Source organism: Petromyzon marinus, chromosome 43 (genome assembly GCF_048934315.1).
Source record: "Petromyzon marinus isolate PM22_M1 ecotype Great Lakes invasive population chromosome 43, UKy_Petmar_22M1.pri1.0, whole genome shotgun sequence".
Taxonomy (NCBI): domain Eukaryota; kingdom Metazoa; phylum Chordata; class Hyperoartia; order Petromyzontiformes; family Petromyzontidae; genus Petromyzon; species Petromyzon marinus.
In genome coordinates this window covers 10072195-10143977 of record NC_133709.1, presented here as the reverse complement: position 1 = coordinate 10143977, position 71783 = coordinate 10072195, and the positions used below count along the sequence as shown (strand labels likewise).

Sequence of the window (71783 nt, the reverse complement as noted above, 5' to 3'; positions counted from 1 at the left end):
TGGCGAGTGAGTGGAGAGTGAGTGGTGAGTGTGTGGCGAGTGTGTGGTGAGTGGTCAGTGTGTGGTGGGTGAGTGGCGAGTGAGTGGTGAGTGAGTGGCGAGTGTGTGGTGAGTGGTCAGTGTGTGGTGAGTGTGTGGCGAGTGAGTGGCGAGTGAGTGGTGATTGTGTGGCGAGTGAGTGGCGAGTGTGTGGCGAGTGAGTGGCGAGTGAGTGGTGAGTGGCGAGTGAGTGGCGAGTGAGTGGTGAGTATGTGGTGAGTGAGTGGTGAGTGAGTTGCCACCCGTCCTGGGTTTCCCCGGGATCGTCCTCTCTCTGAGGAATCTCTCCGAGTGAATCTCTCTGCCTCCTGTCGGCTCATGAGAAGTCCTGGCGCATTCACGAGAGGCCTCCACTCCTCGCTCGACATCTTCGGGAACGCTGCTGCTATTGAACCGGCTTGGAGTCGGGATTAGCGGCGTAAGGCACTACCACGAGAGTGCAAGGTAGCCCCACCCATAATCACGTGATACATCGTCATACCCTGTATCCCTACACAGTACAGACGAGGAACCCGTCTACATGAAGATGAAATGCCATGAGCTGGATCGTTCTGGTTAATATCAAACACCGGTAACAATATCTATGGAATATTATTGCTAGTATCCAAAATTCTGAAAAATAAGAATTGTTTTTACCCTTTCTGGCAATAGAACAGGAGTTGTTAAGATGTTTAAACACCAAATAGAATTAATTAACCACACGCACTTGTGGCATAACATGAAAAAATGCTCTCATAATAGATGGCATTGTCTTTGAAACTGATTTGCCTGTCACCAGAGACAGCTGCCTTCTTTATTAGACGATTTTTGACCCCCCCCCCCTTTCGTCACACGGCGTCACAAAAAGTCAGACCCCCCCCCCCTCAAATATGATGTCACAAAGCTCTGCCCCCCCCCCCCCAAAAAGAATGCTTGAAATCGCTTTAAACTATTGTCATTGTAGTGCGTATTTAATATGGCGCTGCACTCTGATGTTGTAGGAGAAAACATGTATTAAAAAGTCTATTTAATTAAGTAGAACGTGTTGTCTATATTTATTTAAAGTTGCGCATTTTGATTTCTCAAACCCCCCCTCCCATCGTCACAAATATCTGACCCCCTCCCCCCTAGGTGCGTGACGTCATTTATGGACGGCCCCAAAGACAATGCAAGTATCAGAACACTTAGAGCCCGGTTCCAGCAGTTATATCTTTGAAACCGTTTTGCCACGATCCAAAATTATGAAAATAAAAATGTTTTACCCTATATGTAACGTGTTGTGCGGAAGGGCCATTACCTGGAACGTTACCCCGTTCTAGTCGTTTTCCTTTTTTACAGACAATGTTATTGTCCGTAATGTGTGGCGTTTGCAATGAACCCATTGAAAGCCGTGAAACAACATTGCCTCTTGCCAGGGTGATTTGGGTGCGTCTAGAGCAATTAAGTATGCATTTTTATGGGGACATTGTAATGCAGCAGCATTTGTTTAACGAGCCTGACTTGATGCGACCTAGATTGTCGAAACCTGGTCGACAGTTTGTTCGCTTAAGCAAATGCTGCTGGATAACATTGGTCTGGAAAGCCAAGAGAGGCTAATGGACTATAACGTCCATTTATGTTTGTTTAGTAACACTTGATGTTTTTGGAGGCAGCTTAAAACACAAGTCTCCAATAGTTTTAGGATTGATGCTTGAGGTTCTTAGAGCCAAACTTAGATACCCTTAGGATGGTGTAGGCTTTGTTAATGCGCCTGGTTCTTTAAGCCAGGCTAAAGGCTGCTTTTATTTGAGGGCTCATTGTGCCACACCAAGGGCTCTCTAGGCCCAGTACCCGCGTAGCTGTGTTGATGAACTTGACGTCGGATTCCCAATCACTCCTCTATGAGTGAGAACGTCTTCTGAGCAGCAACGTGGTTTGTGTCCCCCCCTCCCCCCCCCTTGGTCCACTGAAACCGGCTACCCGAGTTTGATTCCCGTTCTGGAACAACATCCGTGACATTTCAACCATTCCTGGGTCTCCCCCTATGGCGAATCAGCCTTAAAAAGATTACCTGGTGCGGTGTGTCAATATCACGAGGGAGACAAAGGTGGCCGGACACGGTGCTGGCCACCCGCAACTTAATGAGCTGCGTTGGGCTTCATGGATGCTCGCTTAACAGCACTTGCCCCAAAAATATTTTAAATGTTATGGGGGGAATCTTTGTTTTGATAGTAGTATATAGTGACGTTAATGATGGTGGTTAGTGATGATGATGGTTGTTGTAGTGGTAGCAGTGGCACTGACGCTAACGATGACGATGATGGTGTTGATGCACAACACAGGTGGACGATAACAAGAAGCTTGGCGAGTGGTCGGGGCTCTGCAAGATCGACCGCGAGGGGAAACCACGCAAGGTGGTCGGATGCAGCTGCGTGGTCGTGAAGGTACGCAAGACAAGTGGGCCTCTGCAGCCCAGCGTGTCATCACGAGCGTTGTGTTCTTATGTGTGTAGGCGCGTTATGCGAGTTTTCGTTTGTGTGTGTGTGTGTGTGTTGGTGCACGCTCATTTGCGAGTTCTCCTGTAATGTATCGGACGGGTGCGTCCCAGCATGTCATCATGAGGATTTTTGCATGTTTTGTGTTTTTTCGTACTGGGGAGTGTTAGCGTAATGCGCTACCAACATATCGAGCTGAGTTCTATTCACAGCCCAGACTTAACAGTGATGTCCAACCAGGCTCTGGGCCTCCGTAGGTCGACTGCCTTAAATGAGTGCTACCTGGTGTTGCGTTAACATCGGTACTGCTGTGCGACACCACTACGCCCCTCAAACCTGCGCCGTGCCGGCCTTCATAGGCGCTCGCTATAACAGCACTTGCCCCAAACGGCCTGTGTGGGCTACATGGGTGATCTTTGTATTGGTGTTCTCGCGTGCGCTTCCCCGTGCTCCCTGCAGGACTACGGCAAGGAGACGCAAGCCAAGGACGTGCTGGAGGAGTACTTCAAGGGCAAGTGAAGCTCTTCCTGCTCCTCTTGCATCGTCCCTACGATCGCGATGGAACAATAAAAGTGTCACTCAACCTGCCGCCGTCTCCCTCCTGTTTTTGTTTAGCTCCTCGAACCGCATTGCACAACCTCATGAACGCCACAAATTATCTGGTGACGCTGCGTTGGCAGTGGGGTGCGTAAGCACAAACGACAAGAAACTCAACACGTTCGTCAAAAACATCGTAGCCTTACAAGGAAATATACGTAATAGGCCACGTTTCAGGCAATGGTACGTCTCCATGGAACAAATTTGAGAATGACCATTGCCTGGAAACCTCAACTATCGAATGATTTTCTTTTCAAGGGCAAGGTGTTATGAGTTTATCATTAGAGATAATGGGATGGTCACATCAACTCCCTTTGATAATGGTGGCCTAAATGATCATAGTTATTTTGAGCTGGTGCCGTAGACAAGGCTGAGAACATTAAGTGCAATTTGGGTGCACAAAATGCACGTGGATGCGAGTTGTCTGTGAGCAGCACACCTTTGCATGCGTGTGGTAAAAATGCAGAGCAGCCAGATTACCGTAACGTGTTTCTAAATGTGGAGGGAGGACCCGGAGGAAAAAAATCTGCACAACCGTGGTGAAAACATACAAACTCCAAATATACACGACTTGTACTCTGGTTCTTTTGGTGAAATCACGTAGGTAGAAAAAATAATAGATCACGACATTTCGATTGCAACAAGCGGATCTCTCATCTCTCCCCCCAGTATCTCACGTATGCCCCCCCCCTGCCTTCGCTCTCCCCCCCCCCCCCTACCGCCGATATCTATATATCCTTGTGTCACGGCAGCTCTCGCCTACTTAAAGCAGTTTTCTTGCAGTAGTTTTGCTTGCTGTAGTCACCTGATGACGATTGCTTGTGTTACGATCGAAACATCAATCTATTCTTTCTGCCCACGTGACTTGACCGCAAGAACCAAAGAGTATGGGTTCCTGCAGTCACGAAAGCTTCAAATTACCAGGCAAGCAGTGGCGGCTCGTGACATTTCCACTAGGAGGAGCCGTTTTGATCTGAAAATTTGTTTTAAGAAAAACCTCTTATTGGCCTTACCGTGAAGGTGATACAACTCTTATCTACCAACGGTAAGCATTTATAAACAAAGCATTCAAATGCTGTCACCATGACCATCGAGGCCACACCATATATGACCTGCGAATTGCACAGTGCAACCTAGCGTTGTGACATCGTCATTGCAGCCATGGGCGACTTCTTCATCGCCCTGAATGGGTCGCAAACGGCGTGGCTACAATGCGAAGCTCATGGCGATGAATGAAGGGATATCACTCGGACGCCTACACAGCCGCTCCGAGAACTCGCCACAGGCACAAATCAGACTTGCAGCGGTTTCTCATTAACTTACATGTTCTCTCCATGAGAAAATTCGCTTTGAAAGAATCATATTTTTTTAAATGCAACAACATTTTTATAGAGAAGTATTTTTTTATTAGAAAAATAATTTATCATTTCCAGCTTCTTGGTGAGGCAACGCCCCTAGTGGACGGACCTCGCCTGCAGGCGAGGGAGTTAACTTGTGAATGGTCGGTGCGAGGAAGTGTTCACTGACATGCGTGTTCATTATCAAGATCAATAAATCGTGACCAAAACCGACTGCCAACGCTGTTGAGTGGGAGGTAACATTGAACACGTGGATTGTCAATACCTCAAAGTATGGGTTACCTAAAAAAATAGAATGTGGTTGGTCAAGTTTTGGTTTCACACCGCCCTTAAAATTAGGATGGTCGATAGTAGAATCTACCCCGGGGGGCCAAGCAGGGCCAGGGGGCGGGGCTAATGATTGCATTCGTTGAGTGTCGTGCTGGCTTTGGTACGACTTCTGCATAGCTTGGCAGCGCAGTTGGGAAAAAAGGTCATTAAAGATCTATATTTAGTAGGAATACCAGAAAAATTACTTGATTTTTTTTTCTTCTCAGGAATAGCAACCAAGATGATGTCCACTACTGATAAAGCAATGAAATCTGAGCTCACACGCTGGATCTAAATGCGTTGCATCCCACCCACGCATATTTCATGCTCGGAGCTGGAATTTATCCAAATTAAGCGGAAAACCAACTTTTTGGAATTTGCATGTTCTCTCTCCCCGTGGTCGTGTGGATTTTTCTCCGAGTCCTCCGGGTTTTCCCTCCTCCACATTTACAAACATGCGTTTAGAGTATACATTTACACGTGATAACACCACTTAGTTGAGCTCTCATTTGTGGCTTGGTCGCTTCTGAACATTCGGTGGGCCTTACCTTATAAAATTTTAAAAAGTTCAGAACATTAACTCGCTGCACTTTAGAGCCAGGTTTCGGGACAAGCCAACCTGGCCAACACGGATGGTCATGTTGGTTTTGACCTTGAGTTCACGCCGCATTGGTTCGAGCACTGCTTAAAGTCACGAGCCAATTTAATATCCCAGGAGCAGCTGAATATTAGTCATAAAACTAACAGGGCTCCTACAAACACGGCCTGGCCTCTTGATGCCTGAGTGGTGAGTTTGTTGGTGCGTGTTAGAGAACCTGGGTTAAAATCCAGCAAAACATTGCATTTTGTTTGAACAGTCCATAACCGTTTGAGGCAATCATACAGCAGTGGATGAATCAAGGCTGATGACATTTTTCATTCATACCCAAGATACGTACAGGACATCTGAACACAAAAGCTTTATAGCTCATCGGATTCCTCCAGAAACACCGGTGACGAATATCTGAACCGGTCCTGGGCCTCCCCCTAGGTCGACTCAGCCTCAAATGAGTACCTGGTGCGGCGTGCAGTAAACATCGCCTTTGTTAAGGCGTTACGAGGGATCTTTGTCTCCTCCTCCAGCAGCTAACACGGATGGTGATGAGGAGATGGTGATGAGATGACACGGGAGATGATGGGAGGGAAGAAGGGTGGGAGAGAGAAAGAAACCTTTCACGTTTTGGTGGTGGGGTTTTTTTAAAAATTAATTTCACACACGGGAGCTTTTTTCGCGCTGTATAATTTAAACAGCTGGCCACGAGAGGGCGATTCTGCAGTGTTAACGCCGTTTTACCAAATGCAGAAATACGGGAGGGTGGGGTTCAGGCCGAGTTGAACGCAAAATGTGAGTTAATACCTCGGTAAACGACACAAAAACGACGCTAAACCGGCTTGAATCTGACATATGAGGTTAAAATATCCCACCAGAATGCGCCTCGTGGAACTCTGGGTGCTGTTTCCATTGATAAGACCCACAATTTTTTTCTATCGCAAAATCACATCCCCCCACCCATCACATCCCTCCCTCTTCGACTCATCACCTCACGCCATGACTCTTATCTATCCACCAGCCATCACAGCTCTCCCCCTCCACCCTGCCGAACCCACCACCTCACGCCATAAGCTGCGGAGTTTCCCGGGATCGTCCTCGCGGTGAGTGTGTAGCTGGAGGTCTTCCTGGGACATTACAACGTAGTGTGTTGTGTGTATCTGATGGTGTGTGGTATGCCGAGTGTGTCTGGTAAATGACGAGTGAGTGTGTGGTGAGTGAGTGAGTGGTGTGTAGTGAGTGAGTGGCGAGTGAGTGGTGAGTGTGTGGTGAGTGAGTGGCGAGTGTGTGGCGAGTGAGTGGCGAGTGAGTGGTGAGTGTGTGGTGAGTGTGTGGTGAGTGTGTGGTGAGTGAGTAGTGAGTGTGTGGTGAGTGAGTGGTGTGTAGTGAGTGAATGGTGAGTTTGTGGTGAGTGAGTGGTGAGTGTGTGGTGAGTGAGCGAGTGGTGAGTGAGTGGCGAGTGAGTGGCGAGTGTGTGGTGAGTGTGTGGTGAGTGAGTGGTGAGTGGCGAGTGAGTGGTGAGTGGCGAGTGAGTGGCGAGTGAGTGGTGAGTGTGTGGTGAGTGTGTGGTGAGTGAATGGTGAGTGGTGAGTGTGTGGTGAGTGAGTGGTGTGTAGTGAGTGAATGGTGAGTGTGTGGTGAATGAGTGGTGAGTGTGTGGTGAGTGAGCGAGTGGTGAGTGAGTGGCGAGTGAGTGGCGAGTGTGTGGTGAGTGTGTGGTGAGTGAGTGGTGAGTGTGTGGTGAGTGAGTGGTGAGTGTGTGGTGAGTGAGTGGTGTGTAGTGGGTGAATGGTGAGTTTGTGGTGAGTGAGTGGTGAGTGTGTGGTGAGTGAGTGGCGAGTGAGTGGCGAGTGTGTGGTGAGTGTGTGGTGAGTGGCGAGTGAGTGGCGAGTGAGTGGTGAGTGTGTGGTGAGTGTGTGGTGAGTGTGTGGTGAGTGAATGGTGAGTGGTGAGTGTGTGGTGAGTGAGTGGTGTGTAGTGAGTGAATGGTGAGTGTGTGGTGAGTGAGTGGTGAGTGTGTGGTGAGTGAGCGAGTGGTGAGTGAGTGGCGACTGAGTGGCGAGTGTGTGGTGAGTGTGTGGTGAGTGAGTGGCAAGTGAGTGGTGAGTGGCGAGTGAGTGGCGAGTGAGTGGTGAGTGAGTGGTGAGTGTGTGGTGAGTGAGTGGTGAGTGTGTGGTGAGTGAGTGGGGAGTGAGTGGCGAGTGTGTGGTGAGTGGTGAGTGTGTGGTGAGTGAGTGGTGAGTGTGTGGTGTGTGGCGAGTGAGTGAGTGGTGAGTGTGTGGTGAGTGTGTGGCGAGTGAGTGGTGAGTGAGTGGTGAGTGAGTGGTGAGTGAGTGGTGAGTGAGTGGTGAGTGTGTGGCGAGTGAGTGGCGAGTGAGTGGCGAGTGTGTGGTGAGTGAGTGGTGAGTGAGTGGTGAGTGAGTGGCGAGTGTGTGGCGAGTGAGTGGTGAGTGTGTGGCGAGTGAGTGGAGAGTGTATGGCGAGTGTGTGGTGAGTGGTGAGTGTGTGGTGAGTGAGTGGTGAGTGAGTGGCGAGTGAGTGGTGAGTGTGTGGTGAGTGGTGAGTGAGTGGCGAGTGTGTGGCGAGTGAGTGGTGAGTGTGTGGTGAGTGTGTGGTGAGTGAGTGGTGAGTGAGTGGTGAGTGAGTGGCGAGTGTGTGGCGAGTGAGTGGCGAGTGGTGAGTGAGTGTGTGGTGAGTGAGTGGCGAGTGAGTGGTGAGTGAGTGGCGAGTGAGTGGTGAGTGTGTGGTGAGTGAGTGGTGAGTGAGTGGCGAGTGAGTGGTGAGTGAGTGGTGAGTGAGTGGTGAGTATGTGGCGAGTGAGTGGTGAGTGAGTGGTGAGTGTGTGGCGAGTGAGTGGTGAGTGTGTGGTGAGTGTGTGGTGAGTGAGTGGTGAGTGAGTGGTATGTGGTGAGTGGCGAGTGAGTGTGTGGTGAGTGGCGAGTGAGTGGTGAGTGGGGAGTGAGTGGTGAGTGAGTGGTGAGTGTGTGGCGAGTGAGTGGTGAGTGAGCGAGTGGTGAGTGGTGAGTGAGTGGCGAGTGAGTGGCGAGTGTGTGGTGAGTGAGTGGTGAGTGAGTGGTGGGTGAGTGGTGTGTGGTGAGTGAGTGGTGTGTAGTGAGTGAGTGGCGAGTGTGTGGTGAGTGTGTGGTGAGTGAGTGGTGAGTGAGTGGTGAGTGAGCGAGTGGTGAGTGAGTGGCGAGTGAGTGGCGAGTGTGTGGTGACTGTGTGGTGAGTGAGTGGCGAGTGAGTGGCGAGTGTGTGGCGAGTGAGTGGCGAGTGAGTGGTGAGTGTGTGGTGAGTGTGTGGTGAGTGGTGAGTGTGTGGTGAGTGAGTGGTGTGTAGTGAGTGAATGGTGAGTGTGTGGTGAGTGAGCGAGTGGTGAGTGGCGAGTGAGTGGCGAGTGTGTGGTGAGTGTGTGGTGAGTGAGTGGCGAGTGAGTGGTGAGTGGCGAGTGAGTGGCGAGTGAGTGGTGAGTGTGTGGTGAGTGAATGGTGAGTGGTGAGTGTGTGGTGAGTGAGTGGTGTGTAGTGAGTGAATGGTGAGTGTGTGGTGAGTGAGTGGTGAGTGTGTGGTGAGTGAGCGAGTGGTGAGTGAGTGGCGAGTGAGTGGCGAGTGTGTGGTGAGTGTGTGGTGAGTGAGTGGTGAGTGGCGAGTGAGTGGTGAGTGGCGAGTGAGTGGTGAGTGAGTGGTGAGTGTGTGGTGAGTGAGTGGTGAGTGTGTGGCGAGTGTGTGGCGAGTGAGTGGCGAGTGTGTGGTGTGTGGCGAGTGAGTGAGTGGTGAGTGTGTGGTGAGTGTGTGGCGAGTGAGTGGTGAGTGTGTGGCGAGTGAGTGGTGAGTGAGTGGTGAGTGAGTGGCGAGTGTGTGGCGAGTGAGTGGTGAGTGTGTGGCGAGTGAGTGGAGAGTGTGTGGCGAGTGAGTGGAGAGTGTGTGGCGAGTGAGTGATGAGTGTGTGGCGAGTGAGTGGTGAGTGTGTGGCGAGTGTGTGGTGAGTGAGTGGTGAGTGAGTGGTGAGTGAGTGGTGAGTGAGTGGTGAGTGTGTGGCGAGTGAGTGGTGAGTGTGTGGTGAGTGAGTGGGGAGTGAGTGGCGAGTGTGTGGTGAGTGGTGAGTGAGTGGTGAGTGAGTGGCGAGTGAGTGGTGAGTGGTGAGTGTGTGGTGAGTGGTGAGTGAGTGGCGAGTGTGTGGCGAGTGAGTGGTGAGTGAGTGGCGAGTGAGTGGTGAGTGTGTGGTGAGTGAGTGGTGAGTGAGTGGTGAGTGAGTGGCGAGTGTGTGGCGAGTGAGTGGCGAGTGGTGAGTGAGTGTGTGGTGAGTGAGTGGCGAGTGAGTGGTGAGTGAGTGGCGAGTGAGTGGTGAGTGTGTGGTGAGTGAGTGGTGAGTGAGTGGCGAGTGAGTGGTGAGTGTGTGGTGAGTGAGTGGTGAGTGAGTGGTGAGTGAGTGGTGAGTATGTGGCGAGTGAGTGGTGAGTGAGTGGTGAGTGTGTGGCGAGTGAGTGGTGAGTGAGTGGTGAGTGTGTGGTGAGTGTGTGGTGAGTGAGTGGTGAGTGAGTGGTATGTGGTGAGTGGCGAGTGAGTGTGTGGTGAGTGGCGAGTGAGTGGTGAGTGGGGAGTGAGTGGTGAGTGAGTGGTGAGTGTGTGGCGAGTGAGTGGTGAGTGAGTGGCAAGTGAGTGAGTGGTGAGTGAGTGGTGAGTGAGTGGCGAGTGGCGAGTGAGTGGTGAGTGTGTGGCGAGTGAGTGGTGAATGAGTGGTGAGTGGTGAGTGTGTGGTGAGTGAGTGGTGTGTAGTGAGTGAATGGTGAGTGTGTGGTGAGTGAGTGGTGAGTGTGTGGTGAGTGAGCGAGTGGTGAGTGGTGAGTGAGTGGCGAGTGTGTGGCGAGTGTGTGGTGAGTGAGTGGTGAGTGAGTGGTGGGTGAGTGGTGTGTGGTGAGTGAGTGGTGTGTAGTGAGTGAGTGGCGAGTGTGTGGTGAGTGTGTGGTGAGTGAGTGGTGAGTGAGTGGTGAGTGAGCGAGTGGTGAGTGAGTGGCGAGTGAGTGGCGAGTGTGTGGTGACTGTGTGGTGAGTGAGTGGTGAGTGGCGAGTGAGTGGCGAGTGAGTGGCGAGTGTGTGGCGAGTGAGTGGCGAGTGAGTGGTGAGTGTGTGGTGAGTGTGTGGTGAGTGAATGGTGAGTGGTGAGTGTGTGGTGAGTGAGTGGTGTGTAGTGAGTGAATGGTGAGTGTGTGGTGAATGAGTGTGTGGTGAGTGAGCGAGTGGTGAGTGGCGAGTGAGTGGCGAGTGTGTGGTGAGTGTGTGGTGAGTGAGTGGCGAGTGAGTGGCGAGTGAGTGGTGAGTGTGTGGTGAGTGTGTGGTGAGTGAATGGTGAGTGGTGAGTGTGTGGTGAGTGAGTGGTGTGTAGTGAGTGAGTGGTGAGTGTGTGGTGAGTGAGCGAGTGGTGAGTGGTGAGTGAGTGGCGAGTGAGTGGCGAGTGTGTGGTGAGTGTGTGGTGAGTGAGTGGTGAGTGGCGAGTGAGTGGTGAGTGGCGAGTGAGTGGCGAGTGAGTGGCGAGTGAGTGGCGAGTGTGTGGTTAGTGTGTGGTGAGTGAGTGGTGAGTGGCGAGTGAGTGGTGAGTGGCGAGTGAGTGGCGAGTGAGTGGTGAGTGAGTGGTGAGTGTGTGGTGAGTGAGTGGTGAGTGTGTGGCGAGTGAGTGGCGAGTGTGTGGTGTGTGGCGAGTGAGTGAGTGGTGAGTGTGTGGTGAGTGTGTGGCGAGTGAGTGGTGAGTGAGTGGTGAGTGTGTGGCGAGTGAGTGGTGAGTGAGTGGTGAGTGAGTGGCGAGTGTGTGGCGAGTGAGTGGTGAGTGTGTGGCGAGTGAGTGGAGAGTGTGTGGCGAGTGAGTGGAGAGTGTGTGGCGAGTGAGTGATGAGTGTGTGGCGAGTGAGTGGTGAGTGTGTGGCGAGTGTGTGGTGAGTGAGTGGTGAGTGAGTGGTGAGTGTGTGGCGAGTGAGTGGCGAGTGTGTGGTGAGTGAGTGGTGAGTGTGTGGTGAGTGAGTGGGGAGTGAGTGGCGAGTGTGTGGTGAGTGGTGAGTGTGTGGTGAGTGTGTGGTGAGTGAGTGGTGAGTGAGTGGCGAGTGAGTGGTGAGTGTGTGATGAGTGAGTGGCGAGTGAGTGGTGAGTGAGTGGTGAGTGTGTGGCGAGTGAGTGGTGAGTGTGTGGTGAGTGAGTGGTGAGTGGGGAGTGAGTGGCGAGTGTGTGGTGAGTGTGTGGCGAGTGAGTGGCGAGTGAGTGGTGAGTGGCGAGTGAGTGGTGAGTGTGTGGCGAGTGAGTGGTGAGTGAGTGGTGAGTGAGTGGTGAGTGGCGAGTGAGTGGTGAGTGGCGAGTGAGTGGTGAGTGAGTGGCGAGTGTGTGGTGAGTGAGTGGTGAGTGAGTGGCGAGTGAGTGGTGAATGAGTGGAGAGTGAGTTGCCACCCGTCCTGGGTTTCCCCGGGATCGTCCTCTCTCTGAGGGATCTCTCCGAGTGAATCTCTCTGCCTCCTGCCGGCTCATGAGAAGTCCTGGCGCATTCACGAGAGGCCTCCACTCCTCGCTCGACATCTTCGGGAACGCTGCTGCTATTAAACCGGCTTGGAGTCGGGATTAGCGGCGTAAGGCACTACCACGAGAGTGCAAGGTAGCCCCACCCATAATCACGTGATACATCTTCATACCCTGTATCCCTACACAGTGCAGACGAGGAACCCGTCTACATGAAGATGAAATGCCATGAGCTGGACCGTTCTGGTTAATATCAAACACCGGTAACAATATCTATGGGAAATTATTGCTAGTATCCAAAATGATGAAAAATAAGAATTGTTTTACATTATGAGACCTGCTTTGCCAGTAACAAGATATAGTAATAGGTTTTACCCTTTTAACTGGCACAAAAACTGACACCTTTATTCAAGGCATCATGTTTGCAATAACCACAACACAAGCAGTCAAAATGCCTTTTGGCGTCTTCTGGTCCAACACCAATGGAGACTAGGCTCTAAAGAAAAGCCGTCTCGGGTGTGGACCAATCAAATTCAAGGACAGTGGTATATTATTATCAGTTGTCTCTTTTGTTTGTATTTTGACTGCTTGTGTTGTGGTTATTGCAAGCATGATGCCTTGAATAAAGGTGCCAGTTTTTGTGCCAGTTAAAAGGGTAAAACCTATTACTATTACGATAAGAATTGGTTTTACCCTTTCTGGCAATAGAACAGGAGTTGTTAAGATGTTCAAACACCAAATAGAATCATTTTTTGCAAGGCATCCAAGTCTGCATTAACCACACGCACTTGTGGCATAACATGAAAACAAGCTCTCATAATAGAGGGCATTGTCTTTGAAACTGATTTGCCTACACCAGAGACAGCTGCCTTCTTTATTGTACGATTTTTGACCCCCGCCCCCCCCCCCTTCGTCACACGGCGTCACAAAAAGTCAGTTCCCCCTCTCAAATATGACGTCACAAAGCTCTGCCCCCCCCCCCCCCAAAAAAAACATGCTTCAAATCGCTTTAAACTATTGCCATTGTAGTGCGTATTTAATTTGGCGCTGCACTCTGATGTTGTAGGAGAAACATTTATTAAAGAGTATATTTAATTAAGTAGAACGTGTTGTCTATATTCATTTAAAGTTGCGCATTTTGATGTGACGTCACATTTCTCAACCCCCCCCCCCCCCATCGTCACAAATGTCTGACCCCCTCCCCCCTAGGTGCGTGACGTCATTTATGGACGGCCCCAAAGACAATGCAAGTATCAGAACACTTAGAGCCCGGTTCCAGCAGTTATATCTTTGAAACCGTTTTGCCACGATCCAAAATTATGAAAATAAGAATGTTTTACCCTATATGGGTAAAATAAACCAGGCGTTGAGAAAGGGTAAAAACCTATTCTCATTTATCACCGATAACAATAATAATATTGATACAGTATTTGTGTACCTCTAAAGGCCACTGTGATATTTGACGAATGTGTTGAGCGTGCACCACTGTTGAGCGTGCACCACTGCACGCTCAACGCAGCAGGTATAGTTTGTACAACAACAGTAGTAACAACAACAACAATGTTTGTACTCCGCCACTGAACACCACGGATTCGCACGCAGCTCTCCGTGTTCCGACACAACGAGAAGAAGTTCCACTTCTTCCTCTTCTTCCTCCTCCTCCTGGGGCGCGTCCCGGTTCGTACCTCACAGGTGGCAACCCGAGTCGCAGGTCCCTCGGCTCCAGGCGGTTGAGTTCGACTCCAGCCCTCGGCTTTGGAGGGAGCTGCGGGCTCCACGCGGTGCCGGGAGACTGGGGAGGGGGGGGAGCCGAGGAGGAGTCCACGGCCCCGAGTCCAACCGTGGCTCGGGCAGCTGCTGGGGGGCGAACTCGTGCCGCGTGGTACCCACGCACAAATCTGTCAAAACTTCACCATTCCCCCCTCCCTGTAGGCACGCCGACTTTTTAACCCCCACCCACCAATCCTATAGAACGGCCAATATTTAATCCACGCAGAAACGATCAAGGATGAGCAATATTAACGTGTTCACACAAACAGATAGTCCACCGCCGGCTGCATTACAGAATGAAGTTGCGTACCTTGGCCACTTTATTTTGCTGAGCTGCGTGATAGCTGCAGTCAGGGGGGGGCACGGTGGCACACAAGTGACACCTCTCCCACAATCCCACTTCTCCCGCTAGTACTTGTTGTCTGACAGCTGAAGAAACTGCACTGTGGCTTATTTGAAGGCCTATGCGTGAGTACAATGTCAGTAGACCCCCCACACGCAAGCGAACGCATTTGGGTTAACCCCCCCCTCCCCCCTCCATGCGTACGTACTGAATGGATGGCCCCCTACCCACGCACTAAGGCTCACCTGGGCTACCCCCCAAGCGCTACCGTAATTACAAGGGCGGTGCGCAGCTGTGCGCGTTACCATGATGACCAGGTGATGCTCATTGCAGGCCGGCATGTCCGCATTGTGCGGCTCTGTGATTCTTGAGCCCGTATAACTTTGGGCAGAGCCGCGAGACGCCCTAACCGAGTTGTAACGCTAAGATACGAACGTGACACGTCAATGGCCGTCCGTATTCATGAGTCACGACTCAGCTCTGGCTTGCCCCCACCCGCCTCCCCCTCTCGGTTGCTTTCGACGGCAGAAAAGTAAGCAGCTCATCCTTGGCTCTGGCCCAACTTATGTGAATATTGAGCATGCTTGTGACCCATACTCGAGAGCTGGCTCCAGCATGGCTGAGCCAAGCCCGAGACAGGTTTCACTATTCCGAATTAAGTATGAAATCGCGACTCAAGTGTTTTACCCGTAACATAGCCTTATTCTGGCTCTATGAATCTGGCGTTACCGTAGTCTTTCTTGATGTTATAATTTGGCTCTGTTGATAGCAGTGAAGTCTAGAAGTAACCTCAATATTTCCACGTCCAATCGTGCACCGAGCTTTGACAATGAGTGGACACATTCCACCACGAGGCGAGTCTGGTGGCTCAGCGGTAGAGCCAGTGGGCCACAATCAGCAGAGTTCACATCATGGTTGGAAGTTGACTCAGCCTATCGTCCCTCGGACCTTTTAAAGTTTCCACACAAGAGTATGTCGTAACTTGCTGACCCACCCATACCGGACATCTGTGAAAGTTTCATAGCTTATTGGATTCTTCCAGTCTAAATATTCTGATTCTGAGGCCTGCACACGCAGAGAGTTGAGGCATGTGCATCGCTGCTGGATAGCCAACAGATCATAGCAGTCCACCAGTGGACACGAGCATTTATTAGTTTAATTGGTATACAAATAATCCATTAAGTTAAAGTCTTAACTTATTTAAATAAATAAAAACAATAAAATAAGTTTTCATGTCAGCAAGAGCCTGGCGTTTCAGCCAACTGGCTTTTTCACAAATGTATGCTTTACATGATCGGAATTAAGAAAAACACACCAAACACCATCAGCCAACAAGCAAACAAGGCACTTCAACATTTTCCATTTTTATTTTTCAAATTCTTTTAACAAATGCACGTGGCATCGGTACTCCACTGCTCGATGGCACTCGGGGTTTTCCGCTCACAGGCGGAATCTCCGCTCACTGCCCGAAGCAACATCCCGCGTCAGAGTACAACGCGGACACTGTTGTGTGCACGCGCGCGTGATGCTTACTCAGCGTGGGTTTGGTGTACACAATGGTTTGGTATACACAATGCGCGAGTACGTGGCCACGCAGGCCCACCTGAGCGTTCGTTCACGTACTCAAACGCACAAGCACGCGCTTACACGAGCGAGCAAACGAGCGAGCGTTGGGGGTGGGGTGAGCGATCGGGTGGGTGGGTGAGTGAGCGAGCGAGTCATCATCGGGCTGGAGCCTAAGCGTCGGCGATGGTGACCTCCACTTCGACGCCCGGCTCGATGCTGATGGAGGTGATCTGCTTGACGATCTCGGAGGGGCTGTGCAGGTCGATGAGCCGCTTGTGGATGCGCATCTGGAAGCGATCCCACGTCTTGGAGCCCTCACCGCACGGGGTCTTGCGCGTTGTGATGCGCAGCACCTGCACAAAGCAGCGACGTCATCACCACCATCACCACCACCACCACCATCGCTGTCGTCATTATCACCAGCCGTGAACTATCCCACCGCCGAATGTGGAGACCTCCCAAAACCATCGCCAGCTTTCACGGGAGGGGGATATGTGTTCCCGATTCTCAGAACAATCCGATCTCAAGTTTTGTTCCGCGTAGTTTTTTGCACGGTGAAACCAAACCTTGCACTTGTTCCAGACACCCAGACATAGTCTTATAAAGCAGAAGCAGAGAAGTTGTGCAACCAGAACTGCAAAGACCGACTATCTGCCTGGAAGAAAAAAAATAATACATGGAAAGTGGATAAATCAAGCAAGAAGAAATCAGCGAGCAACTGGTGCAGGAGGCCCCACCTTGGTGGGCATGCGGACCGGTCCCTTCACGCGAAGGTTCTTGTCCTTGGCGCCACGGATGAGGTCGGCGCAAACTGCGCAGCAGAGGGAGACGCCCCGGGGAGAGAAATTATTAAGACAGCAAAACGCAGTTATTGCCAATAAAGTGAGCGCACCGCACACACCTCCTCGCACCTGCGCAAGTTAACATTGTACATGTACGGCCCTCTTGTCACTCCACCACTGGATCAGACCGTGCGAGTTATTTGACCATACTTCAACGTCAACCACAGGTCACTGGGTTCATAGTGCGGCATGCTGTGGCACCACGGAACATGTTCCTGCAAATAATTATCACGAGTCGAGCGCCTATCGGTGAATGCAAGCACCCACTGTAATAGACGAATCAACATTTCGTTGATTGGCTTCCCACAAAGCGGTAACCATTTAATCGGCCGCGGAGGGATGATAAGTCGGCACACACGAGCGGTGGGGGGGGGGGGGGGGTGTTTGGCTCAGAATAGCGTATAGGTGAATCACTGTGAATCATAACTGTCGTTTGTCCTCATCGCCAAACGCCGCTCGCTATTACCGCGTCAACTCTGCTAACCGTGTTAACAACACCTTGTGAGACTAACGATCCCCTGTTCAAATGTTACCATTGTTAGAAATACCTGTAATAAAGATGTAATTTTTTCTAGATACCTGTCAACACTACCCGTTTCTAAAGACACCTGCCTGAGCACTCTGGATTCTGGCTTAATGCTACCTTCAATGTTACGTTTTCGAAAGTTACCAGCGCTCTGATGTTGTGTCAATTGGGAAGCACCAAAACAATGTGTTAACTGGTGAGTGGCGTCAGGTGAGTCCATTGCTGGCGAATGGAGGATCAGGTGAGTATATAGTATCATGTCACACAATTTATAGGACGGACTGCCCACCAGTAAAAAAATAAGAGGGTCACACTACATGGGGATGTTTGGCCATGAATTCCATTAGCGGGCGCGTTTGGCTTCATATCCACAACTCAACGCTCCGCACAGATGGATTCAAGCATCCACGGCCACTCACCCTTCTCCAGAGACTTGACATTGCGGCTCGTGAGGGTGATGCGGATGCGATGGATGGACACCTCCGAGTCCACGGGAGCCTTGCCTGCGTCTTTGTATGCCTGGCGAAGTCACACACACACACGGGTTACACACTACTGTATATCCAACACATAACATCATACATGTACAGCAAGACGGCCCTTGCCTATGAACACCCGGGAGTACTCCAGCATTAGTTCAAGTAAGCCTAACTGCTGATGCGACGACGAATCCCAAAAACAGGCCCAGTTTGCTCGCATTAATCCGAAGCTGCTTAAATTATGCATTCCCAGACGCCTGGGAATGCATAATGTATCAATTATTTATATTCATGTCGAGAGGCGAATTTGGGGAAGGTTACACTTCTGCACAGCTGGGGAGATTAGTCCGTTAAGTAAACTAAAAATACAACACAGTAAAGCACTTTTAAACTTATCAGCTCGTTTCTGTGCATGACGCCAATCATATATAATTGTATTTGAATAATTGAATAGATTAATTCATGTTAATTGCATCCCACAACGCTTGACAATAATTCAGTGGTTCTTAACCTTTACTGCTGCAGCCTTGCATCCCTTTGGTTCTAAATCGTAAAAAAAATATACGTAGGTTTGATGAAACAAAGTTGTAACTTAACGTGCCGAATTTGCGTTTCGATTGATTTACCTTCGAAAACAAAATGCGGCCATGCCTCGCACCCCCAGAAAGGGAATCTCGCACCCCCCAGAGTAAGAACCACTACAATAATTGTACCCAGGGGCCGAACGATACAAAGAGCTACGACAAATAAAATGAAAACCGACGGAACTTAAAAGTAAAAAAAAAATAGCACAAAACATTTATAGGAACACAAAGTTGTCAAATCCTAGACCAAACTTTGGATCTTCTTGTTTATCCCACACATCATTTTATCGACCGCGGCAGGGGATGATGGATGTTCGGGTCGATTGAACACGCGTGCTGTAGTTGGGTGCGTTTGGCTCAGAATAGCGTATAGGTGAATCACCGTAAATTCATAGCTGTGGTTTGTCCTCACAGCCAAACGCCGCTCGCAACCACCAACGGGTTAACGTATCCCTTATATAAACATATATATTTTTTAAAAACCGCGGGGAGAAAGCGCGCCTCTTAACAACGCCTGCTGCCCAGGGTTCGCGTCGCAACAGAGGCACGGGGCTCCGGCCATCCTAGCAGCGCGCACGCCGCTAGGCCGCAATGGCGGACACATTCGTTAAAATTCAACACCGCCACCACGTCAAACTTCCACCGCTCGATACACCGAACACCTTTCGAGGCGATCGCGAGTGTGCTGGGAACGTGGCGAGAGACGCTCACCATCGTGACCGCCGGCCGACGTATTCGTCACAGACAATGAGGCGAACTCTTTGAAGCGACGAACAGCGGTGAGCCGGGGACGCTTCTCGCGCCTCGTGCCGCTGAGCGCGGGGGGCTGCTTGGGAAAGGGGCGGCGTCACGTGACGCGGCGGCTTTTATAACGAAGGGGGATGGGGTGGTGCGGGGAGGAGGCGGGGCAGCCAGGGGTTCCGTGACATCACCGCGCAACGTAGACAGGCGGCGGCCATCTTACGTGAGGGTACGGGAGATATGGGGGGGGGAGGGGGAGTCAAAAAAGTGTTGGGTGCCGCGGCCATCTTACGTGAGGGTACAAGCGATGTGGGAAGGATCACCGGTTGTTGGGCACCGCGACCATCTTACGTGAGGGTACGGGAGATATGGGGGGGGGGAGTCAAAAAAGTGTTGGGTGCCGCGGCCATCTTACGTGAGGGTACGGGAGATGGGGGGGGTCTTTGGTTAAGAGTGTTGGGCGCCGCGGCCATCTTACGTGAGGGTACGGGAGATTGAGGCGGGGCGGTCATCGGTGAAGAGTGTTGGATGCCGCGGCCATCTTACGTAAGGACTCAGAATGGGGACATTTATTTAGACTGCAGGAGGAAATCCGATGAGCTGTGAAGCTCTTTGCCACAGATGTCAAATGCGGCTCTGGTGAAAGGAGTCGCAGCACGCAGTGAACGGAACGGAGACTGATGGCCCCCACCAAACGCAAAATCATAATATTTAAGAACACTCGTGGAGGAATCTGATGAGCTATAAGGCTCTTTTTTCACAGATGTCCAGTAGGGGGCAGGTAAAAACTTTGCAACAACAAATGATACAAACTACACAATTGGAGTGCAAAGCACAGGAAAGGTAAACAAATCACTTAAATATACATACAAATAAAAAGACACTTTTTTATGACCAGGTAAAACCCACTGAGCTATTAGCTTATTTTTCAGAAGCGACCTGTCGACAAATGATAGCTCAACGAAGTGGCTTATCATGTGGACATTTATAGCAGCACCTCAAAATACTTGTTATAATAATATGTTGAACATCTTTCGCACCTTCTTCTTTGGTTCTTTCGGTAAAGTCACGTAGATAGGTTCAAATAAAATAACAAAAAACATAACCCCCTCTTCCTGATGACGAACGCTTGTGTTGTGAATGAAACGTCGTAGTTTTTTGTTATTTTCTTTTAACCCATCTACGTGACTTTACCGAAAGGCCCAAACAATATGGATTCCTGCAGTCACGAAAGCTTTATGTCAAGGATCAAATAAACTCAACCTCGAATGACACATTCGTCTGTAACACCAACTGAAAAGGGGGGGAGTTTATTAAAGTATATCATAAACAACGTTTCGGACAACGGCCCGAATTCAGAGCATAACATAAAACTAAATGGCTGTACTAGCTGCTTTATTTTCAGTGCAATAAAAACATGAATGGGACTGCGTTGACGAACAAGCACACGTTTAAACGGAACATTCCCGCCGTGAAACGTATTACAAAGTACAGGAAAGGTAAACAAATCACTTAAATATACATACAAATAAAAAGACACTTTTTTATGACCAGGTAAAACCCACTGAGCTATTAGCTTATTTTTCAGAAGCGACCTGTCGACAAATGATAGCTCAACGAAGTGGCTTATCATGTGGACATTTATAGCAGCACCTCAAAATACTTGTTATAATAATATGTTGAACTTCTTTCGCACCTTCTTCTTTGGTTCTTTCGGTAAAGTCACGTAGAATGAGAATAAAATAATAAATTGATAAAATAAAATAACACAATAAAATTCTCACGACGTTTCGGCCACAACACAAATTCTTTCGCACCGTACGGAGCCAACCGTGCAAAACAGAGGTGCGGGGGAAGGACAACAAGCTAAACACGAAAAGCAGTTCTAAAGAAATGAGTTTTCGATCTAAATTTCAAAGCACAAAGCTCCAGTGGCTTCCTAATATCGGAAGGAATCCAGTAACAGCCCCATTTACGTTCCCCCTTTTACGTCGTTTCGCAAACACGTCGTCACTTTATTAATGCCACTACCTGATTTGCGTCACCGCAACCCACATTTACGTCGCTGACAGCATTGTGTGTCCTTTCTCGTATGCGTCACCTCTCAGTCTTCGCCTCCACGACCCACCCTTCTAGAATGGCTTTGATTTACGTCGTTTCGATATTCGTCATCTCACCTTTTAGGGACGCATTCCCGACGTTGACCCGGGGTATTACTGCATAAGCAAAGGCGCCAACTCCTGCAGTTTCACCGATATGTTTATGTTTTCACTTTTAAGGAAGGAAATTAATTATACAATCAAATCGTATAATTTCTGCTCATTCACAGCTTGGTCAACTCCCTTCACTGCCCCCTCCATCACTTCCCCATTAAACCAAAAACACAGAACACAGAGCTTACTTGCGCGTGTGCCTAACCTCTTCTGGCGCCTCCTGCTCCCACATGTGTTTATGTCACTGTTAGATTAGCACGGTCGGCTACGTACGGTGCGAAGGAAGTTCAACAGCTTACGTGCACCTGCACCTAACTTTTTTCCGCATTACATTTACACTGGTTTTGGCTCGCGTGTGTTTCCTTTTGGGCTGTCAAATACCTCGTTTGGTAGTTGCGCAATATTCCCTAAAGATCCTTGTCTCGTTCTCTGCAATATATTTTTTTGTCTTTGTTGTTGTTGATGCTGTGCTCACGCACCACGGGATCTCCGTGGTGCGCGAGTCCTTTCGCACTCACAACTGACGCCCCTGTCATTACCTCCCATGGCCATCAGTCCCTTCGCACTCACAACTGACGCCCCTGTCATTACCTCCCATGGCCATCAGTCCCTTCGCACTCACAACTGACTCCCCTGTCATTACCTCCCATGGTCACCAGTCCCTTCGCACTCACAACTGACTCCCCTGTCATTACCTCCCATGGCCATCAGTCCTTTCGCACTCACAACTGACTCCCCTGTCATTACCTCCCGTGGCCACCAGTCCCTTCACACTCACAACTGATGCCCCTGTCATTACCTCCCGTGGCCACCAGTCCCTTGGCACTCACAACTGATACCCGTGTCATTACCTCCCGTGGCCACCAGTCCCTTGGCACTCACAATTGATACCCGTGTCATTACCTCCCGTGGCCACTAGTGCATTCGTACTGAAAGCTGGCCTCCCTGTCATTACCTCCCGTGGCCACCAGTCCCTTGGCACTCACAATTGATACCCGTGTCATTACCTCCCGTGGCCACCAGTCCCTTCACACTCACAACTGATACCCGTGTCATTACCTCCCGTGGCCAGCAGTCCCTTTGCACTCACAACTGATACCCGTGTCATTACCTCCCGTGGCCACCAGTCCCTTCACACTCACAGCTGATACCCGTGTCATTACCTCCCGTGGCCACCAGTCCCTTGGCACTCACAACTGATACCCGTGTCATTACCTCCCGTGGCCACCAGTCCCTTGGCACTCACAATTGATACCCCTGTCATTACCTCCCGTGGCCACTAGTGCATTCGTACTGTAAGCTGACCTCCCTGTCATTACCTCCCGTGGCCACTAGTCCCCTCCCACCGCATGCAGGCTCCATTGTCATTACACAAGAATAATATCCTTACACGTACATACATGGAAACGGGATCATTCGTGTAACGGATCAAATAAATATTCTTTGGGTCTTTAGGTAAAGTCACGTAGATAGGTTCAAAGAAAATACCAAAAACATAACCCCCTCTTCCTGATGACGAACGCTTGTGTCGTGATTGAAACGTCGTAATTTTTGTTATTTTCTTTTAACCCATCTACGTGACTTTACCGAAAGGCCCAAACAATATGGATTCCTGCAGTCACGAAAGCTTTATGTCAAGGATCAAATAAACTGAACCTCGAATGACACATTCGTCTGTAACACCAACTTAAAAGGGGGGGAGTTTATTATATACTTTATATCATAAACAACGTTTCGGACAACGGCCCGAATTCAGAGCATGACATAAAACTAAATGACCGTACTAGCTGCTTTATTTTCAGTGCAATAAAAACATGAATGGGACTGCGTTGACGAACAAGCACACGTTTAAACCGAACATTCCCGCCGTGAAAAGTATTACCATTGCGCTGCAACAACAACAAAAAGAGCACACATTTATACATAGTACAACATTTCAGATCCTCCTCCTCCTTCGTGTCGCTTGTCGAAAACGTTCGTCCCCAAAATATTGACTTTTCCCCGAGTAACACAGCGGGCACGTTGTGCTTGTTATTCCGTGCTGCGTTATACGCAATCGGATGAGTGTGGCTCGATTCCAAAGCGCGATTTGATTCAGAGGGTCGCACGAAGTCTGTCCGCTTCAGCTTGCCTCCTCTGGTCATTAACAATCCTCACGGCAACAAACAGAGGCGCGACGTCACGAGTAATCGCATCCTAGCTGCGCGCACAATGCGACGTGCATTCGTATAATGAGGCGGTGTCTGAAAATTCAGCAGCTTCAACTGTGGGTGCAGCTTTCATGCACCAAAAATAAACTATGCCTTAGGGGCCGTCCGTAAATGACATCACGCGATTTTGGACGATTTTTGACCCCCCCCCATCCATCATCATACGGCGTCACAAAAAGTCAGACCCCCCCCTCAAATGTGACGTCACAAAGCTCTGCCACCCCCCCCCCCAAAAAAAAGATATAAAACATGCTTCAAATCGCTTTAAACTATTGTGATTGTAGTGCATATTTAATGTGGCGCTGCATTCTGATGTTGTAGGAGAACAGATTGATTAAAAAGTCTATTTAATTAAGTAGAACGTGTTGTCTACATTTATTTAAAGTTGCGCATTTTGATGTGACGTCACATTTCTCAACCCCCCCCCCCCCCTTGTCACACATCGTCACAAATGTCTGACCCCCCCCCACCCCCAGGTGCGTGACGTCATTTATGGACGGCCCCTTAACCTAAACGGAGCAATGAGTCTGACGCGTCTTTGACGTGTCTTAAAAAAAACTGTTTCTTTTATTTCTTAGTTGCACAAAAAGAACGCTTTCCAAAGTCACATCTCGTTTTTACTTAATCACGTTATCGCACATGGTCATAAGACTGTGTCCACTCGCTCCATTTTAGGGTCCTCTTGCTGGCTTCGGTTTTACTACCAGACAGGAAGTGAAGACCACCAGAGGCCGGAAATGAATGAAATAGATCATGGGACCTCCTTTGCCAGTAGCAAAATAGGATAATAGTTTTTTTTTTACCCTTTTATCTGACCGCAGGTATTGTGGTTAATGCAGACATGATCCCTTGTTAAAAGGTGTCAGTTTTGTTGCCAGATAAAAGGGTAAAAAAACCTATGATCATATTTTGCTACTGGCAAAGGAGGTATCATGATGTAAATGCTTCTCCCGAGCTCTCAATACTCTGATAGTGCGTTGTCTTTGAGTTGTGCGCCTTTTGGCGTCATCTGGTCGAACAGCATGTGAGACTGGGCTCTAACAATAGCTGTCTCTGGTGTGGACCAATCAATTTCAAGGACAATGCATACATTATCAGAGTGCTGGTTTTTTGCATTTTGACCGAAGGTATTGTGGTTAATGCAGACATGATCCATTGTAAAAAGGTGTCAGTTTTGTTGCCAGATACAAGGGTGAAAAACCCATTATCAATGAAGTAGAGCTTTATCCAGTGATGCAGCGTCAGACTCATCGTTCCATTTAAATGAAGGCGTAGTTTATTTTTGGTACATGGTAGCTGTGCCTTACAGTTGAAGCAGCTGAATTCAACAACAGCAATCACAACAAGCGCCTTTCGCCACTAGGTGACGGTGTAAACGGTGCTTTGTGCCAGGCTAGGTGCACTTTGAGGCTATCGCGTGAAGTGTCGAAGGCCCTCTGCTGGTAAGAGGTCACGGGACAGACCCAGGTGCTTATGGGTTGGCAGTGAGATTATTTCGACTATTTTGGTGCGATGAATTGTCCAAATGAAGGGCTACTTTGTTGAACTATCATTTGTGGCCAGGTCACTTCTGAAAAATAAGTTAATACCTCCGTGGGCTTTGCCTGGTAGGATGGGGATGGTTTACTTTCATTTGCATGTGTTTGGGTGAGTTGTTTACCTTTCTTGTACTTTGCACTACCATCATGTTTTTCTACTGTTTGTTGTAACATTGTTACCCGCTCCAAACTGGACATCTGTGAAAAAGAGCGTTATAGCTCATCGGAATTGGACAGTGTAAATATTCTGATTCTGACTGAAATAACTGGCAGATGCACGAACTGTGCTTCCCACTATGTAAACTTTCTGCGTTTTATCCGCCCGGCGCTCCGCTCGTTGTTGTGAGCGTCACTCCTCTGCCCTCCATTATTACTGGAGGGCGACTGCCTCCAACTACTGGACATCTGTGAAAAAGAGATGTTATAGCTCATTGGATTCCTCCAGTATAAATACATATTCTGAACTCTCCAGAAGAGTCCTTCACGAGCCTCCTCCACAGAGGCCGATCTTGACACCGCTGGTAACACTCAGCTCTACATCCTCCTGTACCGCATCAGCTCCATCTCTTCTCTAGCCCATGCCGCGCCCGTTTCGCCCCCTTTATCAGGCCAAACAGAAGCTGCTTGGGCCTCTTAAGACACATAAACTGGTGGGCTGACATACGTTATTGGCAAGAGCGCCAACTCTTCAATATTCATCATAATAATAAAAACAATATTGTATTTAGATGCATTCTCATAATTAATGTACTGCTGTGATAGGGAACTGAGTTTATTGTCAAGGCAGTGTTCCATTATTTGGGTCGCACAATGCACGCGCTGACGGTGTTGGTAATCGCCATATTACCACACGGATCCGGTGACAATTTAAGTTTGGGCCAACGGCTCGGACCACATGCTCACGTTGTTCCAATGTTGGGCCAACGTTGGCATGTTTCCTGGGTCAGCGCTGCACATGATTGGAATGACACCGAGAGAAGGTGGGAACCGCGGGGATGAGCGAACACAACGGAACCGATGAAGAGGAGTAAATGAGCTCACGCAGGAACTGCTTTTGGTTGTGTTTTAGTTTGTCGTCCTTACCCCGCAACCTCCGATTGGCACACGGTTGGCTACGTACGGCGCGAAGGAAGTTCAATGTACATACGATGCAAATGGGATGATGGCCAATTAATGAGACTCACCGCTCCATCTCTGTGCAGTGAGAGCCGTCCATAGTGGGGGTGCGGGGCTCTGGGCAAATCACTCTGTATAGGGTCCCCTAACGCCTTCAAATTGAACCGCGAGTATTACATCTGACACCGTGACGTCGAAGAACCTCCCCCCCCCCCTCATAAAAAGCGCGGGGCCCTGGGCGATCGCCCTCATTCGCCGTGCCCCAGGGACGATTCTGCTCGCAGGAAAGGAATGAGATGGATGGTGAGGATGCTCAGGAGGTATTTGACCGCGAATGATGGCACAGACGGAGTGGGGGAGGCCTATAATCCAGAAGTGGATAAACAACGATTTCTGCGATTGCTCATGATGACGAGTGCTGGCCACGATTGAGAGAGTATGTCTCACCAATATGGGACGGGAATGGAGAGAGAGACAAAAATCGTCCGCCTTTCTCGACAAGGGTGACAGGCTCGTAAAATGCCACTGTGGAGCCACCCGAGCTGGGACGGATTGACGGCGATGGAGCGTTCGATTCCGCGTGTGCGTTCGCCAATTCAGATGTTCCACAAATAAAGCCCCAGCGCGTTCCAAAAATATGCACAATCACCAACAAAATGACACCGTTTACGTATTATTAGAATGATTTTGGCAATTGCTGGCTGTGACGTTGCCTAATTTGAGGAACTGCCCATCGGTAGTCGAGTGAGACATTGAGTTGCGGCCAGAATTAGACGGAGTGTTTTTTTTTGTTATTGTTGGAAGGCGTTAGCGGATTTAGCTCCCCACCTCTCTACCTCCCCCCCCCCACCTTTCTATCCCCCCCACTTCTCTATTCCTCCCCCCCCACCATTCTATCCCCCACCTCTCTACCCCCCCCCCCCCCGCCCCACCTACAGTGAGGGAAAAAAGTATTTGATCCCCTGCTGATTTTGTACGTTTGCCCACTGACAAAGAAATGAACAGTCTATAATTTTAATGGTAGGTTTATTTGAACAGTGAGAGACAGAATAACAACAACAAAATCCAGAAACATGTTATAAATTGATTTGCATTTTAATGAGGGAAATAAGTATTTAACCCGTTCTCAATCAGAAAGATTTCTGGCTCCCAGGTGTCTTTTATACAGGTAATGAGCTGAGATTAGGAGCACACTCTTAAAGGGAGTGCTCCTAATCTCAGCTTGTTAACTGTATAAAAGGCACCTGTCCACAGAAGCAATCAATCAATCAGATTCCAAACTCTCTACCATGGCCAAGACCAAAGAGCTCTCCAAGGATGTCAGGGACAAGATTGTAGACCTACACAAGGCTGGAATGGGCTACAAAACCATTACCAAGCAGCTTGGTGAGAAGGTGACAACAGTTGGTGCGATTAATCGCAAATGGAAGAAACACAAAAGAACTGTCAATCTCCCTCGACTTGGGGCTCCATGCAAGATCTCACCTCGTGGAGTTGCAATGATCATGAGAACGGTGAGGAATCAGCCCAGAACTACACGGGAGGATCTTGTCAATGATCTCAAGGCAGCTAGGACCATAGTCACCAAGAAAACAATTGGTAACACACTATGCTGTAAAGGACTGAAATCCTGTAGCGCCCGCAAGGTCCCCCTGCTCAAGAAAGCACATATATATGCCCGTCTGAAGTTTGCCAATGAACATCTGAATGATTCAGAGGACAACTGGGTGAAAGTGTTGTGGTCAGATGAGACCAAAATGGAGCTCTTTGGCATCGACGCAACTCGCCGTGTTTGGAGGAGGAGGAATGCTGCCTATGACCCCAAGAACACCATCCCCACTGTCAAACATGGAGGTGGAAACATTATGCTTTGGGAGTGTTTTTTTCTGCTAAGGGGACAGGACAACTTCACCGTATCAAAGGGACGATGGACGGGGCCATGTACCGTCAAATCTTGGGTGAGAACCTCCTTCCCTCAGCCAGGGCATTGAAAATGGGTCGTGGATGGGTATTCCAGCATGACAATGACCCAAAACACACGGCCAAGGCAACAAAGGAGTGGCTCAAGAAGAAGCACATTAAGGTCCTGGAGTGGCCTAGCCAGTCTCCAGACCTTAATCCCATAGAAAATCTGTGGATGGAGCTGAAGGTTCGAGTTGCCAAACATCAGCCTCGAAACCTTAATGACTTGGAGAAGATCTGCAAAGAAGAGTGGGACAAAATCCCTCCTGACATGTGTGCAAACCTGGTGGCCAACTATAAGAAACATCTGACCTCTGTGATTGCCAACAAGGGTTTTGCCACCAAGTACTAAGTCATGTTTTGCAGAAGGGTCAAATACTATTTTCCCTCATTACAATGCAAATCAATTTATAAAATTTTTGACATGCGTTTTTCTGGATTTTTTAAAATTGTTTTTCTATCTCTCACTATTCAAATAAACCTACCATTAAAATTATAGACTGATAATTTCTTTGTCAGTGAGCAAACATACAAAATCAGCAGGGGATCAAATACTTTTTTCCCTCACTGTATCTATCCCCAATCTCTCTAACCCCAGCTTTCTATCCCCCCCACTTCTCTATTCTCCCCCCCCCACCTTTCTAACCTCCTCCACCACCTCTCTACCCCCCCCCTTTCTATCAAACCCATCCTCTTTGTCCCCCCCCACCTTTCTTCCCCCCTCCCCCCCCCCCCGAGAGTTAGAAAAAAAACCAAAGACCCCCCGTATAGCCTGTAACAGACTGTTGGGGCAAGTGCTGTTAGCGAGCAGCACCTATGAAGGCCGGCACGGCACACGAGGAGGTGGGTGGCCAGCACCACGCCCGGCCGCCTTTGTCTCACCAGTGGGAGACAAAGGCGGCCGAGTGGCGATGTTTACACACCGCACCAGGTACTGATGTACGTGTTGATGATGGTAGTGATGCTGCTGCTATAATGAAGCTATATTAGTCATTGTGATGCTGCTGTGATGACACTGGTGTTTGTGTTGATGATGGTAGTGATGCTGCTGCTATAATGAAGCTATATTAGTAATTGTGATGCTGCTGTGATGACACTGGTATTTGTGTTGATGATGGTAGTGATGCTGCTGCTATAATGAAGCTATATTAGTAATTGTGATGCTGCTGTGATGACACTGATGGATGTGTTGACGATGGTAGTGATGCTGCTGCTATAATGATGCTATATTAGTCATTGTGATGCTGCTGTGATGACACTGGTGTACGTGTTGACGATGGTAGTGATGCTGCTGCTATAATGATGCTATATTTGTAATTGTGATGCTGCTGTGATGACACTGGTGTTTGTGTTGATGATGGTAGTGATGCTGCTGCTATAATGATGCTATATTAGTAATTGTGATGCTGCTGTGATGACACTGGTGTATGTGTTGATGATGGTAGTGATGCTGCTGCTATAATGATGCTATATTTGTAATTGTGATGCTGCTGTGATGACACTGGTGTATGTGTTGACGATGGTAGTGATGCTGCTGCTATAATGAAGCTATATTAGTAATTGTGATGCTGCTGTGATGACACTGATGGATGTGTTGATGATGGTAGTGATGCTGCTGCTATAATGAAGCTATATTAGTAATTGTGATGCTGCTGTGATGACACTGATGGATGTGTTGATGATGGTAGTGATGCTGCTGCTGCTGCTGCTATAATGAAGCTATATTAGTAATTGTAATGCTGATGCGATGACACTGATGTTTGTGTTGATGATGGTAGTGATAGTGCTATTGTTTGTGATTATTCCGTATTAATGATTGATGGGAGTGATGTTGCTAATATGATGATAGTAGCTCTGTTTATGATGATGGTAGTAGTAGTGACAATGCTGTGTTGATGGTAGTGATGATGATGTTGCTGCTATGATGATAGCGATGATGTGTTGAAGGTTATGATGTTACTGTTATGATGATTGTGATGACGATACGTTTATGATGATGATGGTACTGAAGCTGCTGATATGATGATCGTGATGATGCTCTGTTGATGATGATGGTACTCGAAGTGACGATGCTTTGATGATGATGATGATGGCAGTGATCCTGCTGCTATGATGATGATAGTGATGATGTGCTGAAGGTTGTGATGTTACTGCTATGATGATTGTGATGACGATGCTTTGATGATGATGATGATGATGGCAGTGATCCAGCTGAAAAATGATGATGATAGTGATGATGTGTTGAAGGCTGTAATGTTACTGCTATGATAATTGTGATGACGATGCGTTGATGATGATGATGATGGCAGTGATCCTGCTGAAAAATGATGATGATAGTGATGATGTGTTGAAGGTTGTGATGTTACTGCTTTGATGATGATGGTAGCAATACTTCTATGATGACAGTGATGATGATGTGGTGATGATGATGATGATGCATCTGCTATGATGATGGTTATGCCGCTGCTATGATTATGATGATGGTAACCGTGATCGTGTTGAGGGTTGGTCGCATCACCCGGCCCGGATCGCGCAGTCACTGGACCGGAGCGCGAGTCGTGACCACCGTGGCTCCACGGGGTTTTAACGGGGAACTCGGTGTACAAGGGGGTGGGGTGTGTGACATGTGTACATGTGCACGTGTGTACACAGGTGAATGTTCACGGTGTGCATGTCATTACAGGTGTGTATGTAGGAGTGTGTACATCACCTCTGGGGAGACAAAGGCGGCCGGGAGCCATGTTGGCCACCCACCCCCTCGTGTGCCGGGTGTACACACGCGTGTACACATCCCCGGTGTACATATACACACAACAACAACAACAACCGCCATTCGCCACGAAGTGGCGGTGACGTCACCACGACGCTTGTGCCAGGCCATGTGCACCTTGAGGCCACGTGAAGTGTCGAACGCCCGCTGGCAGGAGGTCACGGGGCAGACCCAGGTGCCACGGGTCGACTGACTGAGATGACTGAGATGACTGGCTGATGCACCACCTGTGCCCCCTACTGTGCCAACCTGCTGTGCTTTAGCCACCCGGCGCTCCGCTCGTTGTTGTGAGCGTCGCTCCTCCGCCCTCCGTTGTTGTTGGAGGGCGACTGCCTCCAACTGCCCAGTAGCATCCTTCACGAGCCTCCTCCACAGAGGCCGTTCTTGACACCGCTGGTACCAGTCATCGGCAAGTCCACTCAGCTCCACGTCCTCCTGTACCACGTCACTCCATCTCTTCTCTAGCCCGTGCCGCGCCCGTTTAGCCCCCTCGATCCGGCCGAACAAAAGCTGTTTCGGCAGGCGGTGGCTGGGCATGCAGGCTACATGACCCAGCCAACGCAGCCTTCCCCGCCGGAGGAGCTCACCGATGGGACCTTGCCCAGATGTTTCAAGGATTTGTGAGCTCCTCACACAATCCAGCCTGGTTAAACCCAGGATGGATCGTAGACAGGCCAGGATAAATGTTTCTAACCGGCGAAGATGTTCCATTAAGGGGGTCCACGTTTCGCAAGCGTAGAGAAGGGAGGGAATGACCGTGGCCGAGAAGACCTGAAGCTTAGTGCGGAGCGACAAACCAGGTAGCTTCCACACAGCGTTACGCAACCGATGAAAAGATATTGCCGCTCAACTGATTCGGAGTGAGACCTCTGCTGTTAAACTGGAGCCGGTCATAAGCACACTGCCAAGGTATGGGAAACTCTCCACTCTCTCCACAACTGCCCCATCACCGATTGGGAGTTGTGGGGGTGGAGTGTCCGATGGTACAAAATACCCAGGCAGGTGCTTAGTTTTGGTGGGGCTGATGGTAAGGCCCCATCTCTTAGTGGCACGCTCCAGTCTTAGCAGCAGCGTCTCCAACAGCGTGTACACACATACACACATATACACACACAGACACGTGTACACACACACGTGTACACACACACACGTGTGTACACACACGTGTACACACACACGTGTACACACACACGTGTACACACACACACTTGTACACACACACACACGTGTACACACACACGTGTACACACACACATCGCGTTCGGCAAGTCGCGTTATTTTCATTGCTTCGCTCTCTCTCCTCCGTCTGGCTCCGCGGGTGGTCGCCAAGGCAACCGCGCGATGAGCGTTTCCCTGGCGACGAGGCGCGCGGATGCTGGTCCGCGGGTCACGTGACCCCCCCACCACCCGCCCTACTCCTCCTCCTCCTCCTCACCACCACCACCATCACCACCCCTCTCAAGCCCCAACACTCCTCTCCCACCTCACCGTCTCCCTCCCCATCCATCTCCATCCTTCCCTCCCTCTCTCTCTCCACACACAGCGCACACAGCACACACACCGCGCGCGCTCTCTCGCGACACTTGCGTGCGGATATCCATGGGAGACGGGTGCACAACGCAGCCACCACCACCACCACCACAGACGGTGGTTGTTGTGACGGCGTCTGCACGGTGTGTATTCTACAAACGTCGAGTTTTTGGGGAGGGGGGGGGTGGTAGTGGCGAAGGGGAACATTTGATGTTTGGATAATTTAACAAGAACAAAAAAAAATAACTAATTTTATTGTCGATTAGAAAATGACATTGATCTGTTTTTGTTTAGTTCGTCTTTATGATATATGTTGTTTTACACGTAGTTTCTGTGCCGTTCCGTCGTGCTGTGCTGCACGGATGCAGTTGTCTAATAACCATGTTAACACTATAGCAATTTAAATGTATCCTGCATCATCATCATCAGCAGCAGCAGCGTGAGCCTTGATCTATCCACTGTTGAATGAAGTCCTCTCCTCCTCCCCCTGCTCCCTCTTACGATCCACCCCGCGATGTCTATCTATGGATCCATCCAGCACCCCTTCACACACTCCGTCTCCACGGTGAACGTCTCCTCCCTCCCCTCTCTCTCTCTCGTTCTCTGTCGCGTGGCTCCACATCTCCTTTGGCCGCCGCCGTCAGCACATTTAAAATTGTGTTTTTTTTGTGTGTGTGTGTGGATTTGCTCTCCAACACACAAAACCGCTGTGTGCTCTCCTAGTAACGAATTGGCATGTTCCGTTTACGCGACACACCTTAACGAATTGTCGGGTGGCGGCGGGTTTGACGACACACACACACACAAAAAACAACCTCCACTATGGATGACATTGGTCGCGAAAGTCTCCGACGCGTTAAACCGACACCGCCGCCAATTCTTCACCGATCGCATTTTCGCAGTCATACATTGAGCAACGGAACTGCGATGTCTATCGCTGCCGTCTCTCGCCCTGGGAGAGAGACGGACGCGACAAACATCAGCGGCGTGCGGAGCAAAGCGCTAGGCGGAGGTGGCGATTGTATTGGGGGGGGGGGTGGGAGGCCTTCATCCAGCAGTGGATTGAACATGGCTGATGGTCATTATTAATTTCTCTCCCCCCCCCCCGCCCCCCCCCGTCTCAACTCCAGCACGACGACGCCTCCCTCGCCTCCCCCACGTCTAAGGGCGGCGTGTCTGAGTACAGTACAACGGCGTGGAGAGACGGACACGAGGAGCGAGACGCAGCAGACACGAGGTGAGAGAGAGGGAGAGAGAGAGAGAACGTCGTTGATGGCTTCCGTTCATCTTCAAAGGATCGTAGATACTCATCATACATTCTGGGGGGGGAGGGAGGGTGGGTGGGTGGGTGAGCGATCGAGCGGTGGCGCAGTGGTTAGCGCGCTGTGCTCTAAGAACCCCGGCACAACCTTCGTTCGATTCCCAACCGCCGCCGATAATCTCTCCCCCCACCCACCCTTCACGAACCCGCACTGACCAGCGCGGTGAAGTATGGTCAAACAACACCGCCCCCAGCCCCCCCCCCCCATCCCATCCATCCCATGAGTGACACGGCGTGGAGGGGGGAGGGGGCTTTAAATACCCGTCGGCCCCGTGACCGAAGCATCGGACGTGCGCTCGATGGCACTCAGATCGCGGGAAGCTAAGCAGGTTCGAGCCTGGATCGGGATTGGGTGTGCGACTACCACCGTGCAAAGACAAAGATCCCCCGTGTAGCCTTCAACAGAATGTTGGGGCAAGTGCTGTTAGCGAGCAGCACCTATGGAGGCCGGCACGGCACACGAGGGGGTGGGTGGCCAGCACTACGCCCCGGCCGCCTTTGTCTCACCACTGGCGATGTTCACACACCGCAGCGGGTACTCGTTTTGAGGCTGAGTCGACCTAGGGGAGGCCCAGGACCGGTTCAGATAATCGTCACATGTGGTGTTGGCCGTGCGCGGGAATCGAATTCGGGTCGCCGGGTTCGCGGCGCAGCGTAGCGCTAACCGCTCCACCACCGCTCCCCACCTACCACCGTGCACCCCAGGTGTTATAGGCGTATTCCAGGCAGTGCCGTGGCGGTCAGCAGAGGGCAGTGCGGCCCAAAGTCAACTGTTGTGTTGTGCTTCTATGTTGCCGTACCTACGATGTAACCCGCCTTCACCTTGTGAACCATACCACGAGGGTCAGGTCAGAAGGTCAAGTTTGCCGGGCACGACGATAGCATCAGTGACTCGGGGCACGCACGACGGGCGTGGTGAAGTATGGTTGTGAGCAAACCGCCCACGAGCGACACGAAGAAGTGAACTTCCATCAGTTTAACCAGCGGTGGATTGTAGGCAGCACTGGAGCAGTACAGTTCTCTCTTGCACTTAATCGCGCGGAATTTATTTGACTGATTACGATAATCATGATAATAATACCGATTAAGTGATAGACCCTCAAAGATGCATCGCACACATACTCTTTGGTTCTTTCGGTAAAAGTCACGTGGTAGGTATAAAATAAAATAAATTAAATCGGGCGTTTCGGGCGCAACACAAGTTCCCGTCATCATCAGGTGGAACAACCTCGGCAAGAAACAATTTGCCCAATTCAGCAAAAAAAAATTATTTGTTTCTTGCTGCGGTTGTTCCACCTGGTGACGGGCACTTGTGTTGCGCCCGAAACGCCGTGGTTTAATTTATTTTATACCTACCACGTGACTTTACCGAAAGAACCAAAGAGTATGGATCCCTGCAGTCACAAAAATGCATCACACACACTCATCTAGAATGCATCACACACACACACACATCTAGAATGCATCACACACACATATCTAGAATGCATTACACACACACATCTAGAATGCATCACACACACACAAGTAGAATGCATCACACACACACATCTAGAATGCATCACACACACATATCTAGAATGCATCACACACACATCTAGAATGCATCACACACATATCTAGAATGCATCACACACACACACACATCTAGAATGCATCACACATACACACACATCTAGAATGCATAACACACACATCTAGAATGCATCACACAAAACATATCTAAAATGCATCACACACATATCTAGCATGCATCACACACACATATCTAGAATGCATCACACACATATCTAGAATGCATCACACACACACATCGAGAATGCATCACACACACATATCTAGAATGCATCACACACACATATCTAGAATGCATCACACACACACATATCTAGAATGCATCACACACACACATATCTAGAATGCATCACACACACACATCTAGAATGCATCACACACACACACATCTAGAATGCATCACACACACACATCTAGAATGTATCACACACATATCTAGAATGCATCACACACACACATATCTAGAATGCATCACACACACACATATCTAGAATGCATCACACACATATCTAGAATGCATCACCAACACATATCTAGAATGCATCACACACACATCTAGAATGCATAACACACACATCTAGAATGCATCACACACATATCTAGAATGCATCACACACATCTGGAATGCATCACACACACACTCACATCTAAAATGCATCACACACACATATCTAGAATGCATCACACACACATATCTAGAATGCATCACACACACATATCTAGAATGCATCACACATATCTAGAATGCATCACACACATATCTAGAATGCATCACACACATATCTAGAATGCATCACACACACATATCTAGAATGCACCACACACACACATCTAGAATGCATCACACACACACATCTAGAATGCATCACACATACACATCTAGAATGCATCACACACACATCTAGAATGCATAACACACATATCTAGAATGCATCACACACATCTGGAATGCATCACACACACACACACATCTAAAATGCATCACACACACACATCTAAAATGCATCACACACACACACATCTAGAATGCATCACACACATATCTAGAATGCATCACACACATCTGGAATGCATCACACACACACACATCTAAAATGCATCACACACACATCTAGAATGCATCACACACACATCTAGAATGCATCACACACATATCTAGAATGCATCACACACATATCTAGAATGCATCACACACACACACATCTAGAATGCATAACACACACATCTAGAATGCATCACACACATATCTAAAATGCATCACACACATATCTAGCATGCATCACACACATATCTAGAATGCATGACACACACACACACATATCTAGAATGCATCACACACATATCTAGAATGCATCACACACATATCTAGAATGCATCACCAACACATATCTAGAATGCATCACACACATCTAGAATGCATAACACACACACATCTAGAATGCATCACACACACACACATCTAAAATGTATCACACACACACACATCTAAAATGCATCACACACACACATCTAGAATGCATCACACACATATCTAGAATGCATCACACACATCTGGAATGCATCACACACACACACACACATCTAGAATGCATCACACACACACACATCTAGAATGCATCACACACACATATCTAGAAAGCATCACACACACACACATCTAGAATGCATCACACACACATCTAGAATGCATCACACACACATATCTAGAATGCATCACACACACACACACATCTAGAATGCATCACACACACACATCTAGAATGCATCACACACACACATCTAGAATGCATCACACACACACATCTAGAATGCATCACACACACACACATCTAGAATGCATCACACACACATCTAGAATGCATCACACACACACACACATCTAGAATGCATCACACACACATCTAGAATGCATCACACACACATCTAGAATGCATCACACACATCTAGAATGCATCACACACATATCTAGAATGCATCACACACATATCTAGAATGCATCACACACACACATCTAGAATGCATCACACACATATCTAGAATGCATCACACACATATCTAGAATGCATCACACACACACACATCTAGAATGCATCACGCACATACACATCTAGAATGCATCACACACACACACATCTAGAATGCATCACTCACATACACATCTAGAATGCATCACACACACATATCTAGAATGCATCACACACACACATCTAGAATGCATCACACACACACATCTAGAATGCATCACACACACATATCTAGAATGCATCACACACACACATCTAGAATGCATCACACACACATCTAGAATGCATCACACACACATATCTAGAATGCATCACACATATCTAGAATGCATCACACACACATCTAGAATGCATCACACACACACACATCTAGAATGCATCACACACACACATCTAGAATGCATCACACACACAAGTAGAATGCATCACACACACATCTAGATTGCATCACACACACATCTAGAATGCATCACACACACACACATCTAGAATGCATCACACACACACATCTAGAATGCATCACACACATCTAGAATGCATCACACACATATCTAGAATGCATGACACACACATCTAGAATGCATCACACACACACATCCAGAATGCATCACACACACACACACATATCTAGAATGCATCACACACACATCTAGAATGCATCACACACACACACACATCTAGAATGCATCACACACACACATCTAGAATGCATCACACACACATCTAGAATGCATCACACACATATCTAGAATGCATCACACACACACACGCATCTAGAATGCATCACACACACATCGATGGAACTGGCCACAGCCTTGCGAGTGTTGTGCTTACGCACCTGCCTAAGCCTCTCGCCCAGTGGCTCTTCACCTGTGGTGGCACGCACCCCCTAGGGGTGCGTGATGCCCTTTCTGTGCGTGCAAGACGAGGTCAGCTTTTGTTTTGTTCTAGAAGGTAAATTATCGACACGCAAATTAAGCACGTTAAGTTACAACTTACTTTAATAATAGGATTCTTCCCCTTTTTTCCTGGCAACAAAACGGAAATACTCTATGGTTCTATTCGGCAAAGTCACATAGGTTTACCTACGTAGGTTTACCTACGTGACTTTACTGAATAGAACCAAAGAGTATGGATCCTTGCAGTCACGAAAGCTTCAAATCTAGAAACAAAACGGAAACCCTTTTTTTTACAATTAATCACGTGGTGCATTAACCACAATACTTGTGGCCAAAATGCAACCAAAAACACACTCTGATAATATAGTTACATTGTCCTTGAAACTGATTGTTCCACACGTTTAATGGTTTGGCCATGTTTTTGTTTATTTTAGGACGGAGTTAGACTGATGGCCTAAATCTTAGTTGTCTTGTGGTTGTTGTTGTTGTTTGACTTGCATCCCACTGGGATTTTTGCACACAGCGTTTGTGTACGGTGCTTTTTCAGGAATATTTTGCTGTTTTTTTCCTGGATTTTCTGTTTGCACAGTCACACAAAGTCACTTTAAGATGTTTTCTTGTTCGTGTTTTTTGTTTTGTGTTTGTTGCGGTTGCACCCGATTCAAGAGCCGAATGGCTCACAGGGCTATACCAAATAAATGGAACTAAAAAAAAACTACCAGAGACGGCTTTCGTTGTTCGCGATCGAGAAGCGGAGGCGTGCAAGGCTGCAGTGAAAGGTGACGAATCACTGCTTTCGATGGTGTTTTGGCCTGCTCCTCCATCGTAGGCCTACTCCTCCATCGGTGGGAAAGGTGTGGGGGAGGTAGAGTGGCAGAGGTGGGGGTATTTTTTTTGTTAAAGGAAATAGCCATATTCTTTGGTACTTTCGGTAAAGTCACGTAGATAGAAAAATAATACAAAATGAATAAAAAAAACACTAATGGAGACTGGAGTGAGGGTACTGGCAGTCTATAATGTAGACTGTAGCCTGGTTCATATTCTTAGCTCTTTCGGTAAAGTCACGTTGAAGGGAAACAATAAAATAATAAAATATATATAAAACAATAAATAGGATTGTAACGTGACTTTACCGAAAGAGCTAAGAATATGAATTACTGCAGTCACGAAAGCTTTAAATCAAAAATGTAGCCTGGTTATTGAGTTTGGTGAGTGTACTGGTAGTCTATAATGTAGACTGTAGCCTGGTTATTAAGCTGAGTGAGTGTACTGACAGTCTATAATGTAGACAGTAGTAATGGTTATTAAGCTGAGTGAGTGTACTGACAGTCTATAATGTAGACTGTAGCCTGGTTATTAAGCTGAGTGAGTGTACTGACAGTCTATAATGTAGACAGTAGTAATGGTTATTAAGCTGAGTGAGTGTACTGACAGTCTATAATGTAGACTGTAGCCTGGTTATTAAGCTGAGTGAGTGTACTGACAGTCTATAATGTAGACTGTAGTAATGGTTATTAAGCTGGGTGAGTGTACTGACAGTCTATAATGTAGACTGTAGCCTGGTTATTAAACTGAGTGAGTGTACTGGCAGTCTATAGTGTAGACTGTAGCCTGGTTATTGAGTTTGGTGAGTGTACTGACAGTCTATAATGTAGACTGTAGCCTGGTTATTGAGCTGGGTGAGTGTACTGGCAGTCTATAATGTAGACTGTAGCCTGGTTATTGAGTTTGGTGAGTGTACTGGCAGTCTATAATGTGGACTGTAGCAATGGTTATTAAGCTGGGTGAGTGTACTGACAGTCTATAATGTAGACTGTAGCAATGGTTATTAAGCTGGGTGAGTGTACTGGCAGTCTATAATGTAGACTGTAGCAATGGTTATTAAACTGGGTGAGTGTACTGGCAGTCTATAATGTAGACTGTAGCCTGGTTATTGAGCTGGGTGAGTGTACTGGCAGTCTATAATGTAGACTGTAGCGTGGTTATTGAGTTTGGTGAGTGTACTGGCAGTCTATAATGTGGACTGTAGTAATGGTTATTAAACTGGAGTGAGTGTACTGGCAGTCTATAATGTAGACTGTAGCCTGGTTATTAAGCTGGGTGAGTGTACTGACGGTCTATAATGTAGACTGTAGCCTGGTTATTAAGCTGGGTGAGTGTACTGGCAGTCTATAATGTAGACTGTAGCCTGGTTATTAATCTGAGTGAGTGTACTGGCAGTCTATAATGTAGACTGTAGTAATGGTTATTAAGATGGGTGAGTGTACTGACAGTCTATAATGTAGACTGTAGCCTGGTTATTGAGTTTGGTGAGTGTACTGACAGTCTATAATGTAGACTGTAGCAATGGTTATTAACCTGAGTGAGTGTACTGCCAGTCTATAATGTAGACTGTAGGAATGGTTATTAAGCTGGGCGAGTGTACTGACAGTCTATAATGTAGACTGTAGCAATGGTTATTAACCTGAGTGAGTGTACTGGCAGTCTATAATGTAGACTGTAGCCTGGTTATTAAGCTGGGTGAGTGTACTGACAGTCTATAATGTAAACTGTAGCAATGGTTATTAACCTGAGTGAGTGTACTGACAGTCTATAATGTAGACTGTAGCAATGGTTATTAACCTGAGTGAGTGTACTGACAGTCTATAATGTAGACTGTAGCAATGGTTATTAAGCTGGGTGAGTGTACTGACAGTCTATAATGTAGACTGTAGCAATGGTTATTAAGTATGGTGAGTGTACTGACAGTCTATAATGTAGACTGTAGCAATGGTTCTTAACCTGAGTGAGTGTACTGCCAGTCTATAATGTAGACTGTAGGAATGGTTATTAAGCTGGGCGAGTGTACTGGCAGTCTATAATGTAGACTGTAGCAATGGTTATTAACCGGAGTGTACTGACAGTCTATAATGTAGACTGTAGCCTGGTTATTAAGCTGGGTGAGTGTACTGACAGTCTATAATGTAGACTGTAGCAATGGTTATTAAGCTGGGTGAGTGTACTGGCAGTCTATAATGTAGACTGTAGCAATGGTTATTAACCGGAGTGTACTGACAGTCTATAATGTAGACTGTAGCCTGGTTATTAAGCTGGGTGAGTGTACTGACAGTCTATAATGTAGACTGTAGCAATGGTTATTAAGCTGGGCGAGTGTACTGACAGTCTATAATGTAGACTGTAGCAATGGTTATTAAGCTGGGTGAGTGTACTGACAGTCTATAATGTAGACTGTAGCAATGGTTATTAAGCTGGGTGAGTATACTGACAGTCTATAATGTAGACTGTAGCCTGTTTTTGAAGCTTAATTGCCAATTCTATAAGACTGTCAGCTCGCTGCCGCACTCCGGAAGAACGATGGTCACAGGACGCCAAGCGATTCACTCTCGCAGGGCCCTCCTCCGAATGAGCGTCGAGGGTCAGCGGGTCAGCGGTATTCGGAGGGTGTTGCCATGATCGGGTGCGTTTCGTTTGGAATGAATGAATGTAGAACGCAAGCGAATCGGATATAGAGGAATGATTTGGTCCAGAATGATCTCAACGGGTGTATTCAAAACCTCTTGTGCAGTACTCGGAAAGCCACAAGGTACGAGATAGACACGGGGGGGGTGGGGGGTGGTGTGATTTACTGTACATCTCGCACACACAAAGTTCCCCCATATAGCCTTAAGGGGCAAGTGCTGTTCGCGAGCAGCACCACGCCCGGCCACAGTTTGTCTGCCGAGCGGCGATGTTTACACACCCACACCAGGTACTCATTTTGAGGCTGAGTCCATCCAGGGAAGGACTAGGACCGGTTTAGATAATCGTCACCGGTGTTGGCCGTGAGCCAGAGGCGATCTCGGGTGGCAGGGTTCGACCGCGCAGCGCGCTGACCGCTGCGAGATCGCTCCCCGCCACAAAGACAAAGATCCCACGTATCGCCTGTAACAGTCTTTTGGGGGCAAGTGCTATTTAGCGTGGCACCTACGAAGGCCGGCACGGCACACGAGGGCTGTGGGTGGCCACGCACATATACAGCCAGACACACAGAGTGGGAGATAATTATTGAATCAGCTTGTGAATTAGGAGAATCTATACGTTCATCAGTGACGCATGTGTAAACTGAGACAGGAGAGACGCGGAGAGAGAGAGATATGGAGACACAGTCATGGAGACAAGAGAGCGCGACATGAGTGTATAAAGTGTGTGTCAGTACCCTTATCGGCGGGGAGCGGTGGCGCAGTGGTTAGCACGCTGCGCTACGAACCCGGTTCGATTCTCGCTCACGATAATCGTCGCAATAAGAGTGACGATTTTCTAAACGGGGTCTGGGTCTCCCCTTAGGTCGACTCAGCCTCAAATGAGTGCCTGGTGCGATGTGTAAACATCGCCACTGCAGAGACAAAGGCGGCCGGGCGTGGTGTTGGCCACCAACCGACTCTTGTGCCGTCGTTGATAGGTGCTCGCTGATAACACTTGCCCCAAAAAAGTATTTTAGAGCTATTCGGGTGGTCTTTGTCTTGTTGTACCCTTATCGCAGAATACGTGTGTGGAAAAATATAGTCGACGTTAAACATAAAAACTAAACTATTTTTTTTATTTTACCAAGTAAAGCCCAGCTACACAGCTCTTTGTCAGAAGCGACCTGGCCACAAATGATAACTCGACTAAGTGGCTTACCACGTGGAAATGTATCGCAGCCAAATACTTAAATGTGGAGGGAAAAACCGGAGGACCCAGGAAAGAATCACAACAACCAGGGGGTTAGAGACACACAAACTCCAAATATACAGCAGCAGCAGGCGTCGGTCGGGATCGAACCCACAACCTCCTGTATACCAGGCGAGGTTGTTAACATCTCCTAGCCACCGTGGCACTGCATCTCTTTCAGGGCAGAGACGGTGAAACAGATACGTTGAGATAGAGACAGAAAGACGGAGACGGACATATTCAGGCAACGAAGAGATAACGATTCCGCAAGAGATGACGATTTCACACGGATGCTTTCGCGACCAATATTATCCAGAACAAATCTGGCTCTCGCCTGATGATGCTAGTTGTGATTGCTGGCGAAACGTCGTACTCGAATTGTAAATGTTGTGCGTTTACTCTCCAACACACCGGTGTGCTGTACTAGTAACTAATTGGCACGTTTTGTTGACGTGACAACCCTTAACTAATTGGCTGTGTCGGGTGGTGTCGGGTTTAACTACACATTTATATTTTCGCGATTTAACCCCCCAAAAGCCCCTCTATTGTACAGAGGTGATCATCATTCCGCTTGTTGACCCAGGAAACTTTCACTGAGTCGCATGACTATTTTTCAGGAGGGTCCTGCCAGGCTCACGCAGAAGGCGGTGATGTTGATTGCTGCTCCTGCTGTGATTTTCTGAACGGGTCCTAGGCCTCTCCTACTGTAGGTCGACTCAGCCTCAAATGGGTACCTGGTACCGGTGTGTAAACAGCGCCACTGGGGAGACAAAGGTGGCCGTGCGTGGCTTTGGCCACACCACCCACCTCCTCGTGTGCCGTGCCGGCCTTCATAGGTGCTTCTCGCTAACAGCACTTGCCCCAACAGTCTGTTACAGGCTATACGGGGGGATCTTTGTCCTTGCTATCATTACACACAGAGTGCTTCACGCAAATGAACCACAATACCTTGACGATCTCGTCAAGGAGCACGAACCATGACGCGAACTCCGGTGGTCGTTGGCTGCGAGCCATCGAACAAAGACGGTTGCTGCTTCGCGCGGCGCTTTCAGATGCGCCGCTGCGGCCGTCTGGAACGCTCTTCCTTCCGATATTTAGGAAGCCACTGGAGCTATGCACTTTTAAATCATCATCTAGATTGACAAACTCATTTCTTTAGAACTGCTTCTTGTTGCGTTTAGTGTTGTTGTCCTTCCTCGGCACCTCCGGTTAGCACGGTTGGCTAAGTACGGTGCAAAAGAAGTTCAACGTACTTTACATACATTGAGTCATTTTAGAGATGCATAGACAGAGACGGACAGCATCAAAGAGAGCGAGACGGACACAGAGGCAGGCAGGCAGGCAGACAGAAACAGACACGAATAGAGGTAGAGACAGACACAAACAGAGGGAGGGAGGGAACGAGATGCGAGATAGCGATGAGAGGTGGAGGGAGTGCGGAGGGTGTGTGGGTGGGGGGTTGATGCCGTCAAACTCTGAGGGTGGGGCGAGAATGGGAGAAAGACAAAGGTGGCGAGGAGGTGAGCGAGTGAAGAGAGAGGGGAGAGATGGGGGGGGGGGCGAGAGAGGTGAACTCGGTTAGCGTTAAACCTGTAGTGCGAATATTTAACGGAGCGTTGGCCATCGGGTTTCTAGCGCAGTGTGCTCACTGCTGCGCCACCGCTCCCGCCACCTACCCCCACCCACCATATCGCGGTGACCTTCACGATGATGGATAGTTTGCGGTCGGCGATGGTGTCGATGTTGATGGCAGTAACACTGGCGATGTCAATGATGATGATGATGAAGAATGTATGATGATGTCAACGATGGTGTTAATGATGGCAATTTTACTTTGATGATGATAATGATCAGTGCCGGATTATCCTAGCAGCACAAGTAGCTACATAATGCTACGGGCCCCGCACTTTCAAGGGCCCCGCGCTAAACGCTTTCAAGCTATCAATTCCGGTTCACTGATTCTGCACTTGCTCTATCACTATAGTACTATACCGCCTTCAACTTTTATGAACGACTGGGTGTTTAAGGTTAGCGATTTGTCGTATTATCTGGCTGTATATCAAATAAAAAAAAATACAATTACCCTTACTGTGAAAGCAAAACAATTGTGTTTTAATATTGACGTGTTTTTAATTGTATGGCCCCTTAATAACATAATGCTACGGGCCCCCGCACTAGCTGAATCCGGCACTGATAACAATGCGGATGTTCTTCTTATTCCCAGTGAGAATATTATTGTGTTATTTGATTTTATCAATTTATTATTTTATTCTCATTCTACGTGACTTTACCGAAAGAACCAAAGAAGATGAATCCTTGCAGTCACGAAAGCTTTAAATCGAAATGCGGATGTTGTCGATGATGATTTTTTGTTATTGGTGATGATGACAGCAACGCGACCCACGACGGCGACGACGTTCACGGCGATGTTGTCGGTAATTATTCCGATTGACGTCGGCGATGAGTGACAAATTGAGGGCGTCAATGTTGCTGCTATTCACGGCGATGATTTGGGCGATGCCAGCGACGGTGATGCCAAGCAGCGACGTTGCCTATACTCTTTGGTTCTATTCGGTAAAGTAGGTAAAGAAAAAAAAAATCACGACGTTTCGGCCACAACACAAGTAGCCTTCGTCAGGTGAAGGAACAGAACTGTCGGGACGACAGAGCTTCAATGAACGCTGCTAAGGTTCGTGGCGTCTTTTTAAGCCGGGTGAGAGAAGTGAGGCACCTTGACAAAGGAGTTTACATATCAAACAGGAGAATTTAGCATTGAAATAGCTGAGGGATTAGCTTGTGACTGGTCACAGACATAGCTATGTTAAAGTCAAAGTTTACACATCCACAGAGGCACCTAGTACATGGACGCCAAAGGGGCTGCGCTACCCAACTATCATACAGTAAACCGATGTGAAAAAAAACTAAGAAAAAATAAGTCTAAATTACATCAATAATATAATAAATGTACTCAATAAAAAAAGGCGCCACGAATCTTAGCAGCGTTCATTGAAGCTCTGTCGTCCCGACAGTTCTGTTCCTTCACCTGAAGAAGGCCACTTGTGTTGTGGCCGAAACGTCGTGATTTTTGTTGTTTTATTTTTTTTACCTACGTGTGACTTTACCGAATAGAACCAAAGAGCATGGATCCTTGCAGTCACGAAAGCTTCAAATCTAGAAGCGACGTTGCCGTTCGCCAGACTGCCTTCTGGCCGGGGCCAGGCTGGGCCTCCTCGATGCGCACGTGGAGAGACTTTGGGTGCCGCCGATGAGCTCGGGGGTGATGCGGCTTTGCAAGCGGCTGGCGCGTCCGCGCCACGAACCCAAGCGACTCGAGTTCCGTTCGCGCTCACGGCCACCAACACCGGCGACGATGATATCTGAACCGCTCCTGTGCCTCCTTTAGGTAGACTCAGCCTCGAATGAGTACCTGGCGCGGTGTGTAGTCAACATCGTCGCTGGGGTGAGACAAAGGCGGCCGGGCGTGGTGCTGGCCACCCACCCCCTCGTGCGCCGTGTCGGCCTTTTACTAACAGCACTTGCCCCCCACTCCCCCCCCCCCAACAGTCTGTGAAGGCTATACGGGGGATCTTTGTCTTTGCTCATGTCAATGGTGTTCCTCAGGCCCACGGCGATGGGAAAGCAACGCCTGACGCTGGGACTTCGTCTCCCGCGCTCCACTCCGCGCAGGAGCAGCCTCTCCGCTTCTCTGGAGGCGCTCTCCCTCTACCTGCCCTGCCTCTCTCCTCCCGGCTCGCACCCCGGTGCGGGTGCGTGCATGCGTTTAGGTCGACTCGGCCTCAAATGAGTACCTGGTGCGGTGTGTTGTAAACATCGCCGCCGGGGCGAGACCAGAGGCGGCCGGGCGTGGCGCTGGTCACCCACCCCCTCGTGTGCCGTGAGGGCCCTTCATAAGTGTTGCTCGCTAACAGCACTTGCCCCGACAGTCTGTGAAGGCTATCCGGGGTGCCTTTGTCTTCGTATGCGATGCTTGCGGAGTGAATTGGGGAGCGGTGGTGTGGCGGTTAGCGCGCTGCGCTGCGAACCCGGCGACGATTATCTGAACCGCCCCTGGACTCCGCCTCAAATGAGCACCCGGTGCGATGTGTTAACATTAGTACTCGAGATACAAAGGCGGCCGGGCGTGGTGTTGGCCACCCACCCCCCTCGTGCACCAGAGTGCCGGCCTTCATAGGTGCTGCTCGGTAACAGCACTTGCCCCAACACTCTGTTGAAGGCTATACGGGGGGGGATCATTGTACTTTGTTTTGTTGGACACGCGCGCGTGCGTGCGTAGTCGGGCTAGGTGGCGGCCATGCACGTGGCCTCTAGTCCACCACTGTGGAGGCAACAGCAAAGGGGTTGGTGGATCACACAGACATGTTGCGAAACTTCCCTTCCCGTGGGTGGGCGTCGAGGAGGAGCCATACCTCTGGCTCTGCCAGTAGAGGACTCCCATCTGTTCCGTCTGCACGGAGATAGAGCGTTTCTCCCTCGCGTGCGTAGGGTTTCTCCTGACACACTTAAACATTCATTATTGGCACCACGGTGCCGAGACGTTAACTACCTTTCCTGGTATACAGGAGATCGTGGGATCGATCCTGACCCTGACGCCTGCATATTTTGAGTTTGCATGTCCTCCCCAATAGCACATTCATATAAACAGTGGAGCGCAGAGCTTGGGCAATTGTTGGTAGCGGCCGGCTCCTCATCACCGCGTGGCTGCTGTCACTGTCTCCTCACTCGTCTGTGGTTCCTTTTCCTGGCGCCTCTGAGTCGTCATCCCCCATCACTCTCTGAGTCGTTCCCTCTCTGAGTCGTCCCCTCTCTCTCTGAGTCGTCCTCTCTCTCTCTGAGTCGTCCTCTCTCTCTCTGAGTCGTCCTCTCTCTCTGAGTCGTCCTCTCTCTCTGAGTCGTCCTCTCTCTCTCTGAGTCGTCCTCTCTCTCTCTGAGTCGTCCTCTCTCTGAGTCGTCTCCTCTCTCTCTGAGTCGTCCTCTCTCTCTCTCTGAGTCGTCCTCTCTTTCTCTGAGTCGTCCTCTCTCTCTCTGAGTCGTTCCCTCTCTCTCTGAGTCGTCCCCCCTCACTCTCTCTGAGTCGTCCTCTCTCTCTCTGAGTCGTTCCCTCTCTGAGTCGTCCCCTCTCTGAGTCGTCCCCTCTCTCTCCGAGTCGTCCCCCCTCACTCTCTCTGAGTCGTCCCCTCTCTCTCTGAGTCATCCCTCCTCTGAGTCGTCCTCTCTCTCTCTGAGTCGTCTCTCTCCGAGTCGTCCCCCCTCACTCTCTCTCTGAGTCGTCCTCTCCTATCTCTACGAGCGCAGCGTTACGAGTTGAGCTCATTGTTATCACAGTATTATTGCCCTAACCCAGTTTTCTTCACTAATTTTCAGGGGGCGGGGAGGGGTGGGACACTTTCGCCGATAAGACGTAATCAGTTTTGAGGGCCTGCCACACATTTGAAACCATTAGGATGTTATAAAAAAAACGTTAACATTAAAACACACATTTTTTACTTGTACAGTAAAGTAATTGTATTTTTTTCATTTGCTATGCAGCCAGATAATACGACGAATCGCTAACCTTAAACACCCAGTCATTCACAAAAATTGAAGGCGGTATAGTACTATAGTAATAGAGCAAGTGCAGAATCACTGAACCGGAATTGATAGCTTGAAAGCGTTTAGCGCGGGGCCCTTGAAAGTGCGGGGCCCGTAGCTACTACATATGCAGAAGCTACGGGTAGTAGCTACTACTACATATGTAGTAGTAGCTACTACTACATATGTAGTAGTAGCTACATATGTAGTAGTAGCTACTACATATGGAGTAGTAGCTACTACATATGGAGTAGTAGCTACTACGTATGTAGTAGTAGTAGCTACATATGTAGTAGCTACTACTACTACATATGTAGTAGTAGTAGCTGCTACATATGTAGCTACTATGTAGTAGTAGCTACATATGTAGTAGTAGCTACTAATAGCTACTACGTATGGAGTAGTAGTAGCTACTACATATGTAGCTACTACTACTACATACGTAGTAGCTATTAGTGGCTACTACTACATATATGGAGTAGTAGTAGCTACTACATATGTAGCTACTACTACTACATACGTAGTAGCTATTAGTGGCTACTACTACATATGTAGCTACTACTACATGTAATAGTAGCTACATATGTAGTAGTAGCTACTACATACCTACTACAGATGTAGCTACTACTACATATGTAGTAGTTACTACTACATATGTAGTAGTAGTTACTACTACTACATATGTACTAGTAGTAGCTACTACTACTACATATGTACTAGTAGTAGCTACTACTACTACATATGTAGCTACTTGTGCTGCCAGGATAAACCGGCACTGACGTCATGGGGTCGCACTAAAGGCCACCAAGGGGCCGCCAGTGGCCAGCGGGGGGAGTGGGGGGGGTGGGGGGGTGGGTGGGGGGCTTGCAATGACGAAACGCTGCCAACTAAACCGTGGCCGACCACGGCTGCCACGGCCACCTCCTCGCGACGCCCCCCCGGGCGAGCCGTGGGGAGGGAGCCTCAGAACATCGGTGGGCGCGCCTTGATCCACCAACCCTTCGGAGCCGCTGCATCCGCTGCGCTGTATTGCAGGCGGCCACGTGCACCATCGCCCCCCATCCCCCCACCGCCCCACAGCTGCGCACAGCTGGCCACAAAGAGGGGGAATCTTTAAAACTCAACAATTATTTATTGTACCCAGGTAAGGCCCACTGAGCTACGTAGCTCTTTTTATTTTCGGACGCGACCTGGCCGCCACAAATCATAGCTCAACGTGGGAATTTATAGCGGGAGCCAAATACTCCAATGAAAAGGCGTGATGTTGATTCTAAATGTGGAGGGGAAAGCCCAGAGGACCCGATGAACAATTCACGTGACCACAGGGAGACACAGAGAGAGAGAGAGAGAGACACTGCAAACTCTAAATATACAGCAGCAGGCGTCAGGGTCTGGATCGAACCCACAACCTCCTGCTGCATACCAGGCGAGGGAGTTAACATCTCCTAGCCACCGTGGGACCCAAAGGTAAGGAGATGGCGGCACCCTTACCCAAAAGTAAGGAGCGCCACGGTGGCTAGGAGATGTTCACTGCCTCGCCTGGTACGCATGAGGATCATGGGTTAGATCCCGCCACTGGGATTTTTTGCACACAGCGTTGGTGTACGGTGCTATTTCAGGAATATTTTTAACGTTATTTTTTTCCTGGATTTTCTGTTTGCACAGTCACATAAAGTCACTTTAAGATGTTTTCTTGTTCATGTTTTTGTTTGTTGCGGTTGCACCCGATTCTAGAGCCGAATGGCTCACAGGGCTATACCAAAATACATGAACTATGGAACTGTGGACACTGACGCCTGCTGCTGCTGCTGTATATTTGGGATCTGCGGTGGCTCGTTCTCTCTCTCCCCGTGGTCGCGTGGATTCTTCTCCGGGTCATCCGGTGTTTTTCCCTCCACATTTAGAATCAACGTCACGCCTTTAGAGTATTTGGGCTGCTATACATTTCCACACACTGATGACGAGCAACTTCGTCGGGCTATCATTTCTGATGGCCAGGTGGCTTCTGAAGAAGAGCTATATAGCTCAGTGGGCCTTACCTAGTAAAATTAAAATAGTTTTTTAGTTTAAATAGTTTTTTTAATGTTCTATGTCTACAATATTTTTCACACTCGTCTCCTGTGATGAGGATACAACAAGACAGAGTAGTCGGTTGCTGCTATACATTTCCACGTGACGATAAGCGACTTCATTGAGCTATCACGTGTGATGGCCAGGTCGCTTCTGAAGAAGAGCTACGTCGCTCAGTGGGGCCTTACCTGCAACTTTTTTTATTGATACTTTTTGTCTGTCCCCACCCCCCATGCCCTTCCCCCAATGCCCCCCCCATGCCCTCCCCCCAATGCCCCACCCATGCCCTCACCCAAATGCCCCCCCAATGCCCTCCCCCCAATGCCCCGCCCATGCCCTCCCCCCATGCCCTCCCCCCAATGCCCCCCCCCCAATGGCCCCCCAATGCCTCCCAATGCCCCCCATTCCCTCCCCCCCATGCCCCCCCATGCCCCCCCATGCCCTCCCCCATGCCCCCCCATGCCCCCCCATGCCCCCCCATGCCCCCCCCATGCCCCCCCCCCCCAGGTGTGCGTCGGCACAGCACAGTGCGGCGCAGCACGGAGACGGGTCTGGCCGCGGAGCCCCCCACACGCTCCCCCCGGGGGGGGGCACCCCCCCCTGCCGGCCTCTCCCCCCGGCCCACCCCCACCCCGCACCCCCGCGCCTCCGTCTCCAGCCGAGCCCACAGCCTGCCCTGCGAGTCCACTCTGTACGTGGGGCACAGCACGGGGGGGGGGGGGGGGCAGCACGTGGGGTACAGCACGTGGGGGGCAGCACGGGGCGGGGTACAGCACGTGGGGCACAGCACGTGGGGTACAGCACGGGGGGGGGGGGTGAGCACAGAGCAGCAGAGGAAGAACGGGGGCAGCATGGGGGCAGTACACAGAGCAACAGCGGAGGTACGGGGAAAGCAGAGGAAGCACGGGGGCAGTACAGGGCAGCATGGGGGCAGTACAGGGCAGCATGGGGGCAGTACAGGGCAGCATGGGGGCAGTACAGGGCAGCACGGGGGCAGTACAGGGCAGCATGGGGGCAGTACAGGGCAGCATGGGGGCAGTACAGGGCAGCACGGGGGCAGTACAGGGCAGCATGGGGGCGGTACAGGGCAGCACGGGGGCAGTACAGGGCAGCATGGGGGCAGTACAGGACAGCATGGGGCAGTACAGGGCAGCATGGGGGCAGTACAGGACAGCACGGGGGCAGTACAGGACAGCATGGGGCAGTACAGGACAGCATGGGGCAGTACAGGACAGCATGGGGCAGTACAGGGCAGCACGGGGGCAGTACAGGACAGCATGGGGCAGTACAGGGCAGCATGGGGGCAGTACAGGACAGCACGGGGGCAGTACAGGGCAGCACGGGGGCAGTACAGGGCAGCATGGGGGCAGTACAGGGCAGCATGGGGGCAGTACAGGGCAGCACGGCGGCAGTACAGGGCAGCAGCCGAAGCACGGGGTCAGCAGAGGAAGGTCGGGGCAGCATGGGGCAGTGGGGGGCAGCAGGAGCAGTTGTAAGATGGCCATAGGGTTAGGGTAAGTTTAGTAGGGAGCACAGAACAGGGTCGGGTTGAGTGGTTAAAGGTAAGGGGAGGGTTAGTGGCTAGGCCGTAGCTAGTTGACGCAGGGCGCTGTAACCCCAAATAGTAATTGTTGTGCGTGTTGTGTTGGTGGCAGGGCGCTGTAACCCCCCATAGTAATTGTTGTGCGTGTTGTGGTCGTGGTAGGGCGCTGTAACCCCCAATAGTAATTGTTGTGATTGTTGTGTTGGTGTTAGGGCGCTGTAACCCCCCATAGTAATTGTTGTGCGTGTTGTGGTCGTGGTAGGGCGCTGTAACCCCCAATAGTAATTGTTGTGATTGTTGTGGTTGTGGTAGGGCGCTGTAACCCCCAATAGTAATTGTTGTGATTGTTGTGTTGGTGTTAGGGCGCTGTAACCCCCAATAGTAATTGTTGTGATTGTTGTGGTTGTGGCAGGGCACTGTAACCCCCAATAGTAATTGTTGTGATTGTTGTGGCCATGGTAGGACGCTGTAACCCCAATAGTAATTGTTGTGCGTGTTGTGGTCGTGGTAGGGCGCTGTAACCCCCAATAGTAATTGTTGTGATTGTTGTGGTAGGGCGCTGTAACCCCCAATAGTAATTGTTGTGATTGTTGTGTTGGTGTTAGGGCGCTGTAACCCCCAATAGTAATTGTTGTGATTGTTGTGGTTGTGGCAGGGCACTGTAACCCCCAATAGTAATTGTTGTGATTGTTGTGGCCGTGGTAGGACGCTGTAACCCCAATAGTAATTGTTGAGCGTGTTGTGGTCGTGGTAGGGCGCTGTAACCCCCAATAGTAATTGTTGTGCTTGTTGCATTGGTGGCAGGGCGCTGTAACTCCCAATAGTAATTGTTGTGCTTGTTGCATTGGTGGCAGGGCGCTGTAACTCCCAATAGTAATTGTTGTGATTGTTGTGTTGGTGTTAGGGCGCTGTAACCCCCAATAGTAATTGTTGTGCTTGTTGCATTGGTGGCAGGGCGCTGTAACCCCCAATAGTGATTGTTGTGATTGTTGTGTTGGTGTTAGGGCGCTGTAACCCCCAATAGTAATTGTTGTGATTGTTGCGTTGGTGGCAGGGCGCTGTAACCCCCAATAGTAATTGTTGTGATTGTTGTGGTCGTGGTAGGGCGCTGTAACCCCCAATAGTAATTGTTGTGCGTGTTGTGTTGGTGGCAGGGCGCTGTACCCCCCAATAGTAATTGTTGTGATTGTTGTGGTTGTGGTAGGGCGCTGTAACCCCCAATAGTAATTGTTGTGCGTGTTGTGGTCGTGGTAGGGCGCTGTAACCCCCAATAGTAATTGTTGTGCGTGTTGTGGTCGTGGTAGGGCGCTGTAACCCCCAATAGTAATTGTTGTGCGTGTTGTGGTCGTGGTAGGGCGCTGTAACCCCCAATAGAATTGTTGTTATTGTTGTGGTTGTGGCAGGGCGCTGTAACCCCCAATAGTAATTGTTGAGCGTGTTGTGGTCGTGGTAGGGCGCTGTAACCCCCCAATAGTAATTGTTGTGCTTGTTGTGTTGGGGCGCTGTAACCCCCAATAGTAATTGTTGTGCGTGTTGTGTTGGTGTTAAGGCGCTGTAACCCCCAATAGTAATTGTTGTGCGTGTTGTGGTCGTGGTAGGGCGCTGTACCCCCCAATAGTAATTGTTGTGCGTGTTGTGTTGGTGTTTGGGCGCTGTAACCCCCAATAGTAATTGTTGTGCGTGTTGTGTTGGTGTTAGGGGGCTGTAACCCCCAATAGTAATTGTTGTGCGTGTTGTGGTCGTGGTAGGGCGCTGTAACCCCCAATAGTAATTGTTGTGATTGTTGTGGTTGTGGCAGGGCGCTGTAACCCCCAATAGTAATTGTTGTGCGTGTTGTGGTCGTGGTAGGGCGCTGTAACCCCCAATAGTAATTGTTGTGCGTGTTGTGGTTGTGGTAGGGCGCTGTAACCCCCAATAGTAATTGTTGTGCGTGTTGTGGCCGTGGCAGGGCGCTGTACCCGCAGGTGAGGCTGCACTCCCACGCTGAGCTGAGCGGCTTCCTGGACGGACTGGGGCCGGGCCAGGTGGCAGGGAGACAGAGCCTTGCCACCCTCTCCCTCGGCACGGCAACCACCACCATCAACAACAACACCACCAACAACAACACCACTAATACCACCAACAACAACAACAACACCACCACCAACAATACTACTAATACCAACAACAACACCACCACCAATACTAATACCAACACCACCAACAACACCACCACCAATACTAATACCAATACCACCAACACCACTATCAATACCACCAATAGCACCACTGCCAATGCCATAACCACCATCACCACCAACAATAACACCACCACCAACACCACTATCACCACCAACACCACCACCAACAACAACAACCGCCATTCGCCACTAAGTGGTGGTGACGTCACCACGACGCTTGAGCCAGGCCATGTGCACCTTTAGGCCACTTGAAGTGTCGAACGCCTGCTGGCATGAGGTCACGGGGCAGACCCAAGTGCCACGGGTCGACTGACTTAGATGACTGAGATGACTGGCTGATGCACCATATGTGCCCCCTACTGTGCCAACCTGCTGTGCTTTAGCCACCCGGCGCTCCGCTCGTAGTTGTGAGCGTCGCTCCTCCGCCCTCCGTTGTTGTTGGAGGGCGACTGCCTCCAACTGTCCAGTAGCGTCCTTCACGAGCCTCCTCCACAGAGGCCGATCTTGACACCGCTGGTACCAGTCATCGGCAAGTCCACTCAGCTCCACATCCTCCTGTACCACATCACTCCATCTCTTCTCTAGCCTGTGCCCATTTAGCCCCCTCTATCCGGCCGAACAAAAGCTGTTTCGGCATGCGGTGGCTGGGCATGCGGGCTACATGACCCAGCCAAAGCAGCCTTGCCTGCCGGAGGAGCTCACCGATGGGACCGTGCCCAGATCTTTCAAGGATTTGTGAGCTCACACAATCCAGCATGGTTAACCCCAGGATAAATCGTAGGCAGGCTAGCCGAAATGTTTCTAACCGGCGAAGATGTACCATTAGGGGGGTCCACGTTTCGCTAGCATAGAGACGGGAGGGAATGACCGTGGCCGAGAAAACCTGAAGCTTAGTGCGGAGTGACAGACCAGGTAGCTTCCACACAGTGTTACGCAACCGATGAAAAGATATTTCCGCTCGACTGATTCGGAGTGAGACCTCTGCTGTTAAACTGGAGCCGGTCATAAGCACACTGCCCAGGTATGGGAAACTCTCCACTCTCTCCACAACTGCCCCATCACCGATTGGGAGTTATGGGGTGGAGTGTCCGATGGTACAAAATACCCAGGCAGGTGCTTAGTTTTGGTGGGGCTGATGGTAAGGCCCCATCTCTTAGTGGCACGCTCCAGTCTCAGCAGCAGCCTCTCCAACTCCTCCTCTGAATGAGCAGCTATTACCAAATCATCGGCATACATAACATGGTTGAGCAATAGGGAGCCATCCCTTGACCGCACCCAGGCATCGATCAGCCTCCCATTATATCTGTACCAAATGGAGATTATCCCGGTACAGCTATTGAAGGCTTCACGAACTACGTGGTCAAAATAGATGTTAAATAATTTGGGAGCCAGAGGACATCCCTGTCGCACCCCAAGGTGTACAGGGAATGGCTCTGACTCCTGGCCACGTAGTTTTACCCGGGCCCGCTCACCATCATGAAGGTCCTTAATGATCGTGAGCAGAGGGTCAGGGACTCCAAAAGTACGAATAACACCCCAGAGCCCAGGCCTACTGATGGTATCATAGGCCTTGACCAGATAAATAAAGCAGAGATGTAGGTCTTGTTGGAATTCCCTACACCTCTGCTGTAGCAGACAGACAGAAAATATGCATCTGTGCAGGACCACCCTTTCCTGAAACCGCATTGGGGCTCCGCAAGCCTCTCCTCAGCGTGCCTGGCAAGGCGATGTTGAATAATCCTTGCCAGGACCTTTCCCGGTACACTGAGGAGTGAGATGCCCCCGTAGTTGTTACAGTCTGTGCGGTCCCCCTTCTTAAAGAGGGGGAACACCAGGGCATCCTTACAATCCTGCGGAACCCGTCCAGTGGTCCAGACTGTTGTTATGATGTCATATAGGGCAGTCTGTGCACAAACGCCACCCTCCCTCAGCATTTCGCTTGGGAGATCATCTCTGCCCGGTGCCTTTCCTGGTCTCAGACTCCGGATCGCCTTCAGTACTTCCTCAACAGATGGCACCTCAGCCAGCCACTCACAGGGGGTTACTTCTTCCAATATTTGAGGCACCGCAGCCTCAGCAGGGTCATCCTCACTTTGTGCCACGATGTTTTCCTGGCTGAGGGATTTCCCCTCCCCCAGGACCTCACAGAAATGCTCAGCAAATCTGCAAACCTGTTCCTGGGGGTCGGAGATTGGATCACCGTTTTTTCCCCTAATGATGGTAATAGGTGTGGCGCTGCTGGTTACTTTTTTGATGGAGTTAAATAGAGATTTGTGATCACGGGCCACTGAGGCAGACTCCATCTCCTCAGCAACCCGCGACCTACACCCATCCTTGCAGCGCCTCACGGCTCTCCGAACCTCCGAGCGAAGGCTGCGGTAAGCCTCCTCATTCTCTGGCGTGGGATTCTGTAGCCGATGACAGCGGGCCTGACGCTTTTTCTCAACCATCCTGAACACCTCCTCTGTCAGCCAGGGTCTCTGGGGAAGTCTGGACCGCGTACCCAAAGCAGCCATTGCAGCTGCATGAGTCACAGTCCTAGACCTCGCCCATTTACCCTCGAAATCAAGAGGAGTGTGGGACGATGCCAACCCCAGCCGCAAGCGATGATGAAATTCTCGCTTGCAACTTTCATCAGCTAACTGAGACCAGTCCACTTTAGGTTGAAATGGGGTCCTGGGTGTACACCCACCACCGGAATGGAAGAATGGCAGGCGCATCTTATAGTTGACTAGTCGATGGTCAGATGGCAGATCAGCTTCACGGTAGGTCTGGTGTCAAGGACATGGGCTCGCATCCGCGGGTCCGTCACTATGTAGTCCAGCAGATGTTCTTTCTTGGACCCGGCATGCATCCATGATGTCGTGTGGATGCGCCGATGCCGGAACAGCGTGTTGGTAATTACAAACCCATGGGCTGCACAAAAATCTCGCAGCCTCCAACGGTTGTTATTGAGCTAATCTGGCCCATGCCCTCCAATCACTCCCGACCAGGTGCCAGCATCATGACCAACTCAGGCATTGAAGTCACCCAAAAAGATGACTCTATCCCGAGAGGCCACTTTAGCCAGCACCTGTGACAGGAGGTCATAGAAGGCATCTGACTCATCGGCTTTGCCTGCATCCTTCCACGGATGTTCGTCTTCGGTGGGGGCATAAGTAACCACGACCACCACTCCTCACCTCCGGTTGATGGAAAGGCGAGCCCAAAGTAGCCTGGGGCTTACAGCTTCCCACACTTCACCGCCACGCTCCCACGCCCCCTTCATTATTTTGTTCAAAAGAAGAGCCACACCCTGTTGTTTGGCAGTCTGTTGCCCCAAGTAGAGGACTGTCCATCCCTCATGGTGGCAAGAGCCAGAACCGGTCCACCGGACCTCCTGAATGCCACAGAGATCCAGGCGGTACCGGTCCAGCTCCCAACAGAGGAGTGGCAGCCTCTCCTCCGCAGTGAGCATTCGAACATTCCACGTGACCACACGAAGTGGCTTTTCGTTGTTTCTGGAGGAGCCCCGAGGGTAGAGATTCAATAACCTAGCTCCGAAAATTGGGGTTTGGCTAGGAGACGTCATAGACGCCTGTTCCCCCGGGGCCTCCGGCACAAGCTTATTAGTTAATTTTTTTATTCGTGGTTTCGTGGTAATTTTTGGAAGGTGTAGGGGTTACCAGCCCCTCGCACCCATCCAGAGCCCCCGTTTAGCCACTGTGGCGGTCATAGACGCCATGGGGGGAGAGGCCAATCGGAATTGGCCCCTCCCCCCACAGCACTGTCCACGACAGAGTTGCCCGTCTGGCACCGCGCGGAGGTAGGGGGTTGTTTTGATAATACCAACACTATCACCGCCAACAACACCACCACCACCAACACCACCACCACTACCACCACTACCACCAAAATTAGCCCAACACCAACAACTACGACAATAATATCACGACCAATGCAACGCTACCACCATGTGCAATGAATGGGGTGTGTGTGTGTACGTGGTGGTACGTGAATGTGGTGTGTATTGGTTTGTGCTGTTTTTGATGATCAGAGTGTGGTGGTATGTGCTGTGTATTGGTGTGTGCCGTGTGTGGTGATGACCAGAGCGTGTGTATGTGGTGGTGGCGTGCACAGGGGACGTGGAGCTGGGGGTCTCTCTGAAGGACGAGGGCCTCACTGTGGATCTGCTGCGAGCCCGGAACCTCGTTCCGAAACCCGGAGCCAAGACACTGCCACGTGAGAGCCACAACCACGCCACAATCATGCCACAACCACGACCACGTCACAACCATGTCACAACCACGACCACGTCACAACCACGCCGCAACCACGTCACAACCACGTCACAACCACGACCACGTCTTAACCACACCACAACCACGCCACGACCATGCCACAATCAATGCCACAATCACCCGACAAGCATGTCATGCCACGCCAAAAACCACCCCACAACCAGACCACAACCATGCCATGCCACACCACTCCACAACCACTCACAACCAAAGCACAACCACGTTATGGCACACCACGCCACAACCACACCACAAACACGCCAAATCCACAGCAGAGCACAACCACCCCACAACCAACCCACACAACAGCACAACCACACCACAACCACAGCACGCCACAACCAAACCACAACCAAACCCACACCACACTACAACCACGCCACAACCACGTCACAACAGATGAAGCGATGAAACGGAGACTGTGTGTGTGTGTTTGCTTGTTCAGCGCTTACAGCGCTGCACTATGAACCCAGCAACCCGAGTTCGGTTCCCACTCACGGCCAATATCAGTGTGAACATCACACCAGGTACTCATTGGCGATAAAGTCAGCTGGGCGTAGTGTTGCCCACCCACCCCCTTTTGTGCCATGGCGGCCTTCATCGACGCTGCTCGCTCACACACCCCCCCCCCCCCACCGGTACGTGGAGGCTATACGGGGGATCTGTGTCTGTGCCTGTGTCATCACTGGCCCCGGTCGGTGCGTGGAGGCTACGCGGGTGATCTTTGCCTGTATTTTGTGCGGCAGTGCTCACGGTGAAGGTGTACCTGCTGTGCGGGGGGGCGTGCGTGGACAAGCGCAAGGTGCGTGCCGCGCAGCGCTCGCTCGAGCCAGACTTCCACCACAAGCTGACCTTCGACGAGACCCCGCGCGGGAAGATCCTCCAGGTGAGGTCGCGCTCACCACCAGCAGCCGTGCTCAACACACTCGCCACGCTCAACACACTCGCCACGCTCAACACACTCGCCACGCTCAACACACTCGCCACGCTCAACACACTCGCCACGCTCAACACACTCGCCACGCTCAACACACTCGCCACGCTCAACACACTCACCACGCTCACCGCACTCGCCACGCTCAACACACTCGCCACGCTCACCGCACTCGCCACGCTCAACACACTCGCCACGCTCACCGCACTCGCCACGCTCAACACACTCGCCACGCTCACCGCACTCGCCACGCTCACCGCACTCGCCACGCTCACCGCACTCGCCACGCTCAACACACTCGCCACGCTCACCGCACTCGCCACGCTCAACACACTCGCCACGCTCACCGCACTCGCCACGCTCAACACACTCGCCACGCTCAACACACTCGTCACGCTCAACACACTCGCCACGCTCACCGCACTCGCCACGCTCAACACACTCGCCACGCTCAACACACTCGCCACGCTCAACACACTCGCCACGCTCACCGCACTCGCCACGCTCAACACACTCGCCACGCTCAACACACTCGCCACGCTCACCGCACTCGCCACGCTCACCGCACTCGCCACGCTCAACACACTCGCCACGCTCACCGCACTCGTCACGCTCACCGCACTCGCCACGCTCACCGCACTCGCCACGCTCAACACACTCGCCACGCTCAACACACTCGCCACGCTCACCACACTCGCCACGCTCACCGCACTCGCCACGCTCACCGCACTCGCCACGCTCAACGCACTCGCCACGCTCACCGCACTCGCCACGCTCACCGCACTCGCCACGCTCACCGCACTCGCCACGCTCACCGCACTCGCCACGCTCAACACACTCGCCACGCTCACCGCACTCACCACGCTCAACACACTCGCCACGCTCAACACACTCGCCACGCTCACCGCACTCGCCACGCTCAACACACTCGCCACGCTCAACACACTCGCCACGCTCAACACACTCGCCACGCTCAACACACTCGCCACGCTCAACACACTCGCCACGCTCACCGCACTCACCACGCTCAACACACTCGCCACGCTCACCGCACTCGCCACGCTCACCGCACTCGCCACGCTCAACGCACTCGCCACGCTCACCGCACTCGCCACGCTCACCGCACTCGCCACGCTCACCGCACTCGCCACGCTCACCGCACTCGCCACGCTCAACACACTCGCCACGCTCACCGCACTCACCACGCTCAACACACTCGCCACGCTCAACACACTCGCCACGCTCACCGCACTCGCCACGCTCAACACACTCGCCACGCTCAACACACTCGCCACGCTCAACACACTCGCCACGCTCACCGCACTCGCCACGCTCAACACACTCGCCACGCTCACCGGACTCGCCACGCTCAACACACTCGCCACGCTCACCGCACTCGCCACGCTCACCGCACTCGCCACGCTCACCGCACTCGCCACGCTCAACACACTCACCACGCTCAACACACTCGCCACGCTCAACACACTCGCCACGCTCACCGCACTCGCCACGCTCAACACACTCGCCACGCTCAACACACTCGCCACGCTCACCGCACTCGCCACGCTCAACACACTCGCCACGCTCACCGCACTCGCCACGCTCAACACACTCGCCACGCTCACCGCACTCGCCACGCTCAACACACTCGCCACGCTCACCGCACTCGCCACGCTCACCACAGTCCCCGGCTTGCGCACTCGCCACGCTCGCCAGACCGGCCAGGGCGAGCTCACAACAGCAGCAGCAACAAGAAAATCCGCAGTTCGCCACCAAGTGCAGATGGCGTCCCCGCCACGGCGCCTGCGCCAGGCTAGGTGGGCTTTGAGGCCACGTGATGTGTGGAAAGGGCTCATTACTGGCAGGAGGTCACGGTGCAGACCCAGGTGCTGTGATTCGACCGACCGAGACGACCGTTTTATCCGCCCGGCGCTCCGCTCATTGTTGTGAGCGTCGCTCCGTTGTTGCCGTAGGGGGGTAGGGGGGTAGGGGGGGGCGGCTGCTGCCTCCAACTGCCCCAGTGGCTCCCTCCCTCCCTCCCAGGTGGTGCTGTGGGGCGACTACAGCCGGCGTGACAGCAAGTCCTTCATGGGGCTGGCTCAGATCGCTCTGGACGAGCTGGGCCTGCACCCTGCCTCCTCGACCGGCGACGAAGACGAAGAGGAGAGCGGCAGCGGCGGCGGCGCCAACAACAACAACAACAGCAGCGGCGGCGGTGCCGACGCCGGCAACGCCGGCGACTCTGGGAGCACGGACGCCGCAGCCCCCGCCACCGCCGCCGGTGCCGCCGGTGCCGCCGGCGCCCCCCCCGTCTCCACCGTCGCTGCTGCCGAGTGCCGCGCCCCGGCGTGGTACCGGCTGTTCCCGCGCGGCGCCGGCGCCCTGCTGGCGGGGCGGCCCACGGCGCGCGCCATCTCCGAGTCGTCGCTGGAGAGCGCGTCGGCGCTCGACCCCAGCTCGCCGGGCTACGAGTCGCTGTCGCCGGGCGTCGAGTCGCTGTCGCCGAGCCCCTTCGGCTCGCGCTCGCTCATCACGCCGAGCCCCAGCTTCGAGGGCCACGCGGCGCTCGCGGCCGGAGGGGCCGGAGGGGCCGGAGGGGCCGGGGGGGCGGCGGCGCCGATGACCGGCGCGAGTTCGCTGGAGCGGCCGCTGAGTTACGGCGAGGTGAGAGGAGAGGCGTCGTGAAGGGGGCCGAGAGGCCGGAAGGGCGGCGGCGATGCTGCTGCGTAGCGCCCGGCGGCTGTGAGGGAGACGCTGCCACGGGAAACGGAGGGAGCGGGGAGGGAGGTGCGTGGGAGACGAGGAGCGAGTCTCTGATACTGATGCTCCACAGTTTTTATTTATTTTTTGTTACGATCGTAGGGGAGATTTTTTTTTGTCCCGAGGTTGTTGCGTTTCCGCCCATTCGCTGCCCTTTTCACTATTTCGCTTCGGTAGCTCCCAGCTCATGGAACACGGAGGGGGAAGCCCCTCGGTTGGTGTTTGTGGAGTGTTCAGGATAGAGCTTAGCGCTAGGTAGGTGTTGTTACTCTGGAGGGTTAGCGTTAGGGTTTTTAGTTAAGGCTGACGGGGTAGGGGTTAGGCTGTAGCGTTTGGGTTACTAATGAATTAGAGCTTAGCGGTTCAGGTGAAGGATTAGGGTTCGAGTCAGGGGTTTAGTGTTAGGAACCACCCCACGCATTAACCACCTATTTGTTCTAGATTCAACGACCTAACGACAGCAGACTCGTTTCTGAGATCAGATGCAATGCACGGGCCACAAGACTTCCCCAACACGATTTTCTCAAATGATAATTACCTTCAAAACTACCCCCTCCACCCCCGTCGCCCAATTCGCCGAACGCCGTTGCATTGTCGGGGGCGGACGTTGAGCGAGCGAGAAGCGAGGTCAGAACGGACGCGAGCGGCAGTGGCGACGATGGGGGGGGGGGGAGGAGGAGACGGTGGTGGTGGTGCGGTTAAATCAGCGACGAGTTCCGCCCGTCATCGTCGTCAGCTGCTGCTGCTCCGCTATCCTGATCAGGGCTGCCCAGACAGGTTGGGGGGGTGGGGGCCGGTGGCGGTAAGCAAAGAGCCATTGGGCACTGGGCCTCACATGAAAGAGGGGACCCCCGGCGGCACTGATGGCGATTGATCTTTACAAAATAATAATAATAATAATGATGAAGAATCCTACTGAAGCATTCATTATTTATTAATATCCATCCAACAACAAAAAGGGCTGTCCCGTCGCGATCTTTGCGCCGGCCAGCCGGCCAGCCGGCCAGCCGGCCAGCCGGCCAGCCGGCCAGCCGGCCAGCCGGCCAGCCGGCCAGCCGGCCAGCCGGCCAGCCGGCCAGCGAGCCGTTGGAACTTTGCGCAACAACGGACCTCCGCGCGTGACAACGCCGGCCGCCTGTGGCGGCTCCGCATTTAAAGAGCGGCGCGCTCTTAACGCGGGGGGCACCCAGAGCTGCGTCGGGCGCACGTCCGCGAAGCGTCGCAACGCGGAGCGTTCGGCCCGTAGCAGCTGCCGTGCGCCAAAGCCTATGGCCAGCGTGGCGCGAAAGCCGGACGCTTCCCGTTATAATGTTTCCCGTCACACGGTTCTTGGGTGGGCTCCGGGGGGGGGGGGGGGGGAGGGTGGGGAGGGTGGGGAGGGAGGGTCATACGTTGCCGAGCCGGCGCCGCCGAACTCCTGGGTTCCAATCTGGGGGTCCAGCCGCAGCGACGGAGCCGAGAGCTCGAGTCGTACCTGACGTCGACGTTCTAAGCCTGGTCACCCAACGGCCGCCGAAAAAAATAAATAAATAAATAGACACTCGCTCGCAATTCCATTTAACGAAAGGTTTGAACTTCCTTTGGCGAAATTATAAATCCGAGAATTGAAAAAAGTATCGATCGGTTCAAGTGCCGCGCAACGAGCATTTCCCTCCGTGGCGGAACGAGCGCCGCCCCATCGTGCACGCGTGTGCGTGCGGATAAAAGCAGGCACTTTTGAAGGGGTCTCAGAAGTATCTCTACGATGTCCACTTCAGCGGGGTCGTTCCCTAACACGTGGGGTGATGGCGTGACGCAACTCCACTCTGCGAGAGTTCCGAATGGGTCCCCCCCCCGGTTCATAGCACAACGGGCGAGAGCACAATCAGAAATTGTCAAATGCAGCTGAATCCCCTCTCAACGACGGTGATTGGTTCCACGAAGCCGGTCGTTAAGTGATTTGGTCGTTGAGCGAGTATAGGAAACGTTAAAGGCTTCATTCGTTCCGACAGCATCGAAAGTTACCATCTTTTGACCCGAAAAACGTACTATAAAATTTAAATACTGGCTATTAATACAGAAAGATACCAGCAACATTATAAACACGTAATAATATTAAAAGAAACAGTTAATTAATGCATTAATTATCTACTGTAGCTAAAATAGCTTGTCGTTAACAGGAGAATGGTTGGTAAGCGAACACATTGGGCTCTATGGAGGCACTACACTACTATACACTACACTATACACTACTATACACTACACTTCTATACACTACACTATACACTACTATACACTACACTATACACTACACTACTATACACTACACTATACACTACACTACTTTACACTACACTATACACTACTATACACTACACTATACACTACACTACTTTACACTACACTATACACTACTATACACTACACTATACACTACACTACAATACACTACACTACTATACACTACACTACTATACACTACACTACTTTACACTACACTATACACTACACTACTTTACACTACACTATACACTACTATACACTACACTTCTATACACTACTCTACACTACACTTCTATACAATACACTACTAAACACTACTATACACTACACTATACACTACACTACTATACACTACACTTCTATACACTACACTATACACTACTATACACTACACTACTATAAACTACCATTCACTACACAACTGTACACTATACGATACACTACACTACTATAGACTACACAACTATACACTACACTGCTATACACTACACTACTATACACTACACTATACACTACACTACTATAAACTACCATTCACTACACAACTATACACTACACTATACACTACACTATACACCACTATACTATAAACTACCATTCACTACACAACTATACACTACACTATACACTACACTACTATACACTACACAACTATACACTACACTACTATACACTACACTACCATTCACTACGCAACTATACACTACACAACTATACACTACACTATACACTACACTACTATACACTACTATACACTACCATTCACTATGCAACTATACACTACACTGCTATACACTACACTATACACTACACTACTATACACTACCATTCACTACACAACTATACACTACACTACTATACACTACACTATACACTACACTACTATACACTACACATTGGGCTCTATGGAGGCCTGTCGCTAAACGATTAGTCGTTTACAGGGGTGCTCGTTAAGAGGGGTGCTACTCTACACTATACACTACACTACTATACACTACACTACTATACACTACACTATACACTACACTGCTATACACTACACTATACTACTATACACTACTATACACTACACTACTATACACTATACACTACACTACTATACACTACACTACTATACACAATCTTGATTTGAAGCTTTCGTCACTGCAGGAATCCATACTCTTTGGTTCTTTCGGTAAAGTCACGTGGTAGGTAGAAAATTAATAGTTCACGACGTTTCGATCGCAACGCAAGCGGCCGTCGTCAGGTGTAACAGGCACAGCGGGGAGAGCTGCTGACCCGGTGGTGACCGTCACCCCGCTCTATTTCAGATCGGCAAGCGGGGGTCGATCTCTTCACAATTCTGGCAAAAATCGCCTCCGATGATGCTGGCCCGTAATTACGGGCGAGGCCACGCGGTGCTCAGATTGTGAACGTTGTGGATTTAACTCGGTGGGCTCAAGTAGTAGTAACCAACTGACCGGCTACGTTGGGGCTGGTGGCGGGTTAACGGCGCAATTTTATAAAGAATTAAAGCTTTCGTGACTGCGTAAATTACTCAGTGGTTTTTTTTTTGGGGTAAAGTCACGTATGTGGAAATATCCTAAAGTTGTATTAAAAATAAATCAAATGTTCGATTTAAAGCTTTCGTGACTGCAAGGATTCATCTTCTTTGGTTCTTTCGGTAAAGTCACGTAGAATGAGAATAAAATAATAAATTGATAAAATAAAATAACACAATAAAAATTCTCACGACGTTTCGGCCACAACACTCTCATTCTACGTGACTTTACCGAAAGAACCAAAGAAGAAAAAATAAAATACAAGCGCAATACAAGCGATCCTCATCAGGTGTTAAAAAAAAAAATCGACATCAACGCAACACACAGAGAGCGTCAAACTGCACGGAGGTAAACACACCAAGCGGATGAGAGACGAGAATTCAACAAACCCGAGAAAAAGATGTTGCGTTGATGTCGATTTTGTGTTTTATTACACCTGATGAGGATCGCTTGTATTGCGGTCGAAACGTCGTGATTGGTTTATTTTTAATATAATTTTAGGATATTTCCACATACGTGGCTTTTACCCAAAAAAAAAAACACTGACGCAATTATACTTACATGCTCTAACCCAAAACATCTTTATGAATCGGAATTAACTTGGGGGGGGGGGGTGTGGTGGGAAACTCACGACACTTAAAGAAAAACCGAACACGACGACAGGTCGGTTACTCGATGTGGAGGGGGGGGGGGGGGTGTGACGTCACAGTGCGTAGCGTTGCCGTGGCGACCCCCTCCTCCCCTCCTCCCCCCCCTCCCCCCGTGATGTCGTGACCGGTATCGGAGTCGCGGCTTCACGGAAAACCTTTTGGAATGCCTGAGTTCATGGTGAAGGTGTAATCGATCAGCCGGACTAGCTTCAACTGCTGCGTATATGTCTGTTAGAAAAAGCTGGACAAAAAAAAAACTAAATTTTTTTTATGCTTAACAAAGTCGCGCGGACATTTCACGTGGACTCGAGACATCGCCGCAACTCCCATTCCTCTCTCGCTCCATCCCTGGCTCTGTCTCTTCCCTGCCTCTCCCTCTCCGCTCGCTCTCCCCACCCAGACTCTTCTGCGTGTGTACGCGTGCGGCTTTTGTGTTTTTCTTACGGAGTCCATGTTTTTGCACATTTTCTTACATTCCTTTCTCGTATTTTGTAACCGTGAGCCGCGGAACTTCGTGCGCGCGCGCGTGCGTTGACGCTTGTGTCTTCGTGCCACGGTGCGTACGAGTGCCTGTGTGGTGAGCGGTGGCGGAGCGGTGAGCGCGCTGCGCTACGAACCCCCGGCGACCCGGGTTCAAATTCCCCCCCTCACGGCCACCAACACCACGGTGACGATTATCTGAACCGGTCCTGGTGCCCCCTCTAGGATCGACTCTGCCTCGAATGAGTGAGTGCCTGGTGCGTTGCGTGAACGTCGCTAACGAGGGAGACGAAGGCGACCCCGGGGGCGTGGTGCTGGCCACACCCCGCCCGCTCGTGTGCCGTGCCCGGCCTTCACAGGTGGTGCTGCTCGCTAACAGCGCTGGCCCCCAACAGTCTATGAAGCCTGCACGGGAGGTGGATGTGTTGTGGCGCGTTTGTTCGCGAACATCACCTTACGCCGCGCGACTGTTCAGGCTCCACCAACGGTGGACAAGCCACCAAGGAACTGCGAGCGTCCACGCGGGTGGATCTCAACGGGAATCCACCGTGATCCACCGCCAGAAAGCTGGTGGTCAACAATCGCCCCGGGTGGATAGATTTTTTATTATTATTAAGAGACAGACAACGTATAGTATATTTAAACATTTTTTTTAACTTAAAAAATCCACGGTCTGCAACCGTGTTATTTAAAACAACCGCCTAGCGACGGAGTGGCAGCCGAGGTAGGGAGGGTGGTGGGGGTGGGGGGATGACTACGGCGGACAATCATCGCTGCGGTATTGTTGAGAGGTGGTGGCGATGTGGGGGGGGGGGGGGTAGTGGGGGGCTTTCGTCCAGCAGTGGATTGACCATGGCCGACGATAAAAACCGATGAACCGATGAGTATCGATCCGAGAGGCGGGCTCTCAGTGAGTCCGCAGCATCGTTCCTGCCCGTGCGCGTCGAAGGCTCGTGGGTTGGCACGTGGCACCTGCAGCCACTCGAGGCGGCCACATTGACCACATATAAAACGATGGATTTCTTCAGTGGGACTGCGATGATTCGGGGGCGGTCAGGGTCACATTACAAATTCAGTATTATTTTTCACTCCATTTACTGTAATCAGATTGCAAAAAAATGGCCTCCCGTATTCCAGTATTATCAGTCCCACTTTTTCAGTGTGTAATCAACAGTACAGTTTCTTAGCATCTGCCAGTTAATTGCTGTATTGGGATTACTTTCATTTGCGGGGATTTTGTTGTTGTTAATGATGAATCTATTGCAAGAACAGACAACATCTGAGTTAGCAGCCTGGGTAAATGAGGGTACCAGGTGCAAATGCAAGCGTTGGCTCAACGTTTACCGCCACGTTGGCATGTTTACCGAATCAGAAACTTTAAGTAGACTGGTAGAGAAATCCGATGAGCTATGAAGCTTTTTTTTTTTTTGTTACACACAGATGTCCAGTATGGGCGGGTCAGCAAGTTGAGCAGTGATAGTCAGAGCAGTCGACGTTGATACGAAGCAAAAATAATTATACAATAGTAATCCGATTACCTTGTTTTTTAAAAGTCCCGATTCGCAGGATCAGCGATCTTGCTGTGACTGTCCCACCTGAAGACGGAAGCTTGTGTTGCCTCCGAAACGTCGTGAGAATTTTTTTATTTATTATTTTATCCCCATTCTTATTGGCTACACGACCCGCGGTCACAGCACAGCACAGCGCTGGTTGTCAACGCAATGTGAGGTCGTACAGCAACACGAAGCACTCGTGGGTGAACTTTGTATGTTGGTATGTACGTGTCTGTATGTGTGTTGGTGGTGGTGGTGGTGATGATGATATCAGCCACTATCGACGATGAGCCGGCTGATGTCATGTGATAGACCGGTGAGATCTGGAACAACGCCAATAGCTCAGTGGGCTTTGCCTGGTTAAATAAGAGAGTCGAGTTAAATATCAACCATGAATGGTGGTGGTTTAACGCGCATTGAACAAGGGTCAGTGTGGGCAGCGTTCCCCACGGACCGCTCACCGATCCTCACCGCTCCACCGGTTTATAAATCACAGCGGGGCAAAGCCGTCGAGATGGGATCGGTCCACCGGCCCCAAAGACAAAGCTCCCCCGTGTAGCCTTACCAGACCGTCGGGGGCAAGTGCTGTTAGCGAGTAGCAACCGTATGAAGTCCCGGAACGGAACAACGTTGGGGTGGGTGGCCGGCACCACGCCCGACCGCCTTTGTATCCACGGTGTTCGATGTTTTTTTTTTACCACACCGCGCCGGCGACTCATTTGAGGCCTGAGTCGACCTAGTGGCAGGCCCAGGGTGGAGTCAGATAATCGTCAACGGTGTTGGCCTTGAGCGGGAATCGAACTCGGGTCCGCCGGGTTCGTAGCGCTGCTCAGCGGCCCCACCACAGAGAGCCCCCCCCCACCTCCCCGACTCCCCATGGCACCGGCCTATCCGCTGTAGAATTTAGAAACGCGGCTCTGCGTCACGGCTCTGGGCTACTGAAGATTGTATAGCGGATAGGTAGCATGATCGTCCGTCAGGTCCGACAAGACGAATTCTAGTCAAGTTCGTCAATTGCGTTTCTCTGAGCCAGCTGACCAGGCAACTGGAGCGCGCGCAGCGGCGGCGGCGGCGGCGGCACCACCAACAACAAACTAAGACAACAAAGCCCTCGGATCAAAGGCGTCCACGTTGGTCGCCGCACGGCACCGCGAGCTTTCGAACGACTCCGAGAGCTTTCGAAGGACTCGGGACGTTCGTCGATCTCGCGTGGACCAGCGGTGCTTTCTTCTCAACCTGGGGTTGCACGCACCCATGGGGTCGCACGCACCCCAGGGGATCGCTCGCACCGCAGGTGTTGCACGCTGCACGCTGGGGATGCGAAATGCCCTTTCTGGGGGATGAGCGAGACATGGGCAGATTTATTTAAAATATATATATGAAGGAAAAGCATCGAAAACACAAATTAAGCACGGGGCACGCTAAGTAACAACTTACTTTGTTTCATCTTCTTTGGTTCTTTCGGTAAAGTCACGTAGAATGAGAATAAAATAATAAATTGATAAAATAAAATAACACAATAATATTATCACGACGTTTCGGCCACAACACAAGCGGCCTTCATCAGGTGAAGGGACGAGACTGTCTGGAGGACAGCGCTGACAGTCTCGTCCCTTCACCTGATGAAGGCCGCTTGTGTTGTGGCCGAAACGTCGTGAGAATATTATTGTTATTTTATTTTATCAATTTATTATTTTATTCTCATTCTACGTGACTTTACCGAAAGAACCAAAGAAGATGAATCCTTGCAGTCACGAAAGCTTTAAATCGAAATTTACTTTGTTTCATCAAACCCCTATGTATTTTATTAACATTGTATTTTTTTTTACCATTGAGAACCGAAGGGATGGAAGGCTGCAGGAAGGGTGAAGAACCAATGATCGGGTCAAATTTACAAACACACCTGTCCAGTGCCGGACTAAGCGAGTGCGGGGGCCTGTAGCATGATGTTATAAAGGGGCCCTGAATTTTAAACAAAAACAAATATTAAAACACAATTTTTTTTACTTGCATAGTAAAGTAATTGTATTCTTTAATTTTCTACACAGCCAGATAATACGAAAAATCGCTACCTTAAACACCCAGCCGTTCATATAAGTTGAAGGCGGTATAGTACTATAGTAATAGAGCAAGTGCAGAATCACTGAACCGGAATTGATAGCTTGAAAGCGTTTAGCGCGGGGCCCTTTTAAGTGCGGGGCCCGTAGCTACTACATATGTAGCTACATGTGTAGTAGCTACTACACATATATATTAGCTACTACACATGTAGTAGCTACTACAACCCACAACACGGCGTGGATCGTGTTTGGTGGAACGTGGAGTGGAGCACGTTTTTGTTGTGTCGAGTTGGTACACACAACACGGCGTGGATCGTGTTTGGTGGAACGTGGGGTGGAGCACGTTTGTGTTGTGTAGAGTTGGTACACACAACACGGCGTGGATCGTGTTTGGTGGAACGTGGAGTGGAGCACGTTTGTGTTGTGTAGAGTTGGTACCCACAACACGGCGTGGATCGTGTTTGGTGGAACGTGGAGTGGAGCACGTTTTTGTTGTGTCGAGTTGGTACACACAACACGGCGTGGATCGTGTTTGGTGGAACGTGGGGTGGAGCACGTTTGTGTTGTGTAGAGTTGGTACACACAACACGGCGTGGATCGTGTTTGGTGGAACGTGGAGTGGAGCACGTTTGTGTTGTGTAGAGTTGGTACACACAACACGGCGTGGATCGTGTTTGGTGGAACGTGGAGTGGAGCACGTTTGTGTTGTGTAGAGTTGGTTCCCACAACACGGCGTGGATAGTGTTTGGTGGAACGTGGAGTGGAGCACGTTTGTGTTGTGTAGAGTTGGTACACACAACACGGCGTGGATCGTGTTTGGTGGAACGTGGAGTGGAGCACGTTTGTGTTGTGTAGAGTTGGTTCCCACAACACGGCATGGATCGTGTTTGGTGGAACGTGGAGTGGAGCACGTTTGTGTTGTGTAGAGTTGGTACACACAACACGGCGTGGATCGTGTTTGGTGGAACGTGGAGTGGAGCACGTTTGTGTTGTCTAGAGTTGGTTCCCACAACACGGCGTGGATCGTGTTTGGTGGAACGTGGAGTGGAGCACGTTTGTGTTGTGTCGAGTTGAAACCCACAACACGGCGTGGATCGTGTTTGGTGGAACGTGGAGTGGAGCACGTTTGTGTTGTGTAGAGTTGGTACCCACAACACGGCATGGATCGTGTTTGGTGGAACGTGGAGTGGAGCTCGTTTGTGTTGTGTAGAGTTGGTACACACAACACGGCGTGGATCGTGTTTGGTGGAACGTGGAGTGGAGCACTTTGTGTTGTGTAGAGTTGGTAATCACAACACGGCGTGGATCGTGTTTTGTGGAACATGGATTGGAGCACGTTTGTG

General features: G+C 50.5%; 2 protein-coding genes, 1 long non-coding RNA gene and 2 other non-coding genes across 7 annotated transcripts in view; 2 read left to right on the top strand and 3 right to left on the bottom strand.

The window, feature by feature from the left end:
* LOC116951396 (uncharacterized) overlaps positions 1–3080 on the top strand; it is a 5809-nt gene extending 2729 nt beyond the window's left edge. The window contains exons 2-4 of one of the 3 annotated variants that reach the window (XR_004404227.2): positions 366–483; positions 1150–2441; positions 2952–3080. This is a non-coding gene — a long non-coding RNA (uncharacterized LOC116951396). Of the gene's footprint in view, positions 1–362; positions 484–1149; positions 2442–2951 lie in introns of all 3 variants that reach the window. The other 2 variants (XR_004404228.2, XR_004404229.2) reach the window with 2 other exon arrangements.
* A 12221-nt stretch (positions 3081–15301) lies between these two features.
* RPS20 (ribosomal protein S20) lies at positions 15302–18795 on the bottom strand. Its single transcript, XM_032970043.2, has 4 exons — positions 18662–18795; positions 17307–17406; positions 16257–16330; positions 15302–15872 (listed from the first exon to the last, which is right to left on the bottom strand). The coding sequence occupies exons 1-4, from the start codon at positions 18662–18664 to the stop codon at positions 15690–15692; spliced, it is 360 nt and encodes a 119-aa protein (XP_032825934.1). The 5' UTR covers positions 18665–18795; the 3' UTR covers positions 15302–15689.
* On the bottom strand, positions 16744–16809 carry LOC116951729 (small nucleolar RNA U54). The gene has a single exon (XR_004404298.1). It is a non-coding gene; the product is annotated as a small nucleolar RNA U54 (small nucleolar RNA).
* LOC116951730 (small nucleolar RNA U54) lies at positions 18301–18367 on the bottom strand. The gene has a single exon (XR_004404299.1). It is a non-coding gene; the product is annotated as a small nucleolar RNA U54 (small nucleolar RNA).
* A 13140-nt stretch (positions 18796–31935) lies between the features above and the next one.
* On the top strand, positions 31936–61819 carry LOC116951553 (regulating synaptic membrane exocytosis protein 2-like). The gene is made up of 8 exons (XM_032970268.2): positions 31936–32173; positions 33161–33267; positions 46160–46305; positions 50705–50888; positions 53689–53801; positions 58040–58141; positions 58947–59086; positions 61178–61819. Exons 3-8 carry the CDS (start codon positions 46170–46172, stop codon positions 61817–61819), a joined length of 1317 nt encoding a protein of 438 aa, XP_032826159.2. The 5' UTR covers positions 31936–32173; positions 33161–33267; positions 46160–46169.
* Positions 61820–71783: the final 9964 nt, after the last annotated feature.

What these genes read in the sequence shown, in the direction of transcription:
- RPS20 (XM_032970043.2), bottom strand. An exon ending in TGTCAAGTCTCTGGAGAAGG is followed by an intron (nt 16,331 to 17,306) that starts GTGAGTGGCCGT and finishes TCTGCTGCGCAG; the next exon opens with TTTGCGCCGACCTCATCCGT. An exon ending in CGGTCCGCATGCCCACCAAG is followed by an intron (nt 15,873 to 16,256) that starts GTGGGGCCTCCT and finishes TGCTTTGTGCAG; the next exon opens with GTGCTGCGCATCACAACGCG.
- LOC116951553 (XM_032970268.2), top strand. Translation starts at nt 46,170, where the DNA reads ATGGGAAAGCAACGCCTGACGCTGGGACTTCGTCTCCCGCGCTCCACT. An exon ending in CGGCTCGCACCCCGGTGCGG is followed by an intron (nt 46,306 to 50,704) that starts GTGCGTGCATGC and finishes CCCCCCCCCCAG; the next exon opens with GTGTGCGTCGGCACAGCACA. An exon ending in CGCGCGGGAAGATCCTCCAG is followed by an intron (nt 59,087 to 61,177) that starts GTGAGGTCGCGC and finishes CCTCCCTCCCAG; the next exon opens with GTGGTGCTGTGGGGCGACTA.